The sequence below is a fragment of the Eutrigla gurnardus genome (genome assembly GCF_963514095.1).
Source record: "Eutrigla gurnardus genome assembly, chromosome: 7".
Lineage (NCBI taxonomy): Eukaryota > Metazoa > Chordata > Actinopteri > Perciformes > Triglidae > Eutrigla > Eutrigla gurnardus.
The window spans coordinates 13,633,656-13,696,893 of NC_139921.1; the positions used below are offsets into that span (position 1 = coordinate 13,633,656).

Genomic DNA, 63,238 nt, shown 5'->3' on the forward strand with positions numbered 1-63,238 from the left:
GAGGATGTTTTCTCACCTATATCTACACACATCGCTCACCATCTTATAAATGTTGTTTTTTCCGTAGTAAAGTCGTATTTATGAAATGAGTTGCCCCTCGTAATAAAATTTGAAGGAAATTCTCAGGATGATATTTTCTAAGAATTTCCCCTTACACTTAAGACAAGATGCTGGATATGGATAAAGATAGATAAAGGTTATTCACAAAGAATCTTAGCCATTCAGAGAACTCCTAAGATGAAATATTGTTAGAAGGATTGAAGAAGGAAGAAGGACTTTTTTAGAGTTTCTTAAGCAGAAGAGAAAACGACGGAATGACAAAGAAATATTAGAGATGCGCTCACATCACCCACCCAACACGCTAACACTTTAAATGTCAGACATGAAAGTAATCATAACACTAAGATTTTGGCAACTGAAAAAATGCAACACTATTTGTTGGTTTATAGATGTACATGCTGACCAACGCTGCTCCTGGTCAGCAATCACAGAAACTGGTGAAAGCTGAGCCATTTCCCCCCGTTAATATCAAATAGATTAAGTACTACGACTACTAGCATGGTAAATATAACTATCAGCATGTGAATATGCCACTGCACAAGTAGGCCTGTGTTTCGAAACATTTTAGCAGCTACGTTTAAAGTAGGCTTACAAGTATAGTTTTTTTCAGTCGCTAACAAGCGTTTGTCCAACCAGTTGTCACATTTTCAAAACTCTAAACACAATTAGCACAGCATCAGTCTTCTGTGGCCATACCATTCACACATTTCATGTTGTCTTCACACAATATGCAGTCAGTGAACACACTTCCACAATGCTTACATTTTCTTAACAGACAAGCTATACCTCCCAACAAAATTATGGATTGTTTTTGTATTATTTACGAATGTTAACACACAACATCCCACAATAGCAAAAACAATATTCCAAACCTTAGATAAAGTAAAAAACCTCTGTTTCTGCAATGATATCAGTTAAAAAACAATATATCTCAGCTGATAATAAACAAACAATTGAATAATTGACACACAGCTGATTTATGTTGGGTAAATTGGGCCAACCACAGCTGATTCCAGTCTGGCTTAGACTCAGTGGCAGGGCTTATTTTTTTTCTATTACATTGACATTTATACAGTAAAAGGAGGCCTTTGGAGTGATGTTTTTCGGAAACAGAAAAAGACAAACTTTTTATCTGGGCGTTTTGCTGTTGTTTTTGTTTTGTTCAGAATGCTCTTGTGTGTTTCATGGATATTTTGTTGTAAGTAATACTGTAAAACTTTTTCTGTTCTATCATACTTTAAACAGTATTTCTACCGTACCTCCTGTAGTAAACAGTAAAGGAAAGAAAATGATTTGCTTTTTACTGGAATGCTTTTGAATGTGAACATTACATGTGGACATACAGTTCCCAACCAAGAAATTTAGTGTAAAAACGGTGGATTGCATGTTTTGCATGCAAATACCTGTAAAACCGAAACATAAAAGTCTATGCAGTTATTGTAATGTCAACAATAGCCAGTATTTTGAAACGTGGCGTATACTTTGATTGACTGCATGTACCTTGTGAAGTGAAAACAAGTGTTATTCTTTGACAGAATAATTTCATTTTTGAGTCAGATTTCCAGTGTTTTGGTAAAGTTAGTGTGTGCAGAGAAACATGTGTTCTATTTTGAAATGAAGAGTATATGACGTATATATTTAACAAAATGTGTTTTTGAGAAGAAAATTATTCATTCAGCCAATTGTGTTTTGTAGATGTGAGTCTGTGTTAAGAGTTAAGAAAAAGTATCTGAAGTATGGGCAAGCGCTTGCTAGCGCTTGAAAAAAACTGTAATTCTAAGTTCAACACATAAAGTATTCCTAATTACACCGTGTCTGAACATATTCTATGATTAAGCCTGTCGATTTCACTGTACATTCTATACCCATTATCACTAATGGGCATTTTCTTCTTCTTCACCTCTTTAAAATAAGGCATCGTGCCTAGCAATGGGGTCAACCACACCTCCTCACTTAGGTAAAGGTTTCCTTACCTGCCTTGCTCAATGTTGCTCTGAGAAGCTGCCTAAATCACTGCTAAGCTAGGACTCACTACAAAAGTTTAGGCTGGAGCTCTCTGAGAGTATTCTCAGGATGTTTGTGAATGCAGCCCCTGGTCTTGACTCACTCTGCATCACTGCATTGCACCTTACCACTGTGAGTATTTTATATTCAAAGTGTTAAAACCACACGACCAACGAGGATATTCACAACTTTCTTATCGCCATGTCTGTTTAGCACTGAAACCCAGTAGATGTGACAGTCGACTTGCGTCATTATTTTAAATTTCAGGGTCTGCCTCTACTCTTTTAGATGTTTTTAGCAGGTGAAATGTTCCCAGCTACTCTTATTATCACTGCATATGAACAGAAATGTTTATTATATATACAAAATGTTGTATTATTCAATTTTAAGTGACAGAAGAAAGTGAGCATATATATAAATATGGTTTAGCTCTCGTTTGTTGTTTCGCAACTCGCAATTGATCTTTTTTCTTCTTTTTTTTGCATCATAAAATGTAAGTACATTTACTATAGTACAGTACACCGTAAACCCAAACAAGTTGAAAATACTCAAAATGTTTTGTCGTAACTGTAACCTAACAATATTTAAGTAGTCATAAGAATTTTTTAAAGTAAACTATATGTCAAAAATTTGTAATAAAATAAAATACGTTTCTGAACTTACTATTAAAATTGTATTCAATACATTTGATTGTGCTCAATCTATAATTAGGGGGGACCCTACTCAAAAAATGCAATTATGCTATACTCAAAAACTGAATAAAGAAAAAATATTACTATACAACTTAAAATGTACAAAAGCTCCCCATCTACTTTTATAAGTTAGAGAATACAAATACAGCTCCATTATTTCAATTTTTTTTTTAATTAAACTATGAAACAATCACTAAAACTTTGAACATCTCCTAGAATGTATATTTCACAGAAAAAGGAAACATCAGGCTGAAGGCAAGTCTCACAACTTTGACATGTTACAACATGTTACTTGGGTTAGGTTTAGATATTACAAAAATATTACACTGAACAAAAAAACAACTGAACTGCAAGAAAACGTTGATCCTTCAAGTTTTCAACTTATTCAACAATGTCACATGAATTTATATGAAAGCTGTCAGTTGGATCAATTCACTGTTGGTGTGGCCAGAGATACAATACCTAGTGTCCAAACAGGTCTGTTGTCAAACTTCTCCATGCTGAAGGTGAGGAACAGAGAAGTGAGTTTGTGACCTTAAAGGGGCATTGTGGGACATTTCTTCACATAAATCACAACCAGTGTGTAGTGGTGGTTTAGAATATAAGGTGTTTTAGAAATAACAATGTTCTTGTACGACAACATTTCTAAAATGTTTTCATAGGAGGGAAATGGACCCAGACGGAAAAAAGAGAGAGTCCACTGTGCTTACGTGAACATATATTACCACCAAGTGTGCATTCCGAGCGTGAATTGGACCCAGACCCATGGTTGATGCTCTTAATCTGTGCTTCCTCCTGCAAATAAAAGATCTCCAAATAGAAATACCTGAGGAGCTGATCCATATCAAGCATCGGTGTGAGCAGGAGATTGCTTATAGGTGGATACAAGGTGCTCTTTAACATTACAGGTGCTATGTAGTATATGTCTTTAGACTATGGGAAAGCGGTGTGAGAGTTAAGCAGGTTAATGAGGTATACCTAGTCTGCTGGTGTACACCCCTGTGTCACACCAGTCATCCAGCCTGCCAGTCCGGGGGCCCTGGGATGCATTAGAGGCCGGGGGAGAGGCTGCCCTGAGTGGCCTTCATTAGGAGCAGCACCCCCCCCCCCCCCCCCCCCACACACACGCACACACACACACACACACACACACACACACACACACACACACACACACACACACACACACACACACACACACACACACTCCCACAAAGGAAACACTGTATGTCTCCCTCAGAATAAAAGCCAGACCTGGATCATAGATCAGACACATGTAGCGTCTGCTGAGTCTGGTTCTCGACTAGTGAGAAGGGCCCACCAGAGCTGACATATTCAACAACACACACACACATACTGGACAAGAGCAGGCAGGCATTGCAATGGATGACAAAGAGCAATGACCTCCGATATTAAAGAGCACAAAGGATGAACAGGGAGGAAGAGAGAGACAGGGAGACTTGAGAATGTGTGTATGCGCGTGTGTGAATGTGTGTGTGTGTGTGTGTGTGTGTGCGTGTGTGTGTGTGCGTGCGTGCGTGTGCGTGTGTGTGTGTTTTGGGAGTTGAGACAGTGTTAGGGGCCGTCAAGAGTGCCCTGTGTCACCATCACCTCATAAAGCATCCTAATGGACGTCGCTCCTATTTGTCAAAGAGAGAGACAAATGAAAGGGAGGCAGCGTGAGGGAGGGGTGAAAGAGAAAGTGAGAAAGACATTTCGGAGAAAAATGGAGTGCGCTATTATGTTACTGGATTTCAAAAGACTGTAAAAAGCTTATGCGCATATGCCTACATTTAAAGTTGCATGGACACACACACACACATACACACACACACACACACACACACACACAGGCTCAAACATAGCCGTCGATTTCCTGAGCCCCCTTCCCCTGTTCTAGGTCAGTTAAACCCACCGAGGTACTGAAATGTGTGGGCTGCCATATGAAAGCAGGTCACTGCTTCAAGCAAGCACCCTCGCACACACACACACACACACACACACACATGCACACAAACCAGTGTGGTGATGGTTGGCTTCGAGGTTGCCCATGACACTGAGTCACAAGACTTTGTGCACTGTTACACCTTTTTGATGGTGGCAGCTTTAAAGCCAGTATAGTTATTAAATATGTTAGCTTTTTTTTTAAATATGGGAAACACCAATGTTCACACATGTGCACGATTAAAATTGACGTTTGCACAATACAGGTTTTAATGGTAACACATATTTCTCATGTATTTCTTTAAGTAACAACTGAAAAAATAAATAATCTTAATATTAGATTTCTTTTTTTTGTTTGTTTCAGTTACAATACCAAATACCAAACCACACTCATTTGGTCAAAAGGATGCACTTGTTTTTCACAACACACCCAGTCATGTGTTATCATGCTGCAAATTCTCATGTTATCTCTCACATGCTCTGGCTGTTTCTCTGTCTACACGATACTGAAAAACAAACAATCAGGACTACTTGTCTTTATGATGAAGAGTACATTTACATTAAGTACAAGTTTCAGGTACATATACTTTACTTGAGTATTTCTGTTGTATTATTCATACTCAGGGGGTATGTTATTGATTAAACTACTTAACAATATGTCAAATATTTATAATTTGTTGACAGTGACCGGCTCCACAGTTCAATGCTGCTCACATATAAATGTATAATAATTACTTTTTTTTTGTATGATAAAATAACAGTGACGGGGTGTTCTGCCAGCAAAATGACAACTAACTTTTGCTAAATAATATTTCAGTAGTTATATTTATTTAATGCAGGGCTTTAACTTAATGGACTGTTTTGGGCATTGGGCTAAGAAAACTAATGAGGCAACTTCATATACATCTTAAATTTGAGACTGAGCTGAGCCTCAAAGTTATTTTTTACAGTGTGAAGAAAGGTGACTGCCTGCACACTGGACATATGACTGTTTCAGTGCAATGCAGCAACACATGCTCACACGCACACAGCATCTCAGTAAACCACTGTGCATCTGCCAGAGAGGAACATCCTGCCCCAGGCTCGTCTGTCACATCAAACCCATGTCTGAACCACAGGAAATATGTATACGCACACACACAGAGAGAGACACGCATGCATACAGGCACAGGTAATAAAACATGGTGAGAGAGTGGCCTTCTGACACACTAACTGCAACTCTGCAAAGCAAAAGCCTCAGATACGCAGAAAATATGCATTTCACTTGGGTTGCATTTCAGCGGTAATGATGAAATAAAAGAAAAAGACCTTCCACCTGTGTTAGCTTAACAGATCTTGATGTTGCACTGAGGTCAATGGGATCAGTTGGGTTTGTGGCAAGACCATGGTCTGCTCTATTCTGGTCTAGCTGGAACTGAGCTGTGTGCGTGCGCGCGCGTGTGTGTGTTTGTGTTTGTGTGTGTGTGTGTGTGTGTGTGTGCGTGTGTGTGTGTGTGTGTGTGTGCGTGTGTTGAGTGTTGGGGCATTTGGGGTAACTGAGGTCTCGGGTTTACGGGTGCTTTTATGTGAGGCTGCAGAACTTCATCCTCCAGCTGCTCTGTTGCCATGATGTGGTGCCTCTGTGTACCTCAGAGCTGAGTGTAAATTTACCACTCTGGTTCACAAAACACACAGGCACAATGTGATAAGCATTGTGAACCAAAACATGATAAAACCAGAAGGCGCTTGGTGGAGGGTTTGGTTTGTTTTATCGCACATCTTCCTGATTTGATTTTCAAAGTTATGGCGACTGAATACGATGCACATTTAACAGCCAATATATCACACATCTTATATCGTATCACCAACACCTGAAAGCAGCATTGTATATTAAAACACAGTGTAAATCCCATATTACTAAATCTACGCAATGAGTCCTCGAGTCCAGTCAAAATTTTGGAATACTGACATAAACCAATTATGACTGAGGCAAAAACAATTTAAATAATTTTAATGAATACATGTACTACCTATTAGGTTTACTTGAAATAAATCAAAGTACAATATAAGCTTGTTTATCTCAGTGCTTCTTGGTCCAATCAGAGCCAGTTAGAGAACTCCTGCCCAATGGGATGCAGCCAAAGGAACATGTGATCCTTGTGCCAAGAGTGTGCTTGTTATCGAGGTTGGCGTACGCCGAAATGAGGCTCTCTTGAACTTGATATTACTGGCTGGCTCAACCCGGGCCTCTTATATAAACTGTAAGACATTAACAACAAGTGAAGCCATGAACTGTTTCTCGCTTGGGAGGCAGAGATGATTTGACATCAATGCACAAATTTGAATGGCTTTTATTAGCGTAATACAGTTAAACAATGCTGTGATTTGTGAACAGGTAGGCTCTACTAAAGTACACACTGCAGAGACACCGAGGCACACAAAATGTGTTGAAGATAGGACATCTCTGCTAACGGAGAGAACTCAGAATTAGACTTGATTTTACAAAGCTTCCTATCTTTTCACGCACATTGACACTTACTTCCCATGCACCACTGTCATAGGTTATACAGACTATAATGGCTATTCATATATAAATGTTTATGTTTATACTGGATAAGCAGTAGATGATGGATGGACAATTTTCATCTTCCACTACATCCCTGGGAATTATAAATTCTTACCAAAAAAGCACAAATTACTTAACTTCACTTGTTCCTATTTGAATATCTTAATTTCAATATTTAATTCAGTATGATTGAAGACTGATGTGATTAATGTATTTATTTTGCATTGTGTTTCGTAATCTAGACAGGAAGCTGTCAAACTATTTGACAGCCATAAATTGTCGAATAAGCCCTGACCGCAGGAAAATTAACCTCCAGTTTGTAACACCAGTGGTTATGAAGGTTTTGAATCAGCCTGCTGTAAAGGAAGCTGGATGCTCCGTCTTCGTGTTGGCACAGTTTCTGAATAACAGGAAGAGCTTAGGTGAAGGGGGTAGGATGGAGGGTTTACTACCTGTAAACATGGTCAATTTGTAGAAAGAGCTGTAACAGGTGCCAGAGGGGCAACATTGCTCAGAAGGAAACCGGCAGCTGTCACATCGTTGTACACTTAATCATGAACTCCAATTTTATCCGCTGTCATGCAGCTCATCTCTGATCATTGTTCCTGATGGTGATTTCTGCCAACTTTTGCCATAAATGTTGCAGTGAAGCTGCTCTCCTACAGTCATGGCCCATTGTGGACTCACAGATGTCTCGGTGCTGCCGCAGGTTGCTGCATAGATGTTGGGCTCCTCAGGAATTCTGGGATACGGCCTTCTCAGTGTGTGGTGACAAGGCGCTCACACCCCCCTCTTCTCTGTGTGGTTGCCACAGTCAAGTCTCCATGTCTGCTGGAGCCAATAAATAAATAATGGGCCCGGTGATCACTTCCAACCGTGATACTGCACGCTAAAACCACTGCATCTGGGAGTGCCTCGCTTACAATGACAACAACAACAACATCCATAGGCAAACACGTAGACACACATACAGAGCAATGCTGAGCTGGTAACGGTGAACTCATTTCTCATACAGCTGCAACTTTCTAAAAAGTTAGATATCTTTAGATTAATGGACAGTTTCATGGGGGGTGCTCATGTTTCTAAAAAAAAGTTAGCTTGAGAACTTCCAGAAGAAATTGCTGTCTGAAAAATGTAATGTATCAATATGACTTATGTGTAAAATATCATGTAAAGTCAATGGGGACTCTGTCAATCTGTTCATAAATCAAATCTGTGTGATGTTATAAATCACGAGAATAGACCAAGGGTAAGGCATACTGAAACTTGACAGGCACATTGGTCAGTGGTGCTGTGTAATGTAATTAGAAGAAAATGGGCAGTATGAGGTGTGAGTGAGCAGGTAAGACATTGGACCCGTGCATGCAGCCCAAAAAACAGGCTCCCAGGGCCTATCCTAGAGGCAGGCAGGACCATGGTGTTTGATGCAATGACGGCCACTTCATTATAAAAGCCTCCTCAAGTCCCACGCTGCATTCCACGTTTATAGGGAACATATGGGGAAGCCTGCAATTTTTAGACCACAAAATAAGCCCCTTTGCAGCTGGACGCACGACCGCACTGGGTCCTTTTTGCCTCGTGAGCCACACCCGAGAGGCGTAGGACCACTGACAGTGATTAAACCACCACAGTTTTCTCAGCAAAACAGGAGTTATATTAAGCTTAAATACAGGGGCTTGATAAACAAGGCCTGGGCAGGGGAAAAAAGAATTGAGTGAAAGACGGCCACAATGATCTTCAGACTATTTTCCCCTCACGGTCATGGGCAGTGCAGAGCCATGAGATACATTTCAAAATATGAAGCAGATGTTTACCTAGACAAAGAAGGAAAAAAAAACAACAACACAGTGCCGACTGAGGGGGAAAAAAAGTACTTGACTCCAGCGCTTTCTTTAAATGTCAAGTTTGGACTACAATAACAATGGAGCAAATTCCCATTCTTGCACAATGTCGTGGGATGGTCCTGAATTTGTTTAGCTTTTCTCTATTCCTCATTGAAAATCCAGATGCAACGGCACCCACCACAAATAGACAAAAATAAGGAAATTGAAAATAATCTGAAACAGTCTCAACTTGTGAAAACAGCTCAGCAGAGAAATACTACTTCAATTAAATCTGAAAAACAAAACAACGTGAATTTGTGACACTTGGTCACTTTATAGTTGTAATATAGTTTATAGTTGTATAAAACATTTTATTTCTAGTCACTTTCTATTTTATATAGCTTTTGTATAGATTCTAATGTATGTTTAATGTATGTTCTATGTATGTTATTGCTACTGGATGCTTGAATTTCCTTCTGGATCAATAAAGTATCTATCTATCTATCTATCTATCTATCTATCTATCTATCTATCTATCTATCTATCTATCTATCTATCTATCTATCTATCTATCTATCTATCTATCTATCTATCTATCTATCTATCTATCTATCTATCTATCTATCTATCTATGTAAAAAAATATATATATTATGAACTGGAATGACCACAAGCCCCTGTGCTGTAAAACCAGCATGCTGCACTCGATTCCACAGATGCAGACCAGAAGCCATCAGAGACCTGGGGAAAATCAAAAAAAAAAATGTCTTACAAATACCTAATTTATTCTTAAGCTAAGGAGTCTTTGATATAATTGAGCACGCGGCTCAGCCATTACGTCCGTGGTGGCCTTCCAGAGAGCAGTGTCTCCCTGTGGGCCTGTAGGCTATGACAGCAGAGAGTCATACAGCTGTAATCGGTCCCTGGACTGGCAGGCCGGGGCCGAGGCCATGTCGGGAGGCAGCAGAGGTGTTAAAAGAGGAAGCCTCGCTGTGTGTGAGGTTAAGTCACAGGCCTGTCGTGGCCGCGTGGACGGACTGATAAAAGCTCTGGGGCCGCGGCTGTGGCCTCAGTGTTCGGCCACACTTGCCGACACGCCGTGTCATTTAGCCCGCGCTGCCGCCTAACTCAACAGCAACTGCTCATTTACAGGGCAGTGCGGCTACCAGGAAGAGCAGAACACACACTCACACACACACACACACACACACACACACACACACACACACACACACACACACACACACACACAGAACATGGTACTGTATATACGCATTCAAAACACAGGCTGTGGTCCATGCAGCAGTATGTCCAGCAATTAGCAGAGGACAACGTGGGCTGACATCCATACACAAAGCAGATTGAAGCAGTAACAGAACCGAAACGTGCACACAGCCGCACGTAGTCAGACACACAGGGTTTCTAGGGAAAGCAAATTGGGTCACATGAGTGACCAGACGGTGGTTTGGGTCTGTTGTCCCGTGGCCAGACATGGTCAGTGTGTCACTGAGAGACAGGAGAAAGGAGAGAGGAAGTATGGATACCACAGGTTTGCAAATGCCAGTGATTTGTGCACACACACACACACACACACACACACACACACACACACACACACTCAAACACAGTATGCTTGTCGCACTCCAAGATTGTCAACAAACAAACAGTTCATCTTTAGTCTTTCTCTGCTCGTCAGTTAATTTCTGTGTGAATCTGAAGCAACGTGAATCATTTCCTGTTTTTCTCACAACTGTAGAAGAAACGTTAAAATAAATGGCATAAAAAGTATTGAAAAAGATCTCCTACTGATACTGTACGAGTATAAAATTAACCTAGAAAATGAAAAAGTGTGAAAACCACAATCAGGTTAAATTGCTTGAGGGGGAGGGGACTACACCGGGCCACAAATACAAACAGTTTTGTGTGTGTATATATATATATATATATATATATATAGAGAGAGAGAGATAGAGAGAGAGAGAGAGAGAGAGAGAGAGAGAGAGAGAGAGAGAGAGAGAGAGAGAGAGAGATAGAGAGAGAGAGAGAGTACCAATGGAAGAAAACTGTACATTAGGGATAGAGGATAAAAAAGATATGAAAGATACAGAAAAAGGAGTCAAGCAACTGGTACTGTTGCTTCTAATGCAGCTAAGATTATCATACTATCAAGTGGTAAGGACGGGTGGGGGTTTTGCAGGTCCAAAACCATGGATTCTTACAAACACAGATGAGCTGTGAGACAGACAAAATGAGCACAGAACATACATAATCAGTCAAAAAGAACAACACAGTCAGTGTTGTTCAGCAGTTAGACCAACACTTTCCAGCCTCCCAGCAGCAGCTAAAGCCACAGCTATCTCTCACTTTCTCTCTCTCTCTCTCTCTCTCTCTCTCTCTCTCTCTCTCTCTCTCTCTCTCTCTGATTCAACCCTGTCTTTTTCTCCCTTTTTGGGTGTGTGTTTTGCTTAATACGTTTTAATGCCTCTCCAGCTCTTGTACAGCGGTTTCAGTGCTCTCTGCAAACCTCAGTGAGCCACAGTGGCGCAGGCAACTGCCTGGTTTGAACTCAAAAGAAAATAGAACGTTTCCAAAACGTGGACAACCAATCACAAGTGTGAACACAGCGAGTCAGAGAAGGAGAAGCACGGAAAGTAAAAAACCGATGCAGAGAAACCAGAGAAAGAAAAAAAAGCAAAGATAGGAGTAGGAGGGAGGGAGGGGAAGGAGGGTGGGAGGGAGAGGCCCGGTGACCTCACGTGACATGTGACGTGGGCTCCACCACTCACGGAGGGGAGTGTGTCTCTCTGCGTGGAGGATGGCGAGGAGGATGCAGATAGACTGTGGCTTTTAGCCTTTTACTAGCATTGACGCTCCAGTCAGGCCACCGCCATCGTTGAAGAGAAAGTTAGACCACGCTATCAAGCTAGCTGGCTAACCTCAGACCCTCAGCCCACTGTGTGACTGAGGACCACAAGCCAAGCCCTCATCAGCCGGCCCACTTCTACCACCCGGGCTCCGTTAGGTGGGCCCCCTCTCATCTTCAGCCCTGGTGAGTCCACCTCCACGCCTGGAGACACAAATGCTGCTGTTGACTCTTTTTCAAAGTGTTACTCCCTCTCAAGTGCCTTCTATCTCGGTTTCGTCTTTTTATTTCTTCCTCTGACCCTCTTCTCTCTTGAACGTCTCCTGGTCCTGCTGGTAACACATGCTGCTGCTCTCTCTGCGGGCTTGTGGCTTGGGATTCCTGCGGTGGTCACAAACCCTCGATCCTTGGTTGCAAACAGACTCTGAGCTCCAGGAGTTTTGTCCTCTCTCCTCAACTGCCTTCTCACACTTTTCTTTCACTCAAAACGTTGTTTCTGTATTTTTTTTTTCTTCTCCAAGGTCGGTGGAGAGCGACTGCAGTGCGGGCTCCTCACCGTTCTGGTTTCCCTGTCATGGCATCAAACAGCATCTTTGACTCCTTCTCTAACTACAGCAGCAGTCTACTCAGAGGTGAGTGCTGAACCCCCCCTCCCCTTCTCCCTCCCTCCTGCCACCATCTCTCCAGCTGTTTTGAATGTGCAGCTTTGTAAGATTGACAGCTTGTTTCTTTACACAAAAAAGCACTGACAATGAACAAGTTCAAATGAGAGAGCTAGGTGGTTCTTGAACGCATTTCTATGTCCACACTCACACTCAGACGTGTGCTGAGAGAGGTTCACAAAGAAGGATCTGATTTGTACAGTAGTCCTCATCTAGTTGACTGATATGGCCCTTAAATGCCTTTGCCTCTGCGCTCCTGTGTTTTCTTGTAGGCTTGATGGAGTAGCGCCATAATGGGATTCTCACCACAGACATTCATTATCAAGTGAAACTCGGCGCTCTCTCTGTGAGAATACGAGCTCAGAGGCTCCATGTGACTGGGCCCTTTACTGGAACACGGCAATACAATAAAAGAGCAACGAAAAAAAAACAAACATATTAGGCTCTCTCACTCTGCCTTACTTCCAGGAGGTACTTTTGGTCTGTGTGGTGAGGCGAGTGCACTATACTTGGCGACGCTAAACGCCAACCTCAAGGAAGAAGCCATTTGTTGCCATGGCAATTCCAATCAGGCAGCTTTTACTTGCAAATAGTGAAGTTGTTCAATGTGAAGATGTGGAAGAAGATTGAAACTTTTACCTGATTCTAACTAGAATACTTGTCGAGTTGAATTCCTGGAAGTGAAGACAAACACAAACATGAAGTCTTTCCATAGATGTTGTTAATCTGACGGCGGCCAGGGGACTCAGTTGTTCCCACTGTTCATTACACAACCACTGAGAGAGCCACCGAAAGGCAACAGAAAAAAAAATATCCTTCCCAATTAAGGCCTCGTTGCAGTGTTAATTAGAGACAGCCACAGGAGAAGCACTACCAGCTCCTAATTGTTTGCAGAGTATATCTTAAAATCTCTAGAGCCTCACACAGACAGTCGCACACACACTCAGTACATCTGTGCCTCACATGGATCAGTGGATCCACAGTGACAGGGGATGATGTTCCAGTGTTCTCACAGCTTCTACAGGCACCCAGGCATTCCCTCCTGACAAGGTTCAGACCCCCCCCACCTTCTTCTCTACAACCCCTGGATCTGCATCCCTTTCTTTCTTTCCTCACTGTTAACAAATCAGCATGTGCCTTCAGTTTTCATGCATGCCGTCCATCAGGGTTTTTAAGCAGTTTTAACCTCGAACAGAATGTGTTTCCAGGTGCCTGATATTGAACCCTACCAGAGCAGTGAGAAGGGATGTGAGGCAGTAGGTCAAGAGGGGAAAAAAGAGACAAGCATTCAAGCTGTTTGGATTGGTTTCCATTGGAAATCATTAGTGCATACGCAATATCCTTTTACAATTCGTTCTGTCAGGAGAATGAAACCAAACTGCAAGAGAACAAAGGCCAAGAGTCATTAAATATGCCAGTTCAATCTGAAACCATTTCAAATCGGGACTACCTCATGTAAGCTAAATACCCCAGTGGTTAGTTTAACAACTTGCATTACACAGGCAAGGCTTTCTGGCAAGTTCTCTTTTTTTTACTCAAATCAAACTGAAATTAAGAGGAACGATTACAGAAAATCAAGGAGACTGTTGAATGTCTGGCATCCCGATCTTTGATTTTAATACAGAGTGACATGAAATTTATGGAAATTATGTATTCATCTATTAAGAAGACAGAAAATACTGCTGTTAGCAAAATCATATTCATTTGAAAAAAGTCACAAATGAAAAGAGAAAACATCCATCCATCCATCCATTTTCTACCGCTTATCCTGTATTTAGGGTCACGGGGGGGCTGGAGCCGATCCCAGCTGTCATTGGGCGAAGGCAGGGTACACCCTGGACAGGACGCCAGTCTATCACAGGGAGACATGTAGAGACAAACAACCATTCACGCTCACATTCACACCTACGGGCAATTTAGAGTCACCAATGAACCTATCCCCATCCTGCATGTCTTTGGACTGTGGGAGGAAGCCGGAGAACCCGGAGAGAACCCACGCTTACACGGGGAGAACATGCAAACTCCACACAGAAGGAACCCGGGCCGACCCGGGAATCGAACCCAGGACCCTCTTGCTGTGAGGCGAGAGTGCTACCCACTACACCACCGTGCAGCCCCCAAAAGAGAAAACAGAGCCATTGAATTTCCTGAATTTATTAAAACATTTTGTGAATTCCTCATTCAAATCAAATCATTTAGATCTTTTTCTTTTGTCGTACTAGCTTGCGATTTCAGCAGTATCAAAAATATCAGCACAGACACTATCAGTCTGTACTGTAGGTGTCAGTTGTTGGTAAATACATTCCAGCCTATCTCACAGTGCAGACAGGGAACACATGTAAGCATGTGATGTGCAACATCAGATGCACTTCGCGTGAGAAGCGAGACGATGCCTCACCTCAGAAACCTCAGTCCTATAAGCTCAGGGAGAGACACACACACAAACACACACACACACACACACACACACACACACACACACACACACACACACACATACACACCAAGTCACAAAGAAGCAACATTTCATTCTTATGACGTCCAATTTGGTATTTAGCACAATAAAAAGGTGAAAAGTCTGACGTTAGTATGTTCTTAGAGAAATAAAGAGAAACTGCGATGGAGAGCTTTGCGTCGACGAGACATTAATCTGATGCAGACTCACAATGCTGCTGCAGTTCACTGATAATAACCACAATGAGGCTATACACCTGCTAGCCCTCATGCAGCAACACAAACCAGAAAGTAGTATTTCTGAGACACACAGGCCCCAGGAAATAAAGCGCTACCCCCATGAAGCAGAGTTGTATAATTTTTACTGAGTTTTCCGATCTTGACATCAGGTGGAGCACCTGGTTAAAGCAGCTGTGATTGGGTGGTAGGTCATATCCTTGGCTCAGTTTATGCCACCGCATTTCCCTCCACTTGGAAGGGCCACCTTGTTCCCTCCTGACTGTTTCATACAGGGGTCCATTTTTTCTTTCTTTACAGTGCTACACTCTTGGGAGCCAGCTCCCTTTGTGGCAGAGAAAAAGGCCCTCGGTTTATTAGGGTGGGAATGGTTTTATATGTTTGGCTTATTGCGCTGCATGAATGGAAGTGAGGGCTTGTGTGCGAGAAACGCACCATGCCTCACCACAGTTGTAGAGAGGTTATTTTTGAGGATTCTGGGTGGTGGTCTGGTTTGTTCTACATGTTTCTGGGAGGGAAAAGCCTGAGAGACACACGCACAGTGTGAGAGAAACGCATCGAAATTAATCATTCACAGGGGATAAAACTTGAGACCAACTTCAAGCAAAGAACCACTGACAAATAAAAAGGCGCTACACAGTAGCTCAAAAAAGAAAAACGCAATAAATTTGACAGAACACATGGCTGGCCTCTGGTGAATTTATTAATAACAAAGTCATATGGTGAAGATTTTTCCCCCCTCTCTTAAATTAACATGCTTGATTGGAGCCCATTCAAAATCCTGCTGAGTGTGAGGGGCCCTGAGTGATGCCAAAACATGAAAACTGGCTGAGCGGGCTGAAATCTGTAACCAGATATTAAGAGTTTCAATATTCTAAAGTGAAAGCAAATAATAGAAAACTCATGACAGCCACAGAGCGGCAAAATCCTGTCTCCAATTTAGCCGAGTATAATATCTATTTATAAAATTCTGAAGGCATATTGGATAGAGGGAATGCTCTGGACTTGATTAAGGCTGTAAACGTTTTTGGAGGTACTTATTTACTTTTTGGTCTGTCTCGCCGCTTTCACTGTCTGTCAACACGACTTTACGGGGCACACTTTCTGGGGTTGCCACAGTAAGATGGCTTCCAGGTAAAGTATGCAAAGGGACGTGCTGATTATGTGGTCGACTGATCCCAAACCTGCCTCTGTCCTTGTACACTTTTGGCTCAAACCACCATGCTAGGCGTTGCGTTGGTCAAGGTTAAAGTTGTACTAAGTGTTGTAGTAAATACAATTTTCTGGTGGTCGACAAGCAACCACAGGGCCCAGATTCTTTTCAGCCAATCTGATAATATGGATTTATGCTGTGCAGGTTTCTTTAACTGGAAGGGGTTTCTGAAAGGCTGAGCGACTTCTTTCAACAAACACTCCTGTAGGTGCGTTGACTCCGAAGCAGCATCAAGCGAAGAGCGAACGTGATCTGAACCTGGTGTCGGGCCAAGCAGGCAGGAAGAAGCCTCGGCTCAGCGCCTCAGCCCCCTTTCACACAGTTCATCTAGAGTCAGTCTGCGTGTTAAACTCTGTGATCAGATTGTACATGGCAGCTGTGAGAGCAGCGAACTCAGAACACATCACACTTTGATGTACTATAGTCTTACATAATAATTAAAGAGGGGTGGTTGAAAATAATTAGAATGAGGGACACAAATATGATGCAAGTAATGTAAGAGGAATTCATGTCTAGACCAACTTCTTTAACTGGGACCGTCTGATGTGAAAAAAGAAAGAAAGAGAAGAAGAAAGAAATCGAAACAGGAACAAACTGCATGTTGGCAGGAAAATATGCAGACTTTGAAAATGCTTGTGTAATTGGATAACGAGGTGGAAATGATCACAATGTAAAATTATTTTGCTTGATTTTTAAAAAGTTGAAGCCCTTACCGGATGAGGCTCTTACATTTCTATGACTCATTTCTTTATGGTTCATTTGCTTCACTTATAAGCTGATAATATTTCATATAAACCCTAACGTTAAAATGATTAAATCCACATCACTGTTATAATATTAGACTCTTCATGATCTCATTCATGCTGCGTGGTGGACGACTAAATTGAGGAAACCTTTCGCGCAATTTTCTGTTTCTTAATTTTGTTTTAAGCCTACGCCCTAAGCCACATGCCAGCCCCACAGCTTATTACATGGTAAAGCTGGGGTTGCAGAAAAAGGCACTTGTATTATTTGAAGCTAATTTATGTATTATTAACCTAAATTTATGTGTCAGTTACACTGGTTTGGGGAATTTACTTGCGATTTTCAGTAAAACTGGAAATAAGGTAAACAATTCAAAGTAAAACCTGAAATGAGACATTTGTTTCCTAATAGGTTTAGTTTGCTTTTGGTAACTCTGGTTTCGATTAGAGAGAGCCCTGACCTGAGTTTGACTTAGATGAAGAAGACTTATTGTTTAGACCCCTCCCTGTATTGTTAAACAGATGTTGTCAACAACATCCTTTCTTGCAGTCAGAAGGGGGGAAAGCAAAAACGGCCTGTGACTAAGCACAACGTCGATTGCTGTGCACTTTTGTTTTTAACATTACAGTTGCATTCTTAGCCACAAATTACTTTAATGGGCGGGCATGGGTCTGGTCGGCAGCACATAAAATGACTCAAACTTATGGAGATTCCACATGTTCAGAAACATATCAGCAGACAGCAATTTTTTTTTTACATAAGATGGAACACAGGAGGAACAGAGAGTTTTATTTTATCATGTGTGAAAGTTTAGCAAAGATCTGAAGCCCAGAGGAACTCATTCTGTCACCATCAAGAATTAAAGGGAATGTTTTTCACAGACAAAATATCCTCTTTCCAGACTGAAACTTCACGTCATTATGAGCAACTTTAATCATCCTCAAAACATCCTTATAGCCTATCCCTCTTCCCATAAGCAATAAAGAAAAAAGTTAATTACGGTGGAGGAAAAATGCAGATAATAATAGGATATGAGAGGCTGCTGGCTATGAAATGTTTTCTGATTCTCCATTTTCCCAGAATTTTTTTCCCTCAACTTGTTTACATACAGTTAATTGTCATTGAGGCAATAAAACATGTTTTTGGGTTGCTTCTTCCCTCCCCTCAAACATAACTCCAACCACAGGGAATTGATGTTTGTGGAGACAACATTTCAAAAATGGGATTTTAGTTTTCTCTTGGCCTATTCATTGGGGGGTACAAATAGATGACTGCGCTCAGGGCATCAGTAATGGGCAACCTAATTGTGCTTTTCGACTCAGCACTGCAGACAAGGGAGGCAAATTTTAGTATTATGCATTATCATTTATGGTTCAACTAAAAGATGAGAGATGGAATAGTTTGACATTTTGGAAGTAAACTTACTTGTTCTCTTGAGTTAGATGAGAGGATGATACCACTCTTATAGGCAGTAAAATATGAATCAGCAGCCACTTAGCTTAGCATAAGGAGCAGAAAGAGGGGGAAACGGATAGCGTGGATCTTTTCCAAGGTCCCAAAATCTGCTGAACAACAATAAATTGATTGAATTATTTAACCAATACCGATTTAATCTGGATCAAAACTAAAGCCTAAAAAGTATTGTAATTAATGTCATTAATTTGACAAATCTTATTTGTTTAAATGTGCTTTGAATTCAACAAAATAATATATATTCAATCCAAATAATTCAATCAGCGAAATTAATTGAGTGGCTCATTACTATTTTTCTTATTGTGATAAAACATGATTTTAAGTTTAAAAAGCCGATGTGACATTTCTGTCACAATGATAACTTGTTTTATACACATTTGTTGTCAGATTTGTATTATTAGAATTTGAAATGGGTTGAAACTTACCATGAATAACACATTTTTAGTTTTATTTGGAACCCAAAGTGGGCTGCAAGGTGGTGCACTGTCGCCACACAGTGAGAGGGTCCCGGGTTCGATTCCCGGTTTGAGTTCCTTTTGTGTGGAGTTTGCATGTTCTCCCCGTGTGACCGAGGGTTCTCTCTGGGTTCTCGGGCTTCCTCCCACATGCAGGATGGGGATAGGTTAATTGATGACTCTAAATTGCGGTGTGAATGTGAGTGTGAATGGTTGTCTGTTCTCTACATGTCAGCCCTGTGATAGACTGGCGACCTGTCCAGGGTGTACCCTGCCTTCGCCCAACGTCAGCTGCGATCTGCTCCGGCCCCCCTACCCATTTTCAGCTCATTGTAAAACCCCAAAAAGGAGGAAGAATTTACAAAATAATCTCTGACTGCTGGATTGCAGCAGGTTTTTGCCCTGAAGTAAACTTTAGCAAGTGTGTGCTTTCTCTACAGCTGCTCACTTCTGTATTGGCTCAGTAGGAGACACCATGCCAGGGATTCCCCCTCAGCTGTGCAGCAGAAGTGGCCCCTGCATCTCTTCTCCATAGTCTGTCTACTGTGACGTCATTCCGTCTGCTGCGCATACCCTTCTCACAGTCGCAGACGCAGCCGTCACAAGCACAAACATACAGGGAACCTCATGGCGAACACGCACAAAGCACCACTTGCACATATAGGCTACACGCACACACAGACGCAGAGGTGCTGAGTCAGAGAGGAGCAGTGTATGTCAACATGATGACCGTGACGTTTTATCCCATCTAAATGCTGTCTGACCTCACCATAATGACTGGTCAGGTCTAACATATGGTCTCCCGGTGCCTTAGTCCAGCAGAATTACTCACATGGTGACTAAACAGCAGATGACTTAACTAAAAAATATCAGCGACTGCTTTCTAGATTTTATAAAACTGGCAATTTCTGTTTGGCTTAAAAAAAAGTAACACGTCTAATGTCTACTGTGGTTAAACTTGCACTGACAGGAGTGAGAGTTTCTAACCAGTGAGTCTTTCCTGTTAGCTACAACCTTGAAAAAGTGTGACCTAGAAAAGTACTCTCAAACCTTTCCATGTTGCATGCGAATCGTTACAGATTTATATAACCGTTTATAGTTGTGGCAGGAAGGTAACGACATCCTTACACATTCGCTCATGTTAAAATGAACAAAAATGACACAGAATGGGGAGTCCTCCACGTTTAAGCATTGCTGATCACTGTGCTAACACTGCCAACCTAGCAGAAAGACATTTGTTTTAGAACGGCCTGACGAACACAACTTTTCCCCTTTAATCAGTGTGATGACATAAGAGGCAGACGGCGAGCCAGTCATTCAGTCAGTATAGAGTTTGATTAACCTAATCACCAGGGAGCCAGGCTCCAGGCTACTGATTGGGTTTACAAACGCTCCTTGTCATCGTTGTGTCATTAGCTTGTCGTTAGCCGCGGCCGCCTTGACGTGGAGCAGCAATGTGCCGGCCCTAAACACAGCAATCAGGGGATTAGTGTGTAGTTAGACTAAAGCCTCAGTGGACGCCTCAGGCTCTGAGTCAAAGAGGGGAAAGTACTGCCTTACTTTGTTAGCTCCACGTGGCCAGGGTGCTAACTGTACATGGGCAACGCCACTACTGATCAGTAATGGAGATGATGAGAGGAAACATCCAGTCACTTCGGACACACGGGTGGTTTCCCGGACTCCAATTAAACCAAGTCCTTGACTGGTGCAGTGATTTGAATGGAGGGACTCCATTGAAAATAAGTTTCAGCCTCCAATTATGTTTGCTTAATCTAGAACTGGGAATCAAGCCCAAAGACATCACAGAAACAGAGTTGCATGAATCCCGGTCTGCAGTCAGGCTCAGTGACGTTTGGAAAAGATTCATTTTTTCTTTTTGATTTAATTTGGAATCAATTGGAATGATTGACAAAAATCACTTACTGTGCAAAAGACTGGATTTATGAGTTGTGACAATAGTATGTGTCTAAGTGCTCTTCTGAGCTCCTTGGCTTTCAGGCTAAGCGTCGCCACACCCTTGTTTCCTTACGATGAAAAGCCCGGAGGGCCAAACGAGTACTTTCCAAGAGTTGTCTCACGTCTGCAGAGGAAAGTGGCATGGACATTTGTCAGGAAACCAGCGCCGGGTTCCTGCTCGAATCTGGTTGAATTCTGTGGTGAGTCAGATGGTGCTCGGGAGGCTGAACCCTTCTGAAGAGGGAAATAAATGCAAATTCAATATTTGGGGGCTTTTTGAAGTCCATTTGCACTTGAATGAGTGTGACAGAACCTGAAATGACCCCTGTTGAACGAGTCCCTTAAGAGCGATGAAAGGAGTTGAATGGGACAAACGCTGATGACAATAGTTTAAAAGTTGGAAACGTGTACATGGTTAGTATTTGTATTATGTGTTTTCATAAGGTTATGCTTGAATGTGTGTGTGTGTGTGTGTGTGTGTGTGTGTGTGTGTGTGTGTGTGTGTGTGTGTGTGTGTGTGTGTGTGTCTGCAGACAGCCATTAAAAGCATTTGAATATGAATTCACTATGCGGCTAAGAACAATACATTTGGCCCAGTGCCAGGTTGGCAGAGTCCTCTCCAATTTATGTTTTGCTGGTTAGCGTTCATGCCATTCATTTCATACATTACATACCTCACCGTGCCTCTCCATAGTCCAAAGTAACAGGGACCTAGTCTCAAAAAATAAAAACATGTGGCTTTTGTTGCAGAGAGGAATGAACAACAGCATTCCATGTGCAACCACATCAAAGGTGCCCTCGCCATGGGGCTAAATGAGGGCAGACTGCCCCGTTCGCCCCTCCTGACATGGGTGCCACTAATTAACCAGAGATCTAAAACTGACACTTCATCTTCATCACTTTTCTTCACATCTTCACCCTAATCTCCGCCGTTTTTGAACGCGTATGGCTTCTCTTCGGGTTCCAGCAAGAGCGGACAGCCACACAACAAGCACAAAGGGGCATTGTCTGCTGGTAAAAATGTGGTTTACAGGCTCCGCTATAATGGCTCAGTGGTTGCTGGAAGCCATGCGCATTTCCTAATATTCAACTCACATGCAATTTCATTTTGAGAAACGACTGAGCTACGGGGCTTTGCTATTGTGTGAGAGGGACGCCTCGCAACTTATTTTCTGAGCCAGCAGGCTCGGGCTCCCTTACCCCCTCCCTGCTTTTTGCCCCCGCTTCCCCGCTCTAGTGGCGCTACTATATTTGTGTGGGCTCTCTAGCGATGGAAGAGTAGACGCAGGCTGCGTTGCCAGTCAAACGTGTTCGGGCTGTCAGACTGAAAGGCTTCCAGCGCTGCGATCTGTCTCCTCTCCTCGTCAGTAGGAGCTGTTTGATCTGACAGAGAGACTCCATTAGAGACACAGGGAAGTTCAACTGCTGGGAGGTTGGATGGCTTCAGCAGTCAGAGTAGCAGCCCAGAGAGGAAAAGGTTTGCACACAGTCTGGTTGCAATCTTGGTGTCTCGCTGTGTATCTATAAATGTCTCTGAGCATTACTTGTCCTTATACTAGGTGTGTGTGGTTACACGTTGACGGGTGCAATGTAAGAAAAGCCCAACCGGGTAGACATATTTTGGGGCTCTGTTGGACAAAGGGGCGATGACGCAGTGGATAATGATATCACAAATGTGCGGCGCTGCTGAGCTGCAATGACGGTCAGAGAGAGAGAGAGAGAGATTGTTTGGTGAGGCTATGAGAAGAGCAACTGCTGCCTTCTTCAACACACACCATAGTTTTCCCTCACGGCGGTGATGACCTCGTAAACCTGCGCCGCAGTTCAACCGAGTAGACTCTGGTGTCAGGGTGGTGACAATGGCAGACAATGGTTTGATAAATATGCATCAATGGTTCAGCCACAGACCGTCACTACACTCCCTACATTTAATGTGGCTACGACTTCCACTAATCAGCTGGAACTCTGACAAACGACTGATTTCTTGAAGAAGTATTTACAAGTCATATTAGGGGATAAGTATTTGACTTAATATCATGGTCTGCTTGCACTGTGAGCTAGCTGTTAAGAAGGAGCAGGCAGAGCGGGTCGATGTGGCTCCTGTGAAAGATTCGTCGACTGATCTGTGTGTGGCAGCTGGGCTCTGGCAGGGCTCTGGCACGAGGGCTGCATGGCAGTTAAACTGTCACTTGCAGGAACTGTAAATCTTTTGCAGAAGGTGAATGCAGCATGACAGCACTACCGGTGTGTTGTATGTGCGTGTGTGTGTGTTTCAGCTGTAAGTTTGTCACTATACTATAGTTGCCTGACTACATGTCTTTGTCTCTCAGCCATCCTGAGAGAGGCAGTCTGTTTAGCTGGACACATTTGGCAGAGTCACAGAGTCAGGATACTCTTGTCTGAGTGCATGTGTGTCTGTAGGGGGTGGGGGTGCTGTCACTTTGGCAACCCAACTGCACATATTGCAGCGATTACCACAGCGGAAAAATGTTTTTCTGCAACATGCAATTACTACAGATTACAGATTGCCCTCCTTGCATCAGAAGCGCTCGCTAGAAAAAGGAGAAACACAGCGTGTTTGTGTGCATGTGGATTTGTGTGTGTGTCGTTACAGACAAATAGACGAACAGACAAAGAGACAAAGAAAGATGAGAAATGATTATAGCTCACACTAAAAAGCCACAACTGAAAAAAAATGGGGGAATTGACGTATTTATGTGACTCATTTAGATTTAAAAGTTATACTGACTTTCTGGGGTAAATAAAGACCCTGGAAAAGAAATACAATCGGTCCTTCAATGAAATGAAGAAAGTAGAGCAGAGTACATTTTGTAGGCCTTTGTCCATCATCATCAACATTATGAAAAACATACACCGATGTCCTTGTGAAGTACACAACCCTAAGCGCCACAAGTCATATCACGTATGGATTTACATTTTGTTCCAGGTTACAAATCACCCTGAATATCAAAAAGCTTCCTTCAGGTCACACTAAACAATATAGCCCAAAAAGTGGTGGCCCGCAGCAAGGCAGGGCCCTATTTACAAACCCACCAGATCAAAACTCGACCCAAAGTGCTCCTATAATAGCACTGGGGCCTTTTGGTGAGCTTACCATCCAATGCTACTTTTAGTGGGTTTCCAAAGAATAAACAGGCCCAGGAACCACATCACAGACTGCTGACTGTCATCGTCGGGTGAGTGTGCCCGACGGATGATGTGAGGGCGGAGCGACCGTGACACCGGGGGTTTACGCCGAGTTCCCCCCTGCCTGCCTGGGTGTGGTGTGTGCCATTGAACTGTCACTGAAAGGACAGGGAGGGGGCCTGACCATGTTCAACCCCCGAACGCTGATCACAGTGAACCCATCAGTGTCTCACTGTGCCTTCACTGACTCACTTGGTTATTGGGAACAGGAAAGGAGTGAGTCCTGATTTTCACGTTACTAAAAACAGAGCTGTGTTTGGTTGTTGAAAAACAAATCATGAAAAAGTACAGTACTAAGTAGCATCTGCTTAACAGTGGCCACTGTAGGCATGAGTGGTGATCAGTGCTTGAAGTGGAAAAAAATAAGTGCCAGCACTCCACTTATTCATTTGTTGGCATGTGTATCGGCCCGGCATCAATCATTATTACATTCAATAATACTCAATTTCTACTGGGAATAAAAGATACTAGTAGACATTTGGTTTGCATGTCCTCATCCGTGAAAATTGGGTGTGCGTTTTGCTCGTCCAGATGCTCTCCATATTGTTTTTGTATTCAATGACTTATGGGGCGTGGTATATGGCACTGTGCCATATGATGGCAGCAACATAGGGGAAAAAGTCCTGCCATTATGAATCGCCAAGAAAACCTGATTTGGAGAGGGCAGAAAAGAGTACCGGCAGCTCCTGAGAAGTGCTGGTGTGCAATAAAAAATTTAAAGTAAGTCAAAGAGTTAAATGTAAAAACACAGGTACTACTGAATACCCACTTTGAGGATATAACAGGATAATAATAGTAAATGGTCAAATCTAAAGTTAGCTAACTTCCGCCACCATATGCTACTGGTCATACCAGACCAAGCAACAGTAAGACAGTAAGAAAGTGTGCATTATATTAATGGTGAGTTCTTCTTTTTATTTATAGGACAAATATTGTGTTATTTATACTTCACAAAAATCACATAGTGTTAAAAATGATCATAATTAGTCATAAGGCAAACATGGCACTTGCGCTGGTTTTGCCAACTTTATGTACGGGTAGTTTAGTCTACTTAGTGCTTCCCAACCTGTTAATCAACACCCCACTAAAGAGTCACAAGATCTGAGGGGAGTTAGTTAATGGGGTACGAAAGTGGAAAATACTGAATGTGTTCCACATATTTGTTTTCGTTTTTTAAGTACTGTTTTTGTTTTTTTATTATATAAATATGAAGTCATGGCTTTTTGGCTTTAATGGGTCACGAACCAAAAAAAAAAAAATGTAAATCACTAGTTTAAATCGTAAGTAATGTGTTGCATTTTATAGGTTTATCTTAATCAGAAAAGTAACTAATAGCTAAAACTGTCAAATACAGTGGCGTAAAAAGTACAGTGTCTCCCTCTGATTCATACTCAAGTAGAAACATGAAGTTGCATAAAATGGAAATGGAGTTAAATGTACTCAGTTACTTTTCACCACTGCTCTAGAGGACCGGAGAACAGCAAAGCAGCAGCGCTACCAAACTAATCCCATAATGTATTCGATATGAAATTAAGTGTCAGATAGACAAACACACGCTTGGTATGTTTGAAAATGAATGCAGTCTTTAAGAAGTCCATTTACATTCAGCAGACAGATATAAAAATGGAGCTGGAGTCGTCCCCCAACAGCCATTATGCTGCTCAATTGATTCAGAGGGCTTTTATAAGCCCTTGGCTCCGCTCTGCACCTTTTATAAAATGTAAGCAGAATATTAAAGATGCATGAGATGAATGTGCTCATTGTCTCCTCTGGTGACTGCTCTATCTCAACTCACCGCGCTTACACAGTAATTAGCTGCTGAGTTTGGAAATGCCACAATCCTCTTCATCATGTTAAGAATAGTTTAAACTCCAAACACCTTCAAGGATCTGGAATTGGGTCCTGATACACTCTGGACATCAAAAGCACAATAAGAAATTATAAAAGAAACCTGTAATTTCATTAAAAATAAAGTGTTTTAGGGTCATTAAGAGCTGAAACAAAGTTTGAAAAGTGCATCCCAGTGATCCTTAAAAAACTAACACAGACAGCTCTAACAGCTCTATGGAGAAAAAAAAATACATACAAATTTATACGATCAAAATTGTTCAATGTGTTTCCTATTTTCTTGCCTGAACATCAAAATGGACAAAAATGACCACCAATTGTGATGTGCTGACACATTATGTAATCAAAATTTGAGAGTGAATCAGCCATCAGAGCTGCAAGAGGCCAAAACCCAAACAGTCTGTGCCCACCAACTGTTGTTTCAAAGTTTCTTCATATACTTGTGTATATAAACACTCCAATGCTAGAATATGATTTGGCTTTGAGGGGACTTGCACAAATGGCTTTGGTGACTTACATCATGCTTGGAAGTCTAATCACAGACACTCTTGTCATATCAAGCAGAAAAAGTCCATTTCATAGCAAGCTATGTCTCAAAAAAAAAAAAAAAAAGAGGAGGGAAGGGTAAACAAGCCCGGCGTTCCACAGCCACCGCAGAATTCATCATTCATACAAAAAAATACCCTGAGCCCCAAAGTAGAGCTAATTTAATCCGAGAGGAATAAAACTCCATTTCATAGAAGTCCTCCATTCAGAACACTCATATTTCCACTGAGCAGAAACCCCCGGCTGAAATTCGAGCAGACACTTTTCGGAAGGAATGCATTCGGTGGGTTGAGGGCCAAAGCTTGCCCTGTAATTTGTGAATGTACAGAAATGTGTGACCACCACAGCTCCTCTAAAGATAGAAATCTTTGTCTTATGTCATCGCCGAACCTCAAACTATTTCTAATTGCCCCCATAGCCCCCTTTACCAAATGAATAGCTACCCATCCAAAGGCTTATGTGTGCATGTCTGAAAATAGCCCAAGAGTTTACACGGGCCAATAGATCATATTCAGTAAAAAAAGATAAAAAATCTTAAAGGGATCCACATATCAGAGACATGTCCCCATCTTCAAAGTGACTTTTAAGTGGCACTGAAAGCAATGTGGGTGGCATTAAGAGTCAGGTATACGTTTACACACCCCAAAGGCTCGCGCTGGTTTCTCTCCTGATGGGGATCACACTCACATTAGCCTTTTCAATGTGACTCATTACACATAAAACCTAAAGTAAATGGAATTCCCTTCAGTTTTACACAGAGAGATGAGGAAATGCTTCTTTGTAAGGACTCTTAGGAGACATTAGTTAAAACTTCATCTTGCACATTTTGTTTCAGGGCCCATTTAGAACAATTTGACCACGGTGCTACTTCATGGTGTTTTTATAGCCAACAAACCATTTTCCAATGTGGAATCCTTTTTTTTTTTTTTTTTTGTCATGAGCGTACACTGTGATTCAAGCCAGGAATAAAGGGATGAAGGCAAGCTCTCACTCACAGGTTTTCACTGAGAAAATGATGTGATATCTTGATTTCTATCTGTAGGATCCATTTTCTTTTTAACCTTCAATGCTAAGAATCCTATATGCTGAGGCCCATTTGAGGTGGGTCCTGGGTTTCACATATCCTCCAATAGTTCTGTCTTGATTTCAGACTCAACCCAACCGGATCATTAAAAATCGTTCAGGGGCACGGTGGGCTCCGTCCTCGATGCCTGTGTGGCTGAAACTGTAGAAACTGCATGTTGAAATGTGGAGGTCTAAATGTGACAGGCACCCGGAGCACTCGTTACGGCTGAGGAGGGTATAGCTGGGGCCTGTGGTCACATATTAATAATGAACTCGGGCAGGAGGACTAAAATATCACCGGCATCGTCATTGTCCCAGTCGAGCTGTACTCAAAATAGAGGCCGCGTGATAGGTGATCTGATCAGAGGTGATTTTTTTCTTCTTTTTTTTTTTGCAGTTAGGATTGTAGGGATTTGGCTGCTGCTGTTATACTGCTGGATTTGTGTTCAACTGCTGAATAAGCTGTTAGGATTTGGGGATCTCCCACATTTTCAAGTGAAAAACACTAAAATCAAAACACATTGGGCAATGGGTCATTAGGTCTTTCCTTGGAACACTTACAAAGGAAGATTTCTGCTGTTGACTCATTGAATTCATAGGATGGTAGTAATGGTAATGGCTTCATCATCAGAATATTTGGCATCATTTCTCATGGGTAAAATACTGAGATTTTGGAAGCGACTGTAAACAAGGAGTGTCAAGAGTTATACAAGCTTCATGTTCCTGTGACTCCAAAAGAGGCGCATAAATAGTTTTCTTTAATGAAGATGAAACTACAAGAAATACACAAGAGACATATAGATTTGATTTAGAAGTCATGTTAACACATTTTCGGAGCAGATCATTCAGATTCAGGTATGTTATAGTGTATACATATTTTTGGATTTTTCTGCTTTATAAGTATAATGCGTGCAGCATTGACTAACTACTGATAGTGAGATGCTTGTGATCAGGTTTGATTCCACACACAAAGAAATAATTGTGAAAATAAGCTATAATATCCCAGCGTTATTTGAACATTTCTTTATGTAGAGTGTCTATTTTGTATCCCCTCTCTCTCTCTCTCTCTCTCTCTCTCTCTCTCTCTCTCTCACACACACTCTGATTTAGTGTGATGGGGGAAATTAAGGGGAAACGTGAAGCCACTCCGATGACTCCTCACGCCACTTAACTGCACTTAATTTATTCTCCTGCAAGTAAACAAATTTAAAAACCGCTGGACGCAAATGCGTGCGCACGCACGCGAGAATAAATCGTGCTGTTATTAAAATGAAGCAGTGATTGATGAGATGCATTTTAAAATGACTTGTTCAATATTTATTTTATTGACAGTTTCCTGGCTGCATAAATTAGTTTAAATTAGTTGTTATTTTAACGTCTTTTCAGCCATGTTCATTAACTTGAATTAAAGCTGTCAGGATTTGTTTCATTATTTCTCTGCGTCTCTGCGTCACATCTAACTTTCAAAATAGCCTAATGTTTAATATCCTGATCAATAATGAACTCATAGTTTCCACTAGATCCAACGTGGTTAACTTTTACACATTGTGTTTAGCAGCGTTTGATAATCTATTTATGCAGCAAAAAATAAAACACTGAACCAATGCATTTTCTAAATATTATATTCAGAAACGGAAACGTTAACTCCAATGCATCACGTGGCTTCAGTGCATGGTTATCAAACGAATAAATCTTAATAATTTCATAATAATATCATTTCTGGAGAATAATAAAGACTATTGTCATTCAGGCAAAAAAAAAAAAGAACTCAAATGTAGATGCGGACAAAAAATGTCACCGGCGCTTCTTTCAACGACGTAAACGCCTCACAAATGGGGTTCGTTTCAGGGATTTAGCTTAAATGTATTCAGATATCACAATATCCCAGAGCACAGATATATGTTTCCTTTTCTCTGCATATGTGAAATGTCTGCCTCAGACTGTCTGAGCTGACAGCGATTGAAAAGGCAAATGCGCCTACTAGTGTCAGAAAGCAGCATGACGGAGGGCTTGCAGGGTGTGCCGTCATTTGATGTGACGCTTAATATTTTAGGTTTCGCGCGCACGCAACAACAACACACACAAAGTTATTACTCTGTTGTGTCTTTTGATGCGGAAGATATGTATTTGCCTGTTTGCTTCAGTTCTTTTATTAATTCAGTTCAGCCAATTAAAGTGATAGTGATCTGTCTTCAGCCCATAATTTCACTGTATGAAAGTGTAATTTACCTGGAGACGAGGCGAAGCCGCCAGATATAATAGCTTTTCAAAATTAATAAATAAGGGTAAAACCACAGACGTCTAAAATCTAAATCCTTAGATAAATTACAAACAACTCAAGTAAAATGGGTCAGAGATGGTCTTGTAACACACTCATATTTAGAAATGTCGGTTTATATATTATTTCATCAATCAAACCGCCTCTAAAACAGATAATTCCCAACAACACAGGGTGCTTTGCACTACCCCGGAATCATTTTTTAACATATTTAAAACCATCACATTCAATATCTTACACATTTGCAGTTTATTTATTATGCTTATGTTACCGCTTTAATTTAAAATAATTCCTTGCTCATGCTGTAAAACCACTTGCCCCTTCTTTTAACTCAGACTGTCTCCTAATTTCTGTCTGCGTTGCGTTAACGTCCGTCTATATGCTGTATGAAAATAGAGTGAAAAGCACAGATATGTATCAATAATTCAGCTCATGTGTGACAACAGTGCGGGGCTGAAGAAGGATCACCGGGGAGTTTGATTGGTCTGGTGAAAGCCCAACCCAGCAGATTCATTGGTGGAAATCATCTCCACACTCCCAACCACTAAACACTAAAATGACTCGGGTAAAATAATATCGCAGCACTCTCCACTCCGTTCAGACTCTCGGCTCCTTCTTGCGCTAAAGGATAACTTTAAAGGAAATTCAGCTGGAGCGACGGAACGGTTCCTCTTCTGCCAGAATCACGTTGCCCTTTTGTGCGTGTGGGAGATCCAACGGGATAAAGTTGGAAGAACTTTAACGCAAGAAAAGGACACTGGTGTACTGCAGCAGTTTGACTGTAGATAGTCGGGTTTGAGTCATTTAGTTTTGCGCTTTTTTTTCCAGCGGAGTCTGGTGAGATCTGAAGAGGCGTCTGGCAAAGTTTGACTGTTTAGTCGAGACAATTCTTTCAAAAGCTTAAACCGAGAGAGCCAGTCAGCTGGATTGGCTCACTTTCTCCGTCGCGGCTGGATTATCTGATTACTGCCAACAGATTGACGCTGATCATCAATAATTTAAGAAGACTAATTGACTCATTTGAGATTTTCAAAGTGGAAGCTGACGTAGCCCCGTCCGCGTTGTAAACATATATTGTGTAGCCTGCACGCGACTGAAACTGCCCATCAAGTATGCGACAGATAGGCGCGCTGATAAGTTCAGCACTGTGAGAGACTTCGGACACTTTGTTTGTGCGTTTTTGCTGAAGTTGGTGAAAAACCGGAGCCACCCTGATGTTCCTCGGGCTGACACATCCCGTGCCGATGATCTAGCACACAGTCATCAGTGTTGATTGTTTCTGTTCAGGTCGTCAGGCTCTATTCACTCAGCCTTAGCGCGCTCTCGTCTCCATCCTTTGCGCTCACAAAGTGGACTTCAGAGACCACCAGCGTCAGGAGGAAAATACATCAAACAAACTAACAACAACAAAAAAACTGGTTTTCTATCAAAGAGTCCCGCTCTTCTGATACAACACGGTCAGGTGGCACTGACCCAAGCTGTTGTGATGCATATTCCCGTAGAGCCGCCCACCAGACGGTTCACGCCGCCCTCCACGTCCTTCCCCTGCAGTAAGCTTGGAGACGGCAACGGGGCCATGGCCACCCCGGGGCCCCTCAGGTCAAGATCGGACAGCAGGAACGTGGTGGACGTCCTGGCGGACCACGCCGGGGAGCTGGTCAGGACCGACAGCCCCAACTTCCTCTGCTCCGTCCTGCCGTCCCATTGGAGGTGCAACAAGACGCTCCCCGTGGCTTTTAAGGCAAGACACATGGCTTCTAATTTTACTTAATTATATTTTTTATTTTGATGACGCAACTGTGGAAATTGATTTTGAATTTTAAACAGATTTAAGACCAATAAATTACATTTAATGGGGGGGGACTAATAAATAAGAGTTGGCTCTCGAAGTTGTGGACTTCGGTTTCTGCATTTTGCAGTTGGACAGGATATTAAATTATTGAATAGGAAAGGATAAGATCTGCTTTCATTGGCTCCAAACGGCTCCATCCCCAATAATAACATTCTTATTTGGGCCAGAAATCACAAGATGTCTTAGCAGATAATCTCCGTTTTTATTATTTATTTTTCCCGTAATATAGCCTAATTGATTTTGACTAAATGTAGAGGAAAATATTTATGTATTGTGTTAATAAGCATTGTGTGAATCTTGTAGGCCTATTCGCATCAGATTCGATGAGAACACAAGGGAAATAAATAGCAATGATTAGATGATGCACATATAGAATATCGCATAATCTATATTTAAATGTCATTAATCTGGCGGGTGTCCTCTTCATGTCCTGCGTAATTATATTATTTATGTGATGTTTTATTGCTGACATTGCTGGTGAAATTGTGAAGATATTCCTGTTTAATATTATGGAAGGCGGATGCGGCTTTACGCGCGCAGCGTGTGCATTTGGTTTGGTGACCCAGAGTGACCGCCCTACTCCTGTACAGGTCGTGGCTCTGGGTGATGTCCCCGACGGGACTCTGGTCACTGTGATGGCCGGGAACGACGAGAACTACTCGGCCGAGCTGAGGAACGCCTCCGCCGTGATGAAGAACCAGGTGGCCCGCTTTAACGACCTGCGCTTCGTGGGCAGGAGCGGACGAGGTGAGCTGAAATTCTCTCTCTCTCTCTCTCTCTCTCTCTCTCTCTCTCTCTCTCTCTCTCTCTCTCTCTCTCTCTCTCTCTCTTTCACACACACACACACACACACACACACACACACACTTGCGCACACTGGGTGAGAGACCGGCTAAGACTGATTGGAATACCATTTGCGGCAACATTTGGAAACGCACTTATAATAATGTAATGGATCGTATTTCTATGTCAAAGTGGAGAACGACTGACAATTGACAGCATATTATTATAATTTTTTTTACTGAATGTGAAAAAATATTAAACGTCTAGCTCACCAGATATGTTGTGCACACACACACACACACACACACACACACACACACACACACACACACACACACACACACACATAAGAAACGCTTAGGCTACTCTTTCAAATATAGTATTGAAAATATCTGTCTGATCTAGTAGAAAGATTTTTTTAAGGTGCAGATCTGGAATCATTTATGTATGAATACAGCTAGCGCCCACACTTTGCCAACTGACGTCCATGGGTGTCATCCGAAACATCTGGCCTGCGTCACGCTGAACAGTTGCGATGTGGCTGTAATTTTCTTAATCCAGGGGACTATAAATGATTACCCACGTGGAGAAAATCGGAGGGGTGGATGAAAAAAAACCCACCTCGCACGTCGTGGGGTGATGATTCAAACAACTCCCACTATCTAAAAGTTTATAATTTAACACACAGCATTCCCATTTATGTCTATTGTGTGCTACGATAAAAATAAATCACGCGTTAACAGGCTTGTTTGCAGGATGTGGTCAGTGCAAAGGCCTGTTGAGCAACATTTGTTGTGCTATAGCCTACTGATTATATCAAAACATCTCAATTATTTTTTCATAAATAATAAAATGTCCTGAAATTAAAAATAAAAAAAATAAAAAGCCTGCTTGTTAAAAAAAATCTTTAAAAAATCTCGCTTCTATGGTCGTAGGCCTATATAATTCCCTTTAATGTTAAAGCTGTGGTTTGATTAAGTAGAATGGGCCTCGTCTCCAAATACAAAATACGAATGGTGTTTATAGCTCTATAGGCTACCGTTAATTTCTGGGTGTAATTACCCAATTTGAGGATTATTCTTTCCTCCCACGTAGTGTCTCTTTTATTTAAAAGAGGAGCTGCAGCCGCAGAGCCTCGGGGACGAGCGCCGGACCCGCTGCATCACACGCTCTTCCTCCCTCTGCGCGGACTTTGATGCAGATGCGAGCAAGATCGCTGCCTTGTTGAACAATAAAACTATATGCCGTAAAACCTTTCGGACAGTCTGGAACACATTGTCTCAATAATCGAAATCATACCCGCAAGTCCCTGCCTTTTATTTCCCTCCTCCTTAATTCAAAGGCTGCGGCGGGACACAAGCCGGTGATGATTTCAAGTTGAACAAGCGAGGTATTGTTGTAAACCGGAGGGGAAAAGTCGAAAGGGCCGGTTCTATAAAGTGAAATGACGCGTGCTGCATAAATGTCACGGCCGTGTTGTTGTGCTGCAGGGAAGAGCTTCACCCTGACCATCACCGTGTTCACCGGCCCTCCACAAGTGGCCACCTACCACCGCGCCATCAAAGTCACCGTGGATGGACCCAGAGAACCGCGCAGTAAGTACACGCTCTCTCTCTCTCTCTCTCTCTCTCTCTCTCTCTCTCTCTCTCTCTCTCTCTCTCTCTCTCTCTCACACGCACGCTACTATTGTTGGTACTAAAATGCAATGTGGTGTGATGTGAAGGTTGCGATGTCCCCCAGTTAGAAGCAGCTATTCTTCGTTCCGAAAGAGTGCGTGGGCGGTGTCGGTCTACATGCTAAAAGAACTGCATGAGTCACATGGCAGATGATATATGAAAACCGATTGTGTGCGTGTGTGTGTGTGTGTGTCTGTCTGTGTGTGTGCACCATGCATTCTTCACAGGAGGAGGTAAAAATCTGTTCACACGATCAAATGTTCCAAAATTGGGTTTGCACTAGATATATTTTGGGGTTAAGACTTGGTTTTGGGGTTAAGATTAGACATAAAAGTAGGTTACGGCTGGGGTTAGGCATGCAGCGGTTATGGTGAGCCTCCAGAGAATGAATATAGGGCAGTGCATTATCCTCACAAGTGTTGTAGTGCAGGTTTGTGTGTGTGTGCGTGTCTGTGTGTGTCTGTGTGTGTGTGTGCAGCAGGGGCACAGGGACGGGCCCAGTGAGAGGAAACTGTAAGGCATATTAAGGCATAACCCGAGACCACTAAGAGGGGCTGAGTGAGTCTCCAAGCTGCAGGTGGCTGAGCTCAGTTGACCCCCCTCTTCTCCTCCTACCCCCCCCCCCCTTACTATACCTTCCACAGTGCTGGTCAGAGGGGTCTACTACCTGACCAACCACATAAGCGGCTTGTTGATTTAACACAGGGCAGATTTCAGCCACTGTTAGGCCTGGCAGGGAGGCCCCGCTGTTAGCGCCACCGCTCAGCTGCAGCTACATTCTCATGTGGTTTAATGCTGCCGGTGTGAGGGGTAGTGGGGAGTAGTGTTACTGACTTGAGTCAGGGACTATGTGCACGCATTTTTCGTGAGCTCAAGGTGGGATGGGCGAGATGGGTAGGATTTCATGAACTACCTATGGACGTGTTTATAACGGTTCGAGAGGGTTTTAGAGGCCTCCGAGCGGGGGCTTGTGCTCACATCTGTGGAGGGGGATATTTGGGACAGGGTGGATTTAGCCCAGTCAAAACAGACCACAGTAGGGGAAGAGAGAGGGGTAGCAAGTGCCACATGAGGGGGGGTTATACGGCTGGCAGAGAGCGAGCCCAGGGGCACAGAGAGAAGGGCATTGACCCTCCCCCCCGCCAGGCTCGACACTATTTGCAGAGGCATTTAATAGTACAGTGACTGCAAAGGAGGGAGATAATTATAAACATGTATGTGTGAGTATGGATGGTTTCAATCGTCTTTAGTTAACAGGAAGAAAAAAAAGCCTAGCACATTTGCGCGTGCATAAATGCATTCTCATGTGTATCTGCGAGTGTCTCGCTTGAAATAAATGTGTACATTAAAAGTCGTCTCCTGCCTGTCTGTCAGCATGTTACAGCTCCGGTTGAGGCGTCAGAGTGGCCGTGCTACTTTTACACTGGCGCTGGGTGCTATAAAGTGACACTGTTTAATATAGGGCAGGAGGAATTTAGGGCTCTATTAAACTCTGTTACACGGTGCTGAGAGGGAATTCACAGAATGACTAAAAAAACTCCTGCAGGCACTGATGAAAAAAAAAAGGATCATAACATAATTTTAAGATGATCATTTGATTCATGCAAATATTGAGATGGCTGAAATAGTCAAAGCGTGATTAAAATATGAAAAATCCATCCAGGCACTCTGCAGTGAAAACAGACCCATCGTCAAACAGGAAACGATAAGTGGTTAATAGAATTAGTATTTTCAAATGCAGCACATATTGTTCATTAGATGGGATTGAACGGGCTATCAGATCAGAGGCTGAGATGAGCTTTTAGTCAGAATATCGAAGGACCTCAAAATAGAAAATCACTGGCGAGATGAGATAAAGGAGCTCTCATATTTAAACAAGAAGCACATTCTAAGAGTATAATATCAGTCATGATCCGGCACAGTCAAAGCGCAGGAACACACACTACCATTCAGACATTATTGGGGCCATAAAAATAATCAGATTCTTCTCTAACCACAAGGCACCACATTATATCGGCTGTACAACGTTTAGAGCCAAAGCAGAGAGGCACTTTTGCAGACACATAAAACTAATAGCATTTTTTCATTACAAATCCCATCCTCAGAGACAGCCATATATTCCAACACTACTTTGATGGCCGTTTTTCCATCAGTAATGCCACATAATGTTGCTGTGCAACATCAGCTTTATCATTCATAGAATGCTGACAGCCTGAACCCAGACTAGGCCACGCAGCGCTCACCTGTCGGCAGGCTGGCAGGCTGCGGGGCCTGAGCCTTGCAAGCTGTTTGTGTAGGGCCTGCATTTGCATGGCTGCCAGCCGAGCCGCGGCAAGAGTTGGCACAGAGGGAGGAGGTTTTATTAATGTTTACTGATCCAGTCAGGAGAACCTGACGGACAGGACGGCAGCAGCGGCCCGCTAGTAGCAACGTGAACAAAGGACACTATGCCATCAGAAAACACTTGAGCTGTAAGATAGACACGGGCATGAATGTGTACACTCACATGCCCACACACACGGACACACACGTAAATGGATATGAGCACACACAGACAGCATTCTGTCCCTGAACAGAAAGTATGCTAAATGTTCAGCTCAGTATTTTTGTCTCCCTCGCTGCTGATTTCCTCATCAGACATCCGGCATTCGTCATCACCCCCCCCCCCCCCCCCCCCCCCCCCTCCCTGATGTATCTGTCATACTGAATTATCAAACTTCTGCTGTGGCCCAACTGGAAGCACAACTATCCCTCCACATCTGTCATTGCAGTAGCTTCAACACATCCAACAACAAAAGCGAGCTTGCTCTGCTAAAAAGAACCACAAAAGTAACGCAGATGACTAAAGTGCGTCAGGTCCCTCCCTTTTTGTCACTCACTTTGTGTACCCAGCTGTGTTCTGTTCACCAATTACTCACACGACTCTACCGCACTTTTTGGTGCTCTTCTTCACTCACGTATGACATCAGCCGCTGCCTATTTACCCAGGAGGGGGAGGGGCTACTTGTTTTTCAGTATCACTCGACCTGAAATGAATCAGCCCCTGGGAAGAAAAGATAAACTCACCTGCAGGTCAGGCCGGGCCAGAGAGATCAAAAACAGGCCGGAAATATTTTGAGCTTGTGAAACGATGTTCAGAAATCATTTTCACATCGTGCAGGGCATCGTCCTTTTTAGAGCCTGAAATAAGAAATAATTGGCGTATTTTGAAATGTGAATAAAAATTGCTAGTGTAGAAAAAGATTTTAGAGCTATTTGGATATAATTCCCAGTTGTGTAGATCTTAAGGCATAGAAAGAACTTGAGAGGATTAAATAAACCTTGCGTATGAATGATTTGAAACCAGTCAGTCATTTTTTGGGGGGGGAATATCTCGGGACAGATTCAAAGCTACTATCGGTGTGTGAAAAACAACACTCAAAGCTCAAGTCTGTGTGTGTGATGCTGTTATAAGGAACATTTTTACACCTGACTCTGATCAGGCAATCAGAATTTCTTTTTTAACCCAATCGAAAGTATTCTGGTTTTATTTTTCTGAAAATATAAAATGTTCCCACATGTTTAAGAAGTTCAATGAAGCAGGATGTGGAAGCGTGAGTTCACAGTAGCGAATTGTCTGATGAGACAAAACGACACACATGAATATACACCACCCATAACCACTAACCCAATTATACGTTTTACATGCAATACCTGCATACATTCAGGTGGAGCTCAAACACCTTCCCATAGGCTCACACCGAAATCAAGTGCTGTCGTGTTTTGTTGCCTCTATTTACTCGACTGGGTGTGTTCACACAGTTCCAGGAGGAGAATGGCGGGCGTGGGTGTGTGTGTGTGTGTGTGTGTGTGTGTGTGTGGGGGGGGGGGAGCAGCGGGGGTGCATATTGGAGTTGGCGGGTTGATTCTATTTGCATTTGGCACACAGACTGTACAAAGTATGCAAATAGACAAACAATGACATTTGCTGTGTTATTTTTCCTGTGATATTGCAGTCTCTCTGTAGAGTAAACAAAAAGGTAGCATGCGCGTTGTTGCGTATGTATTTGCGTGTGCTCAGCTCATACACCTGCCAGGTGTGTCCGTCGCTTTAAGTCATCCCCCACGGGCCACGCCCATGCTCCACAAATCACATGAAAGGCTCACCCTCGGTGCGAATTGCTCTCTCTCAAAGCCATCTTTGATGTTTGAAAATGGAGATGGCTGTCTTTGTAAAGAGGGCCAACAGGTGTATCAGTGCCAGGGGAGGGGGAAACGCAGTGGCACGTCTGATGCTGGGTGCTTTCCTGACTGCTAACAGCTCGCCATAACTCACAGAAGTATAACCTGCAGATATTGTGGCCTACACACACACACACACACGCACACACACACTGATTAATCTCAATAATCAAACTCGTGATGACCCATTTATGAATTGGTAGAGAAGATGACGGACGAATGGTAACAAAAAAGGGAAGATTTCATGTCTTCTTCCAGGGGAATGCCACTCTGTGGCATCTGCAGTGACTGGAGGCTGTTCTTCCTCCCTGGGGTCACTCCAGACACGTCATACTTGACCTCAGTGATTAGAAGCAGAGCAAACATTGTGCAACTGATAAATCCACTGGAATGCAGCAGTGCGTATTGAATTCTGAGGTCTGAGGCTTGTGATGGGTGGCGGATGAGAACAGTTGCCTCTAGTAGTCATGCAAGATGTCTACGTTTTTAGAGACAACCAACTATGCATAATGTATTATTTTGTGCGACCTCTTTACGTCTTATGTAAGACATGAATGAATGTAAGACTGTTGGTGTCAGTCATTAAAGTGTAATTGGACAGACAAGAAAGCATCTGTGATATAATCAAATTGTGTTGTGGGAGGGTAAATAAAGGACTGAGATGGAAGCTCCTTGGCCACTGTTGCCACCTTAACCACACCAGGAAGCTCTGAGGCCGACTCCCTTTGAGGGCTTCGCACACACATGTGGACATACAGCTGTCGGTAATCCTACTTAGGCTTTTGTACTTTAGGCTTTTCTGTGGAAGCTGAGCTAATTAGTCTAAATGCCTCAACTAAACGGAGATATAAACAAAGAAAATATTCCCATTCCTGCTTTTCTTCTCGTCTCCCCTCGCTTCTTCCATTTGGTCTTAGGCATGTTCAATGCCTTAGCGTCAATGCGCAAGCTTCTGCTAAAAACGTGGTGAAAAAAGAAGATTGTCTGACATTTTGAAACAGCGCGACGTCCCCTCCTCAGGCCAGTTGATGACTTGTCATACGCACAATAGCCTCGGGGCCAAATGTCCTCTGTTTTTTCCATTCAGACTAAAATGTTCACCCTGCATTTGCTGACGCCAGATAGAACAGTAGGGCATACTAGGAACTACAGAAGTATTTACTGAGGCCCAGACAGCACTTCTAATTCACTCTGATGATGCAAGTAGAAGACATTTTCTCAGAATCACTGAGAAGCCTGGCCAACGGCGCTACTCCCTCTCTGACTCTCCACCCACTCCCCTCTAAACTCACCAGCCAAGCGTCTTTCCTGTTTACCTACCTATGAAGGGAAGTAAAATGCCCACTCTGTGTGTGCTCACTCTTCCTTATTTACACTGACCCATACGAGAGGGAGCCATTACGACCTTTCAGCTGTAATTCAATAAAAGTTCCGTTCTGCGTTTAGAAAAATAAATGGCCCATGAGTGGAGGAATATTTTCTCCCCCGCTGCATTATGACAATAAACCATTTTCTGTATTGGGGCAATGGGGAAGGGGTTGGAGTTGGGGGGGGGGGGGGGGGGGTGGTTGTGGGAAGAAGGCACCTGCTGGTTACTGGAAAAGACGCTGTGTACAACCACCCTGCGGTTTTGGATATTTATTTCTTCAGACATTAATGGATAGGAGCAGTGAGCAAATAATTGGTGTAGCAAGATCTTTCTTTTGCTTCCACGAGTGGAGAAGGTTGTAATCCTCTGGGTAAATACAGAGGGAAGCCTCCGAAACAGCACTGAAAATATTTGTAAACCTCAAAACTACAGCAGCAGTCCACTAACATGATGATAAAGAACTGAAAGTGAAGATGTGTGTATGACTACACGGTGGAAAATTCACACATTAGACATTTCACATATTTACTTTGACCCACCTGGCATATCATTTCTGGGCAACTGTGTGTATGTGTGAGTGTTTAGGGCATGTTTGTTGCACGTTGAGTATCAGCTAGTATGCACAAAGGTGTGAACACGAAACGTTTGACACATCTGCTGGCGTCGCATTGATGTATGTGACAACGGCAGCTTGCCTTCCTTTCCCACAGTCTTGCGAGGCCCCCACCTTTCCCCCGGCACCTCACTGCTTAGAACAACCTGACTACCACGTACACGCAATCATGCACACACAGACACGCACAACAACCCTGTTCGCCATCCGAGCTAAAATACCACAATCAAAAGCAGTTCATTGTTTTAATGTGATCTGTCACCAGACCCAAATAGGCCTTGTGTGCTCGACAAGGAAGCACAAGCAGCAGCACTGGAGAATCTATGAAGTCTGCAGGCAAGCAGCCAAAAACGCCTGAAAAACAGCCGCGCTCATATCAACCCCAACACGCCTCAACTCCCGGGTAGAAGACAGTTACACACACCCACCCACACACACACACACACACACACACACATGAACACACGTGTGGAATGGAGGGACAAAAGAGACATGATTGCTCTCAGCGTGCTACGGGCCTTGTTGTATTGTCAGAGAATCCGGGTGCATTGGGCCTTATTTTGGCACCCCTTCATCCTCCCTGCCTGCCTTAACATGCCTTGCTGTTGGGCTGTCCTTGTGTGGCACTGCTTCTGTTCCACATATACATATACATGCATGCACACTCACTCACACAAAGTTGTATCCCCTTATCAGAAAAGGAAGGCTGCACTCTTTGCTCAAACAGTCTCATGTAGCAACTTCCGCTGTGAGCAGCTTGTTTTCAGACCTGCGAGGGGGATTTTCACACTGCTGATATCCCCAGAGAGAGGCTGATGCATCTGCCTGAGGGACCAGACGATCCCCCAGCTGTGGTCAGAGGAAGCGAACTGCTGATAAATGTGTGCCAAAACTTGCTGACCTCCTGAAAAGCTTAGACGTAAATATTGTTTCCACAAACCCCCCACTTGCCACTGTTTTGAGTCGGTCCATTCAATCCATGGTAATGACACAATCGTCAAAACTTCATACTGAAAGTGTTACAAGAGTGATATGTAAATGAGTGTAAAGTAGAGTGATGTCTGTGTGGCGAGCGTCAACTCATTTAGGCCCAGACGAGACAGCCACAAGCACCAGCCAAGGGTGAAACCCACATCCTTCAGGGTCAGCCTCAAAACAAGGACTTTGATTCGTCCCACTGTAAATACCCAACTGTGTGATTGGTGCCCTTGGAGGAACACGGTGCCAAAGCACCCTGCTGCAGAGATGCTTTTTGAGCTGCGCTACAGCGCCAGTAATAGAACGATAAGACAGAGTGCCGGAAAGAAGCAGGGTGGGAACGAAAACGTTGGAGGTTCAGGTCTGCTAGCGAGGAGGAAGAGGAAGACAGGTGTACAAGTCTTTGCTCAACAGATGTTGAAACGTCCCAATGTCTGTTGAGGGCAAACGGAAGTTCGCTTGCAGGCAAGTAGGCCTCGCTGCAACACATGTTCAACTGTCGCCCCACATCTCACTGAGGGGATTCAAAAGTTAGATAAGGAAGCTGCTCTTGTGTTCAAGACTGAATGTTCAACATTTAAAGCATGGGCTTACCCCAGAGGGAAGCTAGATATATTTTAAGTTGTGGTACTATTGATCTGACTCAAAGAAAATGTCATTCAGACATGTTATAACTGACAGAATGCAGCTTCATGTTGGACTCAAAAAATACATCTTACACTTCCCAGACATTTTGTACGTAATCCTATAGCATATTTCGTCCAGTGTTAAGTGAGATACATGCACTCCAAATCAATTCTAGTCTGTTATCAGGGGCCTATCAAGTCCATTTATATGTTGAATACAAATATTTACACTTCAAATATATTCAGTGCAGACTTGGGCCGGGGCCAAGGCACGTATTGCCCTTTGCCGTCCAGATAGAGTTTCACTTTGCCCCTGAAAAAGCGCCCAGCCCCTTTACTAAAAAGAGCTTGTGTTTAATGTGTCTCCCTTTGGACGGGAACATATGTTTCTTTCTTTCAATGGAGACATAGACAGACAGAGAGAAAGAGAGGAGAAGTAGTGAAGAAAAAAAAGTGGGTGATGAAGGAAGGAAACAGGTCGTATTGGGTGATCGTTCAGCTGTGGCGTCGGTGTTTAAGGCCTGGCTGTCACCTCACTGTGCAAACACTGTCTCTGTGTTGAGCTGATACGGGCTTTGTGAAGGGAAGGCTTGGCGAGATCTAGTGGAGTTTGCTGTTCATGTGGTCTGGTCTTCGAGCACCGGGTGCAATCTCATGAAAAATAGCTTCACACTTTTCACATCACTTTGAACATATCTGTATGTGCTTCAAAGCTCCAAGGCAGCAAAGTAACATCTCACGTTATTCTGCAGCAAAGATAAAACACTATCAGGACATAAAAAGACACACACACACACACACAAACTCACACAAAACAAAGCAGGGCTGGAAACGGCACACCCATTTCTTCAAAACACAGCCATCACCTTTCAGTACATTGTTAATACCAGACATTTTATATCAAGCATTTTATTTGTTCTGCATAGACTTCCATAATGCTTTCAGGCAATGCGACCACTACTCTGAGAGGAGGCTAGTAAATCTACAACCTTTAGCATCCATTTCAGCTTCGGGTTCTTATTGAGCGCTGCTGTTTAGGCCTCATGTGTGCATTGGTCCCCATCTCCCAGCTCTATCTTGTGGTTATGATATCATAGAGAGAAAAACAAGGGCATTCTCTCCTAAGTGCACCCTGACACATTAAATATTCATCTGACCACAGAAATCCCTCTGAAATGGGGCCGGTGTGGAGCGCTGGCACCCCTCTGGCCCCCGGACCTGCAGACTAGGAGTCAAATGTTGGCGGTCGGAGCAGACACACTGTGGCTACAGGCAGGGTCAACTGGCCAAAGAGAGCAAATTAACACAAGGTATAACCAGAAGACAGTCTTTTGTGATATCTTGCAGGGACCGTAGTGATTTAGATAGTTGAAATAACTTTTCCACGGTGAAAAACACTGTTTTCTTTCATTAGGGATCAATGTGCAGGAGAGAAATATAGAAGCAAATAGTTTTAATATATTTCCTTCACATAGAGCAAAGGTGTACTTTAAAAGAAGTCCCATATGGCCACGATCCAGATAAAATTGAGGCTCAAGACTGTAAATTTGTATTATGAAAAAGGGAAGAGATTAAATGGTTCCCATTTCATTCAGTATAGTTTAGCATTGCTTGCGTCTTGACTTAAGAGGAGAACTATGCAGTCTTATCACAATCCCTATGGCAGTCACAAATTTACAAAAGACAAAAGTGCCTACTGATCAAATTAAAAGAAAAAAAGTAGCTCAATTAAAACAAAGTGTCTGAAAGAGGAGAGGAACTATGTGTGAGTGCCCTCCTGATAAGTGTTTAGAAGTACCCATGAGACAAAATCGGACAGGAAAAAAAGAGGAGAAGGGGAATAAACATTTTCGAGCACCTCCTAGTTGATTAGTGGTGTTAACAGCAACCGTGGAGCCTTGGGTTAATGAGCCCCAGGCCTCGTTCTAATGAAGCCTCCACTCTTCCAAAAAATCTCCCTCTCACAGCCCGCTAAACCCCCTACTGGAAGCTCTGAACAGTGTGTCGCCAGACGCAGCGTGTCCCTGCCAACTGGAACTGGGCCACGGGATCCACAGCAAGGCTTGAGTGTGTCTACGTGTGTGTTTGTGGGCAGCTCAATGATCACTTTCATCCCTAAAGAGCCAGCCAATTCATCTTAGACCACCATTGGCCACAGAAAAACTGGCCAATTATCGTTTTTTTCCCCCTCTGCCGTCTGTCTTTTTTTTCCAACCAGAGAGCGGTGGGATGTATCATTTCCCTGACCTCAGCCGTTTGAGGTGGTGTAAATCTCTTAATAACTACACAAGGACACATATAGGGGCTATATTTGGAGGGCTGCTTCCCCTGGCCGCCCCTGCTCTGGCCTGGAACAGACAGTAGCCACAGTGTCTATGTGTGTGATGGAGCCTGGACCTGGCGCTGTGTGTGTGTGCGTGTGTGTGTGAGAGAGAGAGAGAGAGAGAAAGAGAGAGAAAGAGAAAGAACGCACGTCTTCATTCCTTCCATCGCAGTTTAAAGAGAAGGCAAACTGACCACATATGAGTGTGAGTAAAAAAGATATTACAGAGTGTGTGTCGGCGTGTGTCCACCCATGTTCCTGAGTAACGGCATGGAGCAAACTGGTTGGCCGGTGGGTGGAATCACACACACACACACACAAACACACACACCGTTCTTTCCTTTGGCGTTCAACGTCCGAAAGCTCAGGAAAGCAAACAGCTGGAGAGCAGCAGCAGAATTGCTGTCTCTACTCAGACAAATTAGTCATGACTGAGTCTCTTTCTCACAGTCACACACACAAAGTGCAATGGATCTGTTAAATCAGTGGGTGTGAATAAAAAAAAGTACCATACTGGGCTGCACTTGGACTTTGCACAGGAGCTATTTTGTATTCAGGGGCTGTCTGCGTTCAGACATTGTGTCTGTGCATCAACGCGTGACCGCTAACCCGTTGTGTATCTGCATGCGTGTGTGTTGGGGAATTGTCAGTGCTAGATATTTCTATAGTTCGTAAAGAGAGGACGGAGGGGAGGTGGTGGGCACAAACAAATGGACAGAGCGGTAAACGAGAGGAAACTTTACCCATGGGTCAGCCTCAGAGGGAAGATATATTGCCCATGGGTCAGTGGAGAGAAAGGACGGGCAAAATCCATATTGGTCCGTCTGCCTTGCCCCCTTTATATAGTGATAAAATATTCAAATCCAGCCATTACTTCACATTAAGCTACTCTGTAGAGATGCCAGGGAGAAAACCACAGAATGTATACATGCTGGTTCATACACAGTTTTGGTGCATTGATAGTTACATTAAAATCTCTTCCTCCCATTAGAGGCATTGCCCTCATCCGGACTCACGTCCGACATTTAAGATGTGTTCACATGTAGAGCACACGTGTGTGTGTGTGTGCGTGCATGTGTGTGTGTACACGTGTATTTGTACATGTCGGCATACGTGCATGTCTACCTAAAAGGCATGTTCAGAGTTTTTTCTTTCTTACCATCTCCCTGAACGGGACATCAAAGTGATAAGAGCGCTAAGTGTGTTGGTTAGTTTGCTGTGGTCTGGATAAAAGAGATGCAACAGATTCAGCTTCACATTCAGGGTTGATTCTCACATCCTACACACAAATACACACACACACACACACTCTCACAGCTACAAAAGCTTACACTCTTTCTCTATCCGTTATGTTTAAGACTGATGACTATATGGTCTGGTAGCCATCTGTTTCCTTCTGACTAAGTGCTGTGTCAGTGAGACCTGAATGTGTGAGAGGGGTGGTTATCGGGGGCAGATCGTTCTTGTCGGGTTTTTTAAGCAAGGTGGCAGGATAAAGATCACTTAACTTCAGCATTTCATAGAAATGCCCTGATGTGACAATTCTGTGACAAGATTTTAGATTCAGGGAAAACAGCAATTATTTTCAACAACTTATGCTATCGTTATCTGCAGGTGCTCTTGGGTAACACTTGCCAAGCCAATGTATGTCAAGGTCTGCTAACATTCGAACAATATTTTTGTGTTTGCAAGTTGAAAACGTGGTGACCCCTGGAGTGCTTGTGAATAATATCGGAGGATATTGATGGTGTTCGCAGTCCAATTTTTACCCTAGTTACAGTTTAGACAGGCAAAGAGAAGCTTTTATTTGCCAGGATATGTCAAACTGCCTGGCTGTGTTAAGACATTTGGAAAAAGGAAAGGTTTTCCAATATGACTCTTGTTATTGTTTTTGCTATTTTCGTACAGCTCTGGAAATATAAAGTGCCATCTTGTACCTTTTTCCTGGTTGTGTAGGTGTTAAATTGGCACGTCCTCGCTTTCTCTCTTAACATGCTCCTCATGTCACTGTTTCAGGGCACAGAGTGAAACTAGAGGACCCCCAGAAGATGCAGTTCTCGGACAGGCTGTCAGAGATCGAGCGCTACCAGCGGTCTATGCGGATAGGCCCAGTGACCAATAATCCCCGCCCCATCCACCAAACCCACCTAAGCACCACACAAGGTGAGGACCACTGACACTTACAACCGCAGCCAACTGACATGTCCATAACCCAAAGTCCTCACAACACTATAAAGTCAGCTTGCATTAACCGCCATTACTTTGATATAAATAAGTCCTGCAATAAAACAAACACATTTGGTTTTATTTGGCTGGAGGGTAAGTAATCCATAACATAAATCTGTTACACATCAACACAGTTAAGTTTGTGCAGTTCACCCAGAAGTTAACTAAGCCAAGAGCCCTTCATGTGTGTTTCCTCCATGGGGGCTTTTGACGCAAGCTGTTATATGTGCAGTCATTCAGAGGGGATGCTCATGTCAGTTCTGTCCCTGGATGCCCTGCGTTGGTGGGTCCAGGCCCCACAGCATGCAGGGTTGAGTCTGTGGCCAGGTGGCATGGCGGGTGCTGCCAGCCGAGTTTGGCCTGGGTGCTGAAGCTGGTCTCCGCACACCGCACACTACAGCCTCAGGAATTTAACAGCCGCCCGCTACCTTGGCAATCGCGTCACTCTCAGACTGGTCGAATGTGCGGGGGCAGAGGGTTTGTATCATGCATGTGTGTGTGTGTGTTGATGCTTGGAGTGAGGATGAGTGTTCCCTCCATCATATGTCAGAGCCTCTTGAACAGGATGCCATGTCTGCAAGTCTACAGACTAAACACACACAAGCACACACACACACACACACACACACACACACACGGTATACCACCCTCTCCCACCCACTCACTAGTTCTCATGCTGGCTAATGAATCTCATTACCTTTGTATCAGCATGTTGCTGTGTACAGGAGGGCTTGTTTCGCCCTGGTCCGTGTGTGGGTGGATTTATCAGTGTGTATCACAGCCGTACACCAGTGTTTGGCCTTGTGCTTAGCTTAGCCAGCGCTGAGTCACCAGTATGAGCCTAACAGCTGACTGCAGAGAACACAGGGTCTTTTGCCCTGCTCCCTCATGTCCTTACTTAGCGTTGGTATTGATTTTGATCCATCGCACTGACTGTACTGAGGAGAAAACATGTCAGCCATTTTAGAAACATCACCGACCAGTTACACTGAATATAAACACCGCGGAGCTTCAACACAATACAGCCACTGTGATGATTATTTTCTGATGGGTTAGTCTTTGGCGTGAGCTCTGTAGGTTGTCTGCCAATAAAAAGCCCCCTGCAGCTAAGCTTATACCGGGAGCTTTAAGTTTCTTAGGGCTGACTTGAACAGAGAGAGTTGTACAGACTTGGTCCTGATGAAGAGGAGCGCTCTTTGCTCTGTTCTCATCTGCCTCACTTGGGATTAAGGCAAGAATTACAGAGACATAGGCTTGCCGGTCTTCAAAGGGATGAGATGTTGCAACACACACACGTACAGTACATGCACCACGAGCAGACACTAGACATTGACATCAGTTTAATCAGTTTAGAACCGTCAGACGGTAAAGGCCTTGAGCTTCACATTACAGCTGCCGGGGTGATTGGAAGCCGCCGATGAGAAGTGTGTGAGAGTGAGACAGACAAGGGAAAGGGCTGTAAAAACCACACACCTTAATCTGTGGTATTACCATCATGACGGCACACCGCAGGGCAGAAGTGGTAAAATAATTAAATAACAGAGCACGGAGCCCTTCTCCCTCCCGCTTTGTCGCTGAGCAGCGGACTGCGGGCGTACGTCGCAGTACGCGTCAAACAGAGCCCTCTCGCATGTGTAGGAATCATGCAGTGGAAACAACACCACGGCATTACAAGCGAAGCTCAAACATAAATAGACTTGTTGCAATAAATCCCATTCAGAGACACAGTGAGTGTTTACATATCAACAGCACACGTCTCTGCTTTTTTGGCAGCCCTGCCAGACACTCTTGTATTTTGCAGATACTTTAAATCCTTGGGCCTGTTTGTTTGAGAATTGCCAGGTGATAGATCGCCCATCAGCAGGTTATAATTAAATGGATTCCCACCTTGCTGTTACAAAAGATGTTTTCCATTATTCCAGGGCTGGAACTGTGCATTTCTCCCGTCAAAGACAGCTAAATAAGAAAATTCAGTGTCATCTCCTCCTAAAGCCCCCTTGCTTCATCTTGTTGTGTGAGCAATGAAATACTGTCTCAGTTTTCTTGTCAACAAGACGTGTCTCCAGACATCTGCTTAATGCTACCCTGGATTCTTAAATCACACACACACAAACACACACACACACACACACACACACACACACACACACACACACACACACACACACACACACACGATTGCTCCACAGGCACATTGAAAATACAAAACACTGTGTTGCAAGTTCTCGCCTAGTGCCCCAGACAGACAGGGTAATTAAGAGCTCATTACGGTGCATGCAGTGACAGGATTCCGACACGCTGGCAGACGTTGCATTCGCTTGCTTGTTTTTGTTCTTCTGTGGCCACAGGTAAGCCTGCTAGACATGTGGAATGATTCTCAGCAAGGGCGGAGGGAGCGTGTGTGTGTGGTTGCATGGTTCACCTAGTGCAGTAAAGCAAATCTGACACTCAGACAATCAATTGTTATTCTGGTTTTCAAAACCTCAAGTGAGGTACATGTGTATACTATGTGTTTGTGGGTGGCAGTTTTTTTTTTCTTTCTCTCGTATGTTTCTCCTTTAACGTCTAGCTGTGACATTGCGTTTTATATATATATATATATATATATATATATATATACACACACACAAACACACACACACACACACACAGACAGACAGAGTTCTTTACACTCAAGAAAAGCAAACCGGGGTAGAAAATTTGATTTTCCTCAAAGTGGAAAACAGATTCTAGTTTTACCTTGTTCCATTTTAAATGCAGACAAAACTCAACAAGCCCCTGGCACAGCCTCTAACAGACAGCCGAGACGAAAGCAGCTCTTTTAACTTAAATGTGTTTTAACAGTGAGAGAGGGGGAAAAAAGAAATACAGCATCAATTTTATCGTCCAAAAAAAAAAGCCCTGGCACTTTTGAGGTGGTATCATTTAACATGTTACTTGTTCCAACACCTGTGTGTTCCTCTCTGAAGATGAATATCAGATACTAGCATAACGTTCCGCCATCAAGTCAAGTGCTTGATGCTTTGATGAGGGCCCAAAAGTCTGTGGGTGTGTGTGTGTGTGTGTGTGTGTGTGTGTGTGTGTGTGTGTGTGTGTGCAGCACAGACAGCAGTCAAATCTTGCAGAAATAATAAATCACACATTTCATTTTTTGAAATGCAACTTTAACTTTTAACTTTATTAAAACAGATTTTTCTGTCAATGACACTTCACTTGGTGCCTCTGGCTTCCTCCTGCACAACTGGCACACATCTGCTGCAGCTGTGCTTTGGCCCTCTTGTCCAGTATGTTCAGACTGTGGCCTCTGGAATGGACTTTACTTGAGAAAGTCCTGTTTGATGGAGGACCAGCCAATGCAGCCATGCCCCTCCTGCCTCGTCCACAGTGACCACACTGTTTACACCACATAAACAAGCCCCCCCCCCCACCACCACCACCACCAGTTGGAGGTGGCACTCTGCTACTGCCGCGAACGAGGGGCTCAAACTAATTCACACATCCAGAATGACATGATCAGCCAATTAGAAGCAAGAGCGAGACAGGAAATTAGCACCGTCAGGTAGCTGCGGTGTGGACTTTAGAGTATAGCCGTCACGCTAGTTGGGTTTCATGCTGATTTCTGCCAAACCCAAGCAGGAAGCTGGCCCTCTGAGGCCAATACAACCAAAACGAGCAGGAATCTGAACCTGTCCTTTAGACACTCTGTTTTACTTCTCCACTCCACTATTTACATAATAAGTCAATAGCCGCCACGGAGTTTATTTGTCATGGTGCCTGAAAGCTTCAATTGTGGTTACTCTCTTTTTGTGACCCTGAGATGAATAATTCAAACTGAAAATGTTTTTGTTCTTCAACCAAAAAAAAAAATAGAATCTTTTGAAGCCGCTCCTCTGGAAAAAAAGAGAAAGAAAAGGAGAAGTGAGAGCAAGTTGTTTTTTACCAGACTCAACTGTTTGTGTAAGTTATAATTTCACATCAGAGTCGGGCTGAGTTTTACATTTCAGCAATTACAGAAACTACATGTCTGCCATGAACAGTCTCTATTGAGTCTGGGGAGAGGGGAAGGGTGGGAGGACGACGAGCTCTCAAAGAGAACATCGGATTTTTCAGCCCATGTGTTTGTTTTTGCTCACGTTATAAGTGAGGGCTCAAAAGACATATCAAATGTCCCACATAGCTGAGCCAAGGCCGTGTTCCTCCCCTCTCTAACACGCTCTCTTTCTCTCTCCTTCCCTCTCCTTCCCTCGCTGGCGTCTTTCTTTCTCTCTTGCTTGCTCTCTCACATTCTCTCCCCGTTGCGACGCCTAAGGCCTAAGCGAAACAGGAAGCCAGCACAAGGACCGGCATTCACTGTGTCTCAATGACACGCTTCATTACGGCAGGCGCATTACATGTCTCAGAGGCCTTGCTGGATCCGGAGTCACGAGGATGGACGCCATTTTGGCTCAAACATCTTCTCAGCCAGTCCTTTCATCTACACATGCACTTCAAAAGCAGTGCATGTGTTTATTTGTGTCGTCCCCCAAAACGACACTGGCACCACCCCAAAGCTGCTTATTAGTGACGCAGTCGCCCCTGCAGCCCCCTCTCCTCAGCTCCGCCCACGGGGCAGGTCCTCTTATTAACAGTGGTAATCTGTGCCTCTGGTATTGACGTTGTCTGCTGGCCAATCAAAATATTTGAAGGAAATGTTTATTTTCTTGAGCGAATCGCACCAGCTGCTTGCAAGCCTTTCTGAATAAGGCCATTTACGTGTAAGAATTTACCATTGTGGGGTATAGTGCAGGACCTCTCCGTGACTGAGTGCTGATTTGGGCCTTTGCAAAGGAAGTGGAGGAGCTCCAGGGGAAGCACAGATCTTACACATGCTGAGCCCTCTGTGGCTATAGGTGAACAGCCCAGTGCTACACCCCCCCCACCACCACACTCTCTGCTTCTGGCATCCTTCTCCATCCTAATTGCCACTACAGGAGGTTAGGAGTTTACTATATTGCGGTATCAGCTGAGGGCAGAGTCATAGCAGTACCACATGATGGACTACCGTGGCCATTAAAATGCCATGAGAAATAATGTAGTTATATTATATGCAGGTTTGTGTCTGAGATATTGATGTACAATTTTAGGAAAAAACGTTTTCAACAATATTTACACTGTACCGAGGTTGTAGAGTAGATTTGTAGAGGCCGCCCATGTCCACAGAGCTCCGTGCTAGTTGTCTTGTAACAACTGCACCGTCTCAGACCGAGAGCAAACAGCCCCCATTTGTGTCAGCCCTCCTGCGGTGTGACTGTTGAGTGTGAAGCAGAGTCCCACGCGTTGAGCCAGTAGGTCCTCGGCCCTCCTTCGCTTCCTGACAGCTCGGCCGGACAGGCCAGCAAGTGTCCTGCACTTCACAGGTCTCCGCCGCCCTGCAGTGTCTCGGCCCAGAAACCCAAAAATATCTCCCATGCACCCATCAAGCATGTTTTTCCAAGCCTGGTCTCACTCTGGTGAGAAAAAAAACGCCCCTCCTCTTCCCAATCTTCACTGCTCAGTCAGCAGAGGCCGACCTGTGACAGGAAGAAACATCTCCAAACCGCCAGATGTCAAGACAGTTTTGACAAGTCTGTCATGAAGAGATTTTTTGGATCATGCTTTCCATTTCTATAGTACAGGCAGTGGCTACATCACCCTGTATACATATACAACCCACACATTCCTCTGCCTTAAAATGTTTGCATTCCTGCAGAAATGCCTTTGACTTATTTATAATAAGCAGATTCTAGTGTTCACCTGTTGCTCATATTGTGTGTTACAACAGCCCTGTGGCAGGAGCAAATGGACACCCCTGCTCTGAAGACATGCAAGGTGGAGGAGGACCTGAGACCATGGCCTGGTGAGACGCCGCATGCCCTTTTTCCTAATTGTTTTCCTATGTCATAGACATAGTCTGTGTAACTATGCCTTTGGCTACACATTCAAGCCTTGCTTTTACATCTCCCTCACACTTTGACCACACATTTAATCTGAATTTGGGGAAAGTGCATAGGTGTGTGCATACATTTTTCCTTTGTGTGTGTTAATGAGAGAATTGTTTTGAAGGGTGTTAGTTGGTGAGACATATTCATCATGTGCCGCCCAATCAATAAGCGGCAAGAGGGGTGAGGTCACAAGTTAGCAATGGCCTTAATTACTAAGTGCGATCAAACAGGCTTGAAAAATACAGAGGAGATAATTGAGGCGCTATGAACTGCCAAAGTGTTCACACCTTTCAAATGATACACTTTAAGAACATCTCAGAACAAACTTAATTTATTCTAATTAGACATTCCGCCTTTTATATTGAAACAAACAATACGGGAGAGGAGACACGCGAAAGGCGGGCCTAAGAAGGGCGTGCCATTCGGTGTGACAATTTTGGAGTCTGTTTCGTTTTTGCCCGTAGGGCCTTACTACACCCCAGAACATTCCTAGAACGCCACCACCCTGCCTCCTTCCCTCCCACTCACACTCTTTCATTTGTTTCTTGGCAATTTGGATCTTTGCTGCTGTCTAACAGCCCCCATAGTCTCCTATCCGTCCCCTACCCAGAAACCACCACCCCAGACATGCTGAGTCATCCACGCACACTGTGGTCAAGTCACACATTCAAACACACACATACAGCAGAAAAAAATTCAAATACTTTCAGATTTGACTTGCTCTCTCTTCCACAGTTGAGCAGAAATAACACAATGCCTGAAGCAGAGTGTTGAGACAGGGGATTCATACATTTACATGTTTGACTGCTTGTGTGAGGCATTATAATGGTGTGACAGCGATGGATGGTAAAAAACATATGTTTGAGACATTACAGCCTAAACTTGAAATGCTAGGACAGGTATAATAAATGATAAATACCTTTATCCTTACAATAATAGTACATACAGTCTAGGGTCAGCAAAACATGCATCGTGTTAGTGGCTTTACAAGGAAGTATCACATCTCTCACAGAATTGGATTTACTTAACAAACATATTAATCGTGCCACCTTGTTTTTGAATGCATTAGGAAAATCTCTCGTTTTTTTTTGGAATCACAAATTTCCTTCACCCATGCTCGTATTGCATGTCACAGCTGGCGACATGCAAAGTCCTCTGTACTCACATGATAAAGTACCTCACATGGATGAAGCTTTGGGGCTGTTGACCATGGTGCCACAGTACAGAGGTGATTATCATTTGCATCCGACGTGATGCTCTAGCCCCAAAGCATTCGGTGCCTAAAACAACACCTGGAGATCATTTGTGTTCATTTGGGTCTCCTATTCTTGAGTCTGCGCAGTCAGCACCAGCTCTACCTTGGCATTGTTTCCTTGTCACCATCGCCCTCTTATCAACAATGATTGCCTTCCCTGATGGCATCCACTGTTCCAACCACCCAAACCAGTCAGTATGTCGGCGGGCTTGCTGGGGTTCTCTCCATCTCTCGTTTCTCCCTCCACTTATTTGCCTGAGACACCATTCCTCCGGCCGGTCCCCCGGGAAATGGTGTCAGTTTGCATCAAACCTGAGTAAACATTTCACAGGTGAGCACCTGTATTTGCATCTCCCCATTGTCGGGTCCACCACATGCGGACACACACGCATTCACATGCATAACTCTGTGCAAAATTATACACACACACACACAGACATGACGGCCTCAAACTAGCCCTTATGTTAACAACCAAAATCAGTTTCTTCCATACGCAAATCAGGCAAACCATCAGTCATATCTGGGTTACACGCTTGACTGTGGACTAGTGGACTTCTTGAGCTCAGCAGAAAGGAAGAGGGCGAATCCAACCTTGGTGATGAGGAATACGCATAGAAAAGTGTGTGGTACTATGCTTGTGAGCTAGAGGAGGAAAGACTGCGCAGGAACACTATGTTCTCTATAAAAGCCCTGATTCCCAGCTTCCCGCTTTGTAGACCGGGAACATCACAGACGGCAGACTGTGCCAGCTAGCCCTCTGGGGTCCATCCCCTCTCCTGTCCCTGCAATTTAGTCAACACTTTTCAGATGAGCCTAATGGAGATCATGTGTGGTTTTTGGGCCGCAGAGGTTACAGACAGCTACTACCAGGCTCAGATGGGAAGACCCTCTCTGCCAAAGGTACACCACGGTTACCACAGCCACAGTGAGGCCTGTACTTATACAGGGTGGGGATGCAGGAAGGTATGCAACATGGTTAAGAAAGAGAAGAAGCACACTGCAAAACTTTTGCTTCTCAATTACAAAAGTTTGTTCAGCCCTCTCCTCCAGAGGGAGCTACTGTACTGTCGACAGTTTAAGGTGGTAGCAGGCTCCTGCTGGCTCAGAGCCAAGTGCTTGATACTGCACAAGCCCATTAAGGTGTTGTGATAAGTGTCCAGTCCAGTTTCCCCTGACAGAACACAGGAGTCGATCCCCACCACAGTTTAGCCAACATGTTTCCACCGACTCCAATTAAATGGAGATCATGTGCGGGGTGGGCCACAGCAGCCAGAGCCATCAAGTCCCCATGCCACAGATCCCATTCCCAGCTACACCCTGAAGCCTAAATTTAGCACGGACAGAGAGAGAGAGATGAATGGATAGGAAGACACAGGGACATCAAGAGGGAGACAGAGAGATAGAGTCAGAGACAGAAAGGGAGAGAGAGAGAGTAGGAGAGAGAGAGAGCGAAAGAGAAAAGCTAAGGCTTTTGGGGGTCCGGTAGGAATTAGTGGACCGACTCCATTTTGCCCGAATCAACAGCAGCTGAAGGCTCGGATTTTCCTTGCGTGAAATCAGATATGGAGCCCGACTCCTGTCTATGCCTGGTAGACTCTGGAAAAAGAAACAGCCCCCCACCACCAAACGCCCTCATCACAAAAAGATGAGGAAATTCAGCTGTGTGTGCGTGTGTGTGCGTGTGTGTGTGTGTGTATATATATATATATATATATATATATATATATATATGTGTGTGTGTGTGTGTGTGTGTGTGTGTGTGTGTGTGTATAAAGGAACAGATTTTTTGCAGTTGAAATGGACCCAGTTCTCCAGACATGGGGAAAAGATATTTCAACAAGACTGTGGCACACAAGTTCGGCATTCTCCCCCCTTAGGGCTATGCGTGCATGCGCTTGCTAATTCCAAATACAAGCTTTCTTTTCTCTTCCATCCAAATCCACATTTTACACTTGCAGTCATGTGGGCACATTGGACCCATGGAAGCCACATGCAGACAAACAAATAACCATGGATGAAGGTGTGTGTGTCTGTCTGTGTGTGTGTGTGTGTGTGTGTGTGTGTGTGTGTGTGTGTGAGAGAGAGAGAGAGAGAGAGAGAGAGAGAGAGAGAGAGAGAGAGAGAGAGAGAGAGAGAGACTGTGGTTACAAGCAGCAGGTGTGGAAGGAGCATGTACATGTTGACATCAGGTATGAGGAACACCGCCTCGTCATTACAAGCAAGTTATGGATGTTTACAGAACCAGTGTCATGAGCATACATACACGACATCCATAACTTGTCAGGCAAGATTTTTCACACCTCAAAGTGATCATTAGAATGCCGTGCAATTTGTATAGATAAAAACTTGAAAGAGACATGAAAACATAATCGTCCTAAATCCACATACTATGGTAGGTGGCAGCAGGCAGCATTTGGAAGTCCTACACAACTGAACTGTGAATGGGTTCATATCTGAAGCTCAGGATGTAAGAGCAGCCACTAAAACTCCTCAGAGGGGCAATATGGTGTTTGAGTTAAGGAACTAAGTTGGTGACAGTGGCGGCCTCAAATCTCAGAGAAGCAAACTGCCAAGTCAAACCCTGAAGCAATATTTATTTTCCCCTTTTGTCAGCTGAGTAAATTAGAAAGTGTGCAGTGAAATTGAAATCCTAACAGCTGGGCTCACAGCACTCTGTTACCTGTGAGATTACACTTAGCAGTCAACTCTGACAGGTCCCAGACTGTGATACCCATCAACTTAGAAGGTATTTACATAGAAACACACACTTTTATTCTATTAGTTTCTCTTCCTTCCCTCTTTCCTTTTTCCTCCTCTGTCTCCATGACTGTCTTCGATTGTGACTGTCTGCTGCTAACTATGATTTATGAGTTGCAAACAGAGCAACAAGACATCAGTGTTTGTACAAAACACCCGTCAGCACTGACAATGCCTCTTTTCATTGCGCAGGGAAAGACGGAATAATGTACATTGCTCTCCTATGTAGGCAGGGGTAGGAGGGCCGTGGCGAGGGGGGGCCTTCTCATAACTTCAGTCTTGTGCACAAGGCTGTGGGATGATGTGCTGTCAGTGCTTGATGACTGTTATTAAGCAAAAATGTCTCAGTTCATTACTTTGAGCAAACATTTCCATGGACGAACATATCGCAGGAAATCTGAGCTCAGAATTGGGGGTTTGGAGAGATTTGCTGGTCTGGAGATGGGGATCGCTTTTATTACAATAATAATAGAAAATGAAAAATCTCTGAGTCCCTTGTTTCATAATGAAAACAACAGTTTTCATACAACACTAAATGTTTATTGACACTGTCCAACCTTTTGTTGCTTTGTTTCTGCCAACAGGGACTACAGACCTCTTTAACCAGAGGACCACCTTCCCATCTCTGTCGCCACTGACCGACCCTCGCTTCTCAGACCCCCGCATGCATTACCCCGGGGCATTCCCCTACTCCACCAACACCTCCAGCACCGGCATCAGTGGCCTCAGCATGTCAGCCTCTTCTAGATACCACACCTATCTGCCACCACCTTACTCAAACAACCAAAGCCAGAACTTCCAGTCCAACTCCTACCTGTATTACGGCACAGGCTCTGGATCCTACCAGTTCTCCATGGTGGCACCGGGGAACACCGGGGGTGAGCGCTCCCCAACCCGCTTGCTGTCCTGCTCAGGGGCCACGGGAGCCGGAGGGACCAACAGCCTGATGAACCCGGGCCTGAACAGCCAGAGTGAGGGCGTGGAGGCTGACGGCAGTCACAGCAACTCACCCACTGCCATGAGCGCCTCAGGCCGTTTGGATGAGTCCGTCTGGAGGCCTTACTGACTGACAGACAGCTAGACAATCAGAGGGTGCAGGAGATGCGAGGGAGGAAAAGTAAAGAGGATGATGAACAAAAAAAGATGAACACAGAAAGCAAAAAAAAAAAAAAAAAATTGCTGCATGTTTGTCTTTGATTTCTCCAGCACTCCCTTTAAAAAAAACGTTGTTTTTCCAACTCTCTCAGACTTCCATGGATTTTTTACATTCTGAGTAAATTCCTGCACTGTGCTAAAACATGTATTCTTAAAAAGGACTATAAAAAGCCATAGAAGTTGAGAAGATGTTAAGCTGAAACTGTAAATAGATGCAAGGGTAAAATGAGAGAAGCCATAGTAACATTTCAGGATCATTTGTCTGATGTCATTAAAGACAAAAGAGCAGAAGACATTGGATCAATGATCAATCAGTACAGCTGATGAACTGATAAAACGACAGCAGACATTCATCAAAGAGACTGTTCATGGCTGACTCACTTGGTCAATGTGGAAGAGAGCAACCGGCCTGGATATTTGGCCCCGAGTGACTCCGGCATCCTTCCCAGGCATTGCTGTTCTGCTGTAGCAATCAGCCCTTTTGTTTCTGTCGAAGTCGAATATTGCGAAAAGGATTCGTAAGTTGTGAAAACATCTTCAGTTGCATCCAGGGCTGTTTCATGTGCTCATAGTGCTTATGCAGTATCGTATTGCCTAATTTATTATCCAAATGGACACATTAGCCTTTGGTGCTATGGTATGCAGTGGATGTTTCAACACAATCGTCACACCTTTGAGAAAAAAGCATTTTATCTGTCAGGACTCACATGTTTAAGAAATGAATTCTCCTCTGCTGTGTCATTAGTGTATCGAGTTTCAACAGGACAATGCCTGATATTTTAAGGAATGTAAAAGACTGACGCAGAGGGGTGTTTACTGGTTTCTTTTACGGCAAAAATATTTAAGTCCTGTTGTGTCTGCTCTTTACTTTTTCTTTACATTTCTTATCCAAGCCCTTTTCTGGATTATTTTGTTATTTTTGAACTGGATAACATGGTTTACTTTGGATATTTATTTGAGCCAAATTGTGAGGAAATGCACCCATATAGCCAAAATCCTTACGCATTTCTCTCTACCTTTCTTTCTTATATATATATATATATATATATATATATATATATATATATATATATATATATATATATATATATATCCTCATTTTGTTGTTAAGTATAAATTTGGAATTTGTGTAATATATTGCTACTAAATTATATGAAAAAAACAAAACCTTTAATGTAATTATTTTTGTCTTCCAATGTAGCTTTGATGCACTAAAAACCTTTATTCCTTATGAACCATGCCCAACATATTCTGTTAGTGAGAAGGTGTATCTAGAGCTGTAATCCTTTAAAACAATTTCCAAATTGCCTTCCTGCGCTAAATAAGCCATTTGCTTAATTTTTGCACTATGTTTGAATTTTCATTTCTCTTTTTTTATTATGTATTTACAAATATCTGAAACTCTGCCGAACTAAAATATAAAATATTCCTCCACATGTATTTGCTGAACACACTTTAAGTGTCCTTTTAAAAAAAATCCTTCGCCAAGTAATTAATGATGTCATGACTAGACACACACACACACACATTCCTGCAGCACAGGTGTGTGTGCACATTCCCCTTGTCCAGAGGGTCTTTCCCCGCAGTTAAACATGTGATCCCTCTATCCCTGTAGGAGGAAGCGTATGAGGATAGAAAAAGGAGGTGGGGTCGAGTAGTATCTTCTTACCAACACCAAGGGCAGTTATGCAAAAAAAAAAAAATACTTCCCTTGTTGTGCGCAGGTCCCTTTGTTCTGTATAATCAGAGAGTGCTTTGAAGCCTTTATGGCCCTGTTTCTGTCTTTTCTGGTCTTATTTACTGATCATCGGTGCCAGGGGCTCAGGGCTCTGCCAATAATTAATTTGCCTGCACAGATCATCTGGGTATAAGCTGTGTAAAGGCATTTACAGCCACTATCAGGTGTCTAATATCTACTAGAAAAGTCTTCCAAGAGGGAAGCATCCATGACCCTAAAGGATGGGTGTTTAGTTGCTACAAAAGTGAGATTTGATTTCAAGGTGAATAGCAATCCAAAAGGCTTGTATTTGCAGCTCAGGTAAAAAAAATAAAAATAAAAAAAAGTTATGCAAGGTGTTTAGTAGATCTCACATAAAGACCTTCTGCCTTTATCCTCTTTTTTGTTGTTATTAAACAATCGGTAACATCGTCTCATTCCTATCTCCCTTTGATTTCGAGGAGAAGCATGTTTGCCTGCTCTCTCCTCTGAGTCTACATACAGTAGGGGGCCTTACTTTATTATGGGCAAAATCATGCAGCTAGAGAAACCACATGTGTACTTATAATTGTGTGGTTCCTTAAAAAAAACCAAAGATCTTCACAACTGCCTGTGATATTGTCAGGATGATGGGAACGATGTTTTGCAAGTGATGCCTTGATTGATCCTTGTCATTCTTTATGGAAAACTAGTAAGCCAAAATATACAAGTGAGTTGTATTTTATTGTATATTGGATCAAAGAGCACAATGTTACTTTTTTTCCCCTTTTGATTTCTTTTTTGCAAGATGCCTCGTTTCCTTTTCATGTATCTAAATGTTCATTCATCTTGCTCCTTTTGTTTTTCTTTATGCTCAAAGCATGTACATCTGTAACTGATATGTTAATTTAAGAATCTCATCTATGTATGTAATGATATTGTTAATGCTTCCATATTGAGTGCTTGTAAAGTTTGCGGATAATGTAGTTTTTAATCATTTTAATTAAAAAACATGTGTCTCACTTTTGTCTTCACAGCTGCTGTTTATTTACTCAAAATAACTTATTACATCTTAATTAAAAAGGAACTCTAGGAGGGAGTTATGACAACACATCAATTTTCTTTCAAGGGAAAAGCATACCCAAATTAGATTTAGGTTACAGCCACATTCTTCAAAAAAAAATATTGCATGCCCTGACAGTTCTCTAATTTTGCCACTCAAAAGCTCAAAAGCCTGGATTGTGAAGTATTCTGTAGTTTGATGGGAAGATTGAGGGTGAAAATGTTAAACATGGAGGCACAGGCTATAATGCACTTCCAGAAATCACATCACATCAAATACCATAAAAAATCATGGGACCCAATTTCATGCCAGCACATTCAGATCCAACAAACCTCTCCTTTAGCCTCGTGCAGTAAATGCCACACATGCCACCGCTTCCGTCTCATAAGCCTGGCAGTTCACTCATTCCCAATAACCCTCCTTTAATAATCATCCTCTCCTCTTCCATTAGTATGACTCTGGCTGGTAATTACCCACACTTCTCAGGGGTTTGAAAATGCCTTGCCTGTCAACACGGTGGTACCCAGAATGTAAATAAAGCACAGCTCAGGAATCCAACACCGCCCTGGCAGCCTCCATGTTAGTGCACACGGCAAGTCGTGACTTGTTAAAAACAATACGGGAGAAGTTTGGAATGTTCGGCCGTCTCTTTTAGCAGCTATGCGGTTGTTAATTTATGCGGCGCTGATGGCATCTGTTTGGCCCATTTGAAGCTGAGCCACAAGATTAAACATTGAGATGCTACCTTGTGGGGTGGTCTGATTTCAGATGTCTCATGTGGTTAACCTGAAATACAATACCCACAATCCCTCTTTTTTAAACTAATGCCACCTGTTGATGTACCATGAAAGGGCTTTCACTAAACACGTTGTTTTCCCTTCTTCAAATTAGTCTCTCTTTTATTCACCCTCTTCTCCTGTAGTGTATCTACGCTTGTTCCTCGTCTCTTTTATCCTTTTATCTTCTCGTTCACGTCTATCCTTTCTTTCCTCCTGTATGGATTCTGCAGTGTCTGCGTCAGGCCTTCTATGGGGGCAGTGTTGGCAGAACAACAAAGCCTTGGGACGCACACATGCAGCCTTGACACACACTGTATTCAATTAACTCTGCACACTCAAAGCATTTCCACACACGCACAAGAAACTCACTCACACACACACACACAGACACACACACAATCCCCTGCTGACAGATCTCCTACCACCCTCCACCCAGACAGTCCGAGCTCCACTTCACAGTGCGAGTGTATGACAGATCGGCACCGTCTTAAACATTCCCGACTATTTACTCCAGGTCTCATCACAGAGTGGCTCGCTGCGTCGCTCCCCCGGCCGAAACCCCGCCGCTCAGGAAGCACAAAGAGAAGATGATAAGCTTTCAATTAGAGTGGGCTCAGGGGAATTTTCCAGCTGTCTTCACACACTCTGTGAGACCCGACTCTCTTGTCCACATGTGGGGAGCAGAGGAGCTCTCATCTGGCTCCGTCTTTGTCATGGATGTACAAGAGACGAGCTGCTTTTTTCATCTTCTCTCTGTTCCTGCTACGCTGTCCTTCTGAAAACTGTAACTCTACAGCAAAGAGGGGGAACTTTTGCCTGGATGAGGCTGCCTGTCTGGATGTAATTGTAGTCAAAGGCATGATGAATTGGTTTATAAGAAAATTGCTTTTTAAGTGGATGAAATATAAAGAGAACTGGAGGCACGATTATGAACGTCACAGGAAAGAAAAACGAAAACAATGAGAATCATTCAGGAAAAAAAAAACGTTGGCAAAGTCAAACATTTGTTCTCGTGAACAGCAGAGCGTGTTGATTTTTTTCTTGCAACAAAGTCGAGCCATGTCACTCACAGGACTTTGTCCTCAATTAATCTGAAAGGAAGATGATGAAAAAGATGAAGGCGTTATTCATTCAAATGAGACGGGAAGAGATGCAGGAGTCAGAGAAAAACAGAGGGAGAGAGGGAGTGTTTTGGAAAGAGCACAGAATCGTTAAAATCCTCTCATTTCTCATGAACACAGTATCCCGTGTTGCTTCTGCGGTACCTGCATACGAAACCCATTAGGGCCTCTTCAGAGGCTGACCTCTCTCTCCACCCCACCCCCCCGCAAACCCGTGAGAAGGAGCGGGCTAGAACCGGCTTGGTTTGGGTGCCTAGTACATGACCAGAAGTCTATTTTCTAACCAGACTGGTGGTGGGAACAGAGGCTGCCGTCCAAAATCAGGGTTCCCACAGATTGACCGAGAAACAGAGGGGCCAGGGGCTAACAAACCGCGAGAGCTGTGATACAACTGTTCTCACACTGATGACGAGTGCTGCCTCGCTGATGGGGGGGTATGGAGGGAGAGAGAAAGAGGGTTTTCCTAGTTCAGAGGGATCCCAGTGAAGGTAGTTTCTCATCCATGGTGGGTCTACAGAGACCACTCTGTGTTACAATACACAAGTTCCCACAGTGGAGCACCTCTCCACGGGGCCAGGACTCCGTTCCCGGTCATACCCAGAGGATCGCTGATGGCTTGCAAGAGGCACTTGCAGGACCAGCCTCACCAGCGGGTCGATCTAGAGGGCTGCCTCCATACATTTAAGGTCACCATCGCGTGTGAGACATTGTTACTGT

The 63,238-nt window shown here is 43.5% G+C and overlaps 1 protein-coding gene across 3 annotated transcripts; it reads left to right on the plus strand.

The window, feature by feature from the left end:
* Positions 1-12,090: 12,090 nt before the first annotated feature.
* Positions 12,091-60,580, plus strand: runx3 (RUNX family transcription factor 3). Of its 3 annotated transcripts, XM_084014059.1 has the most exons (8): positions 12,091-12,116; positions 12,452-12,562; positions 31,571-31,809; positions 32,511-32,667; positions 34,194-34,298; positions 46,526-46,672; positions 52,536-52,610; positions 57,292-60,580. In XM_084014059.1, exons 2-8 carry the CDS (start codon positions 12,505-12,507, stop codon positions 57,771-57,773), a joined length of 1,263 nt encoding a protein of 420 aa, XP_083870185.1. In that variant the 5' UTR covers positions 12,091-12,116; positions 12,452-12,504; the 3' UTR covers positions 57,774-60,580. The 3 variants fall into 3 exon arrangements, with proteins under 3 accessions (XP_083870185.1, XP_083870186.1, XP_083870187.1); XM_084014060.1 differs by lacking the exon at positions 52,536-52,610; XM_084014061.1 differs by lacking the exon at positions 46,526-46,672.
* The last annotated feature ends 2,658 nt before the right edge of the window (positions 60,581-63,238 follow it).

What these genes read in the sequence shown, in the direction of transcription:
- runx3 (XM_084014059.1), top strand. Translation starts at nt 12,505, where the DNA reads ATGGCATCAAACAGCATCTTTGACTCCTTCTCTAACTACAGCAGCAGT. An exon ending in CGTGGGCAGGAGCGGACGAG is followed by an intron (nt 32,668 to 34,193) that starts GTGAGCTGAAAT and finishes GTTGTGCTGCAG; the next exon opens with GGAAGAGCTTCACCCTGACC. An exon ending in TGGACCCAGAGAACCGCGCA is followed by an intron (nt 34,299 to 46,525) that starts GTAAGTACACGC and finishes TCACTGTTTCAG; the next exon opens with GGCACAGAGTGAAACTAGAG.